Raw genomic sequence first — 69923 nt, 5'->3', positions numbered from 1 at the left:
AACAAGGAGGAGATGTACATCCGATACATCCACAAACTGTGTGACATGCACCTGCAGGCTGAGAACTTCACAGGTGACACATGTGATCACACACGATGATCTCACCTCTCCACCAGGTGAAGCCTGTCTGACGACCTTCCTCTCTCTCTCTCTCTCTCTCTCTCTCTCTCTCTCTCGCTCACAGAGGCTGCCTTCACTCTGCTGCTGTACTGGGAGCTGCTGCACTGGGACGAGCGGCCCCTCAAAGACTTCCTGCATTATCCCGCTCAGACCGAGTGGCACCGCAAGGAGGGGCTCTGCCGCAAAGTCATCCACTACTTCAACAAGGGGAAGGTGAGGAGAGGACAGAACCCCACACTGCAAACACAAGAGGGCGACTACTTTATAAACTGCACAGCTAAAGACTTTAAAGACTTCAAACAGCTTAAATCAGTGTCCTCGCTCCTCTTCATCATGTGTGTGAAGTGTGTTTGTTGTAAATCCACTCTGATCCTGTATTTGATCATGTCAATAAACCCCTCTATTTCAGCCCTGCTCAGAACAGGCTGTTTCTGTGTCTGTAGCTTTAAATATGTAAATGAGCTGTGTCTGACCACGTGTGTGTGTGTGTGTGTGTGTGTGTGTGTGTGTGTGTGTGTGTGTGTCCTCCAGTGTTGGGAGTTTGGTATCCCTCTCTGCAGGGAGCTGGCCTTCCAGTATGAAGCGCTCTACGACTACCAGAGTCTGAGCTGGATCAGGGTGAGCAGAGTCACCTCACACCGAGCCGCAAACCTCGACAACCACACGCTGCTCTGTTTCCTGTCTGACTGCGTTTATGTCCCTGTGTGTGTGTGTGTGTGTGTGTGTGTGTGTGTGTGTTTGCAGAAAATGGAGGCAGCGTATTATGACAACATCATGGAGCAGCAGCGCCTGGAGCCCGAGTTCTTCCGGGTCGGTTTCTATGGCAGAAAGTTCCCCTTCTTCCTCCGAGTGAGTCTGAGATTCTTTCAGCTCGTTAGCGTTTCTCTTATTTGCTTCCTCGTTTCTGATTCGTTCCTAATTAAGAGAATAAAAGACCTCAAGCTTTTTTTTTTCCCCTCACCAGAACAAAGAGTTCGTCTGTCGCGGCCATGACTACGAGAGGCTAGAGGCCTTCCAGCAAAGGATGCTGGGAGAATTCCCTCAGGCCATCGCAATGCAGCACCCCAATCAGCCGGATGAAGCCATCCTTCAGTGTGACGCACAGTGTATCCTTCACTCACACACTGTGACCTTGTTTTAAATAACATACTCTGTGAACAGCCGTTCAGTTTGACCTTTGACCCTCCTCGCATCAGACCTGCAGATCTACGCCGTCACGCCAGTACCCGAGAGCATCACCGTGCTCCAGATGGACCGAGTCCCCGATCGCATCAAGAGCTTCTACCGGGTCAACAACGTCCGCCGATTCCGCTACGACCGACCCTTCCACAAAGGCCCCAAAGACCGAGACAACGAGTTCAAGGTGAGGGTCACCTGAACGCCTCCTTTCACCTGGTGTCACCTGAACGCCTCCTTTCATCTGGTGTCACCTGAACGCCTCCTTTCACCTGGTGTCACCTGAACGCCTCCTTTCATCTGGTGTCACCTGAACGCCTCCTTTCACCTGGTGTCACCTGAACGCCTCCTTTCACCTGGTATCACCTGAACGCCTCCTTTCACCTGATCACCTCCTTTCACCTGGTGTCACCTGAACGCCTCCTTTCACCTGGTATCACCTGAACGCCTCCTTTCACCTGGTGTCACCTGAACGCCTTCTTTTCACCTGGTGTCACCTGAACGCCTCCTTTAACCTCCTTTCACCTGATCTCCTCGTTTCACCTGGTGTCACCTGAACGCCTCCTTTCATCTGGTGTCACCTGAACGCCTCCTTTGACCTGGTGTCACCTGAACGCCTCCTTTCACCTGGTATCACCTGAACGCCTCCTTTCACCTGATCACCTCCTTTCACCTGGTGTCACCTGAACGCCTCCTTTCACCTGGTATCACCTGAACGCCTCCTTTCACCTGGTGTCACCTGAACGCCTTCTTTTCACCTGGTGTCACCTGAACGCCTCCTTTAACCTCCTTTCACCTGATCTCCTCGTTTCACCTGGTGTCACCTGAACGCCTCCTTTCATCTGGTGTCACCTGAACGCCTCCTTTCATCTGGTGTCACCTGAACGCCTCCTTTCACCTGGTGTCACCTGAACGCCTCCTTTCACCTCATGTCACCTGAACACCTCCTTTCACCTGGTGTCACCTGAACGCCTCCTTTCACCTGGTGTCACCTAAACGCCTCCTTTCACCTGGTGTCACCTGAACGCCTCCTTTCACCTGGTGTCACCTGAACGCCTCCTTTCACCTGGTGTCACCTGAACGCCTCCTTTCACCTGGTGTCACCTGATCACCTCCTCTCACCTGGCGTCTCCTCGTTGCGTCCTGTGACTGTTGTTGTCTTCTGTGTTTCAGAGTCTCTGGATCGAGAGGACGACTCTGATCCTCACTCACCCTCTGCCTGGTATTTCTCGCTGGTTTGAGGTGGAGAAGAGAGAGCTGGTGAGCCATTTATACTCACACGTGGTGACAGCATGTTGTAGGTCACACCGACGCAGCAGCTGCAGAACTTCCTCCTGTGTCATTTTTTTAATACTTGGCGTCCAAGTCGTTATGATCCAAAGCTTTCAAATGATTACGATGACATTAAAGATGAATGTTTAAAACCAAACAGACTCAGTATCAGGGTTTAGTTTGAAAGAGATGAGAGAGCTCAGTGTTTGTTCACAGGAAGTGTCCCGTGCTAACGGTTAGCGTATTAGCGTATCCTCGCCCACTGAATAGATGTCAACAAACGTTCACCTGAGATAAGATAGGACTTCTTGTGAGGGGAAACACAGACGTGGCAGAGAAGCAGGTGATGCAGAAAAAGTCAGAAACAGAGAAACGATGTGCAGGTTAAAGAGACTCAGGTGGATTTTACAGGTTTGAGTTTATTTATTTTATTGTAGAATAAATGTAAATTCTGTTGTTTTTATGTTACCCTGCTGAGATGATTGACAGCATTATTTATCTGCATCGCTCTCACACTTTGACCTCGTCGTTTTTTTTCCACCTAGTTGGAGGTGAGTCCGTTAGAGAACGCCATCTCTGTGGTGGAGAACAAGAACCAGGAGCTGCGCACGCTGATCAGTCAGTACCAACACAAGCAGCTGCACGGAAACATCAACCTGCTCAGCATGACGCTCAACGGGGTCATCGACGCCGCCGTCAACGGAGGCATCGCCAGATATCAAGAGGTGGGACGAGAACACAGGAACAGTTAGTTCAGTCGGTCGCAGGTGTGTCTGCTGTGCAGCTTCTGCGTTTTACCTCGATGAGACGGAGAGAAGATCTCACAGACTCAAAGCTGCAGGACGTTGATTTATTGATTCATCAGATAATAATGATTTGATAAGAGTAATTGAGTCGTTCTCTCTGCAGGCTTTCTTCGATAAGGAGTACATCACCACCCATCCTGAAGACACAGAGAAGATCACACAGCTCAAAGACCTGATGCAGGAGCAGGTGAGACCTTCTGTAGTGTTCAACCTTCACAGGGCCGCTCACCGGACTTTAGCTCTGGACCAATCAGAGAGCTGCTCTCTTCTTGTGTGATCATGAAGGAAACCTGCTGTGTTGAAGCTTCTCTTCAACAATGCAGCAGCCAGTATGTCCTCCTTCTAACTTTAGATTCTGCTCCTGAATGCTCTGGATTTGATTGGACCAGAGAAGGTAGGCGGGGCTTTGAAGACCGTTTTGGACGTCCCTGGGTTTGCCAGATATGAGAGCAGTTATCAGGTCAACAGGTGTTGCAGCGATGGAAGCGGGCAGTGGAACTGCTTCAGATAGAAGTGATTGTACCCGAGTTAAAAAGCCTCTGCATGTTTCTAATAAGCTCCAGCAGCAGAAAGCTGCTCAAACTAGGATCAATGTTGGAGATGCTTTTGAAACATGGAGAGAGGTTAGAACGCAGAAAGCTTTACAGACCCATGCAGAGCTGGCTAAACACTGAAGCTACAGTGTCCACCACATGCAGAGCTGGCTAAACACTGAAGCTACAGTGTCCACCACATGCAGAGCTGGCTAAACGCTGAAGCTACAGTGTCCACCACATGCAGAGCTGGCTAAACACTGAAGCTACAGTGTCCACCACATGCAGAGCTGGCTAAACACTGAAGCTACAGTGTCCACCACATGCAGAGCTGGCTAAACACTGAAGCTACAGTGTCCACCACATGCAGAGCTGTGTGAGAGGAGGGGGCGGAGCCAGCCAGCTCTCTGTGACGATTAGAGTTTAGACTGCAGTACTCATTTTAAACACTAGGGGGCGGAGCTACAGACTGCTCCTTTAACATACATTTATAATATAGATTTATGTTGGACGATGTTGACCTGAACTGTGTCTCTGTTTGAGTGCTGTTGAAGGAGGTGTCGATGTTTCTCCGTCAGGTTCACGTCCTGGGAGTCGGCCTGGCCGTGCACGAGAAGCTGGTGCACCCTGAAATGCGTCCCCTGCACAAGAAGCTGATCGATCAGTTCCAGATGATGAGGAGCAGCCTGTGCCATGTGAGCGATTTCTCTTTATTGTATCAGCGGAGGAAAAGTAGTGATGGACTATGACGGGACAGTGTGAATATTCAGAGCAGTGCTTCTATGTGGCCTTACAGGGTCTACCTGGTCTGGACAAAGGCGGGTCAGGAGCCAACACACCCAGAGGGATCCTGGCCTCGCACAGCCCCATGAGCCCCGAGAGCTTCAAACTCCTGCACCGCCACAGGTCTGACCACCCACACCTCTTCCATTCTCACCTCGTCACCATGAAATGTTCTGCTTGTTTACCCGCCGAGCGACACATCTGTCAGCTACATCAGATCCTCACATCATCTGAAGTTCCCCTTCTGGGACCACTTGAAACCTAAAAAAAACAGAGAAGCTCTGCAGCGAACATCATGTCCGATCTGAAAGCTTCCTGCAGCTGAACTCTCTCCACAGTGTGAGGAGCAGAGTTTCATCAGGTCGGGTTCAAGACGTGCAAACATTTAGCTTCTGCTCCTTCGCAGCATGAAGTCACACCTGTGTCCACGTTGTTTAAATCAAACCAACAACACGCCCGCAGGTTAAAAGGTTACGACCTCTGACTGCTCATCTCATTTTTATTACATCGACCTGTTGAAGAAGTTTCATTGTGGAGTCTCTCTATGCAAACACACATCTACGTGTCTTCACACTGCTCAGCACTGATCTCATTAATGATCTCTGATGTCTCACCTCATCTTCAGCACTCGACTGCAATCATCACACTTTCTCTCTCTCTCTCTCTCTCTCTCTCTCTCTCTCTCTCTCTCTCTCTCTCTCTCTCTCTCACCTCACCTCCTGTCTTTTGCACGATCGTGGCTGCTCACTCCTGCATCACTCTCAAAAACAAAACGCATGTTTTGGTTGTTGCACACCGTCTTGTTTTCTTTCTGTTTGGTTGCACTTTGCACGGCTCCTTTTTTCCCTCCCTGCGCTGTCACCCTCTCTCTCCTCTTTCCTTCCTTCCTTTCCTTTCCTTTCCCCCTTCTCTTCACCCTCTCTCTCCTCTTTCCTTCCTTCCTTTCCTTTCCTTTCCCCCTTCTCTTCACCCTCTCTCTCCTCTTTCCTTCCTTCCTTTCCTTTCCTTTCCCCCTTCTCTTCACCCTCTCTCTCCTCTTTCTTTCCCTTCCTTCCTTTCCTTTCCCCCTTCTCTTCACCCTCTCTCTCCTCTTTCCTTCCTTCCTTTCCCCCTTCTCTTCACCCTCTCTCTCCTCTTTCCTTCCCTTCCTTCCTTTCCTTTCCCCCTTCTCTTCACCCTCTCTCTCCTCTTTCTTTCCCTTCCTTCCTTTCCTTTCCCCCTTCTCTTCACCCTCTCTCTCCTCTTTCCTTCCTTTCCTTTCCCCCTTCTCTTCACCCTCTCTCTCCTCTTTCCTTCCCTTCCTTCCTTTCCTTTCCCTCTTCTTTTCACCCCCCCCCCCCCTTCTGTTAATTCAACACCACTGTTCCTGGATTCCCCTCCTCCCAGTCCCATCGCTGTTTTGACTCCTGTGCGCAACTCTTCCTCCTCTCTCTCCTCTCACACCTCCAGTGAGGCAGGAAACGTAGGGAGTCTGCTGATCCTGGCTGACGGCATGGTGGTGGAGAACCCCGAGGACTTCTACCGCATGCAGGTCAGTGGGTCTCTATCCAGGGTCGACCAAAGACCTAAACCTACACTAGACCTTTATCAGGGCGCTGGATGGACCGGCGGTTATTTCTGAATCTTTATAATAAAAAAACATTTCCAGGTGTTGATACTTCATCAACCTCTAACACGCTCGGTTTTTATTGACTAACTTCCCTCCTGCAGGCGAGCCCCTCCTCCTCCAGCCTTAGCTCCACCCACTCTGCTCCCTCTCAGATGATAAACTCCGCCCCCTCCACCATCCGAGGTAAGCAGTGCAGATGCACAACGGGTTCAGCTGGTAGATGTTTAAATCATGAAGTGACTGAGATGTGTGCGTCTGCAGTCGGCTCTCCGTCCCTGCCGGATAAATACCGACACAACAGAGAGATGCTGATGCTGCTGCCGCCGCACAGAGACCGCCCGAGCAGCGCCATGTACTCCAACCTCACCGAGAACGGACAGGTAGCAGAGCAGCGTGCAGAGCAGCGTGCAGAGAGAGAGGCGTCAAAGTGACACCACTGTTTTTTTTCTCCTCAGCCGACAAACCTGCAGCGAGCGCTGTTCCATCAGGTGATTGGTCCGTGTAAACCCTGCAGCGACCCCAACCTGTCTGTGGCTGAGAAAGGTGAGACCGCCCTGAACACTGAACGCACGATGATGATCAGTAAACCTACTCTGTATTTATCTTCTTCACTACTTCTTTCTCCTCCTCTCTTTTCCTCTCCTTTCCTTTCCTCTTCTCTTTTCATCTCTCTCCTTTCCTTTCCTCTCTTCTCGTCTCCTCTCCTCCTTTCCTCTCTCTTCTCCTCCTTTCCTCTCCTCTCCTCCTTTCCTTTCCTTTCCTTTCCTCTCTCTTCTCCTCCTTTCCTCTCCTTTCCTTTCCTTTCCTCTCTCTTCTCCTCCTTTCCTCTCCTCTCCTCCTTTCCTTTCCTTTCCTTTCCTCTCGCTTCTCCTCCTTTCCTTTCCTTTCCTTTCCTCTTCTCTTTTCATCTCTCTCCTTTCCTTTCCTCTCTTTTCATCTCCTCTCCTCCTCTGTCTCCCTCTCTCCTCCTTTCCTCTCTCTTCTCTTCCCCTCCTTTCCTTTCCTCTCCTCTGTCTCCTTCTCTCCTCTCCCCTCTCTCCTTCTCTCCTCTCCCCTCTCTCTCCTCCTTTCCTCCCTCCTTTCCTCTGTCCTTCCTTCAGTCCTCACCACTCCGAGTAGTTGGAGTTTGGACAGCGGTACCAGAGACGCCCTCCCCTTCCTCTCTGCCCATGTCGGCAGTGTGATGGCGCCTCCGGTCCCCCCACGTAACCTTCCTCATGGTATGACAACACCGATTACTGTGTGTGTGTGTGTGTGTGTGTGTGTGTGTGTCTGTGTGTGTGTGTGTGTGTGTGTGTCTGTGTGTGTCTGTGTCTGTGTCTGTGTGTCTGTGTGTGTGTGTGTGTGTGTGTGTGTGTGTGTGTCTGTGTGTGTGTGTGTCTGTGTCTGTGTGTGTGTGTGTGTCTGTGTCTGTGTGTGTGTAGTTTTGTTGTGATGTGGCCTTCAAATGGAACTCATAAAGTTGTGAAGTCGTGTTCAAGAAAGGCTTGACGTTCAAGTTGTAACCATGAGGGAACCTGTTGCTAGGCAACGGCAACATGGACGCCAAAATAGCCCCTGTTTTCCTCCTGGCTTTTTATATGTAAATCCAAACAATCATTTCTGTTTAAACGCCACGCAGAGAAACAAGACGATCAAAGTGACCTTCCCGTGCAGAGAGCCATCTGCGTTGAACAGGCTGAAGCCACGGGGAACGCCATTTTTAAAAACGCCACAAACACGTCACTGCTCGCCAACACGAAGCTTTCAGGAGAAATTTAAGTCATGATGATGTCGTCGTCTCTTCTCGTGAACACGGCAAACACGAGCACGTTTGAAGGCAACATCAGGTTCTACCCGGGTTCTCCTGCAGCGTGTGTGTGTGTGTGTGTGTGTGTGTGTGTGTGTGTGTGTGTGTGTGTGTGTGTGTGTGTGTGTGTGTGTGTGTGTGTGTGTGTGCTTTATCGGTATGATGTTTAGTCATGTTTCTGTTGGTGGCGTTTTGTTCGATTTCAGCAAAACAACAAACGATCTTAAAACTGAGATGTGAATGAATTTAACCTCTTTTGAAAAGATCTCGTCCTACACACACACACACACACACACACACACACACACACACACACACACACACACACACACACACACACACACACACACACACACACACACACACTCCTTCACCTCCTCCCCGCTCTGCTCCAACCTTTCCGTCCCAGACTTCCTGCCAACATGCACTTCCCTCTCTCTCTTCCTCTTCCTCTTCCTCTCTGAGGTGTGTGTGTGAGTGCATCATCGACTGTATATAAAGATGCACGACACGTCGACACGTCGACACGTCGACACGTCGTCCTCTGAAGTGAAGCCAAATGCTACGGAGCTGTTTTTATACATTTGCACATCACAGATTCTGAACTAATCCTCACACACGTCATGTGTATTTAATGATGGCAGTGAGCTGCAGCTCCTGAACAGATGAGACGGGCCTTTCCATTGGCTGTCACGTTACATGTGACTTGCAGGATGCACACGTGTGTACACAGCCTGCAGCCTCTCGGGAAAGTTCGAGTCCCGGCAGCCTGAACGGATGTTTGCAGGTCGTCAGTTGAAAGTGTTGATTTGTTGATTTTTCTGCAGTAACAGCAAAAAAAAAAAAAAAAGTTTCCTGCCGTCAATAAATCAGTGAACATTTTCTGATTGGTATATTTGCACATCAGTCACACATCTGTAGCTCTGTGTGCGCATATACAAACACTTCCATTCAATACGACCATGACTGCGAAATATTGCACATTTGGATTTAAACAAACGTCAGCAGATTCTTGTGTTTGACACACACACACACACACACACACACACTCAATGTGTGTGTGTGTGTGTGTGTGTGTGTGTGTGTGTGTGTGTTACGTTTCCTCTCACTGATCAAACACTGCAGCCGGTCAGCACGGCGAACGCCAAGTGTTTTGGCTTCACTTGTTGGGAGCTGTGATGACGTCCATCTTCTTGTACAGCTGCTGTGTGTGTGTGTGTGTGTGTGTGTGTGTGTGTGTGTGTGCATCTCTCTCAGTCAGTCCTGCTGTGTCTCCCCATGTAGGGCAACACCTGTCGATGCACTTTGATGCTTTCCACCACCAGGTCAGCGACCTCCCTCCAGCTCTCCCTGCGCGCTCCTTAAGAAAGGTACCCTCCTCTTCCTCCTCCTCCTCCTCCTCCTCCTCCTCCTGCTCCTCCTCTTCACCTCACTCTGACTGATGATAGCAGGGCTGTCTCTGTCTGTCTTCAATCTCACTAAATGTGGACACATCGTGTTTTCTTTTAATGAGCCTCAGACAAAGTTCATTAAAAGAATCGTCACAAAACAAAACTTCATCTTTCGTCCAGAGAAAGAAAAGAAGTTTGTTTCGTATCCAGCTCGCTGCCCGTTCACTGCGACCAGTTTAAAAACGCAGGGTGAGAGCGAGGTCATGGAGCTTTTCCTCCATGTCAAAGAAAAATCAAGAATCATCGTTTACATCCGTCCGATGTCTCGTTTGTATTTTCTTCCTCCCACAGAAATGGTCTTCCTCTTCTTCTCTCCATGTTGTTCTGTGTCTCTTCTCCGCCTCTTTAAAGTTTGACTCAAGTAAAAGTAACCTGTAGCGTCCAGAAAAGGTCCCTGCACCGTGTCTTATGACCAGCAGGGGGCGACTCTACTAGTTGTGAAAAGAAGTCAGATGTCCTTGAGATATTTTTTTTACTTTTATTCTTTAAGTAAATATTTCTCTGAAGGGTTTATGGTCTCAATATTAATCATCACGTCTTTCTTAATACGTGACGTTTAGTCAAATAGAGCAGGTCGGTGTGCTGGGGATCATGGGTACCTCTGATTGACGAGTCGCTCCGACCTGAAAGTGTGTTTCAGTGTTTATAATTGATCTGAAAGAGAGTTTCCCTCTCACTTTGCATTTTGTAACTTTAACATTTCAACGGATCATCAGTTTCATTTATTCATAAATTATCGTCGGCTGTCGTCCAAATGTGTCGAATTCTGTCTCCAAAAAAATGAAGATAAAGAAGTGAAAACTTTAAAATTATAAAAACTTTTTTTAAAAATGAAGCTGATGTTGACTGCAGTTCATCGAGTGTCCACTAGAGGCTGCACAAAAAATCACATTCACACCGTCAATGAAACTTAAACTTGTTTCCAGCCTGGTGCAAAAAAAAGATGTTGGACTGGTGAGTTTGAGTCTTTATCAGCACACAGTGTACGGGGGGGTGAAGATTGGATTTTAGGACGTATGTGATTTATGCATAATAAGGGGCGTGGCCTATCAGCTCTTGACCCATCGTTAGGTTGACTGAAAGCTTCAGACGGGATGACAGGATGACTCAGCATGTTGATAAATGTACATTTAGTTTGATGCTTGTTGTTCACATGAGAGTTCAGCTGTATTCTGTTTATATAATTCAGTGTCTCTGCTACCCGCCCCCCCCCCCCCCCCCCTCCCCCGTCTCCAGTCCCCCCTGCACCCTATACCTGCCTCGCCCACCAGTCCTCAGTCCATCCTGGATGGCAGTAACTCCACCCTGTCAGGCAGCGCCAGTTCTGGAGTCTCCTCCCTCAGCGAGAGTAACTTCGGCGGCCCCGCCTCCTCCTCTGACCCCCCTGCAAGTCGCACAGACACCCTGGAGTCCGTCCCCAGCAGCCAGGCCTGGACCACCGACCAGGAGGACCTGGACTCGCCTTACCAGCCCGTCAGGTACAGCATCTCCGAGCCCGAAGTCCTGGACGGAGTCAAACCTGCACCCTGCCGCAGCCACTCCGCCCCAGGAGGAGTCACCCCGGCTCAGACGGGCGGTCAAATCCAGCCCCAGGCTCCGAGTCCGGCCTCCGGCGGCGCTCCACAACAACAGCAGGACGGGCTGCAGCACCCGCAGCACCACCACTTCTACCACCACCACTTCCACCCTCACTACCTCCCCCACCACCCGCCGCTCTACCACCTCCACGAGCCCCCTCCGGCCCTGCCCCCCAAACCCTACCTCAGAGAGGGCTGCATCCCTGAAGAAGACCTCCTCAACACCCAGTCTGCCACGCCTCCTGCCCCCCAGCCAATGCCGCGCAAGATCTCCCAGCCCATCATCGCCGCCACCAAGGAGGAGCAGGCGAAGGTGGCGTGGGAGCACGGCATCAGCGAGGAGTGAGACGCTTGTCGGGGGTTTTAGGAACTCTTAAAAGTCAAATAAACGGACAGGAACTTTTTCAGCCGAGAGAAGGAGTGAGCGATGAAACGAGAGAAGGACCCTCTCAGGTTCAAGTCTGACGACTGAACGGATCAACGAAGGCGAAGGAGAGAAGCTCATTCGTCCATCTTCAGCAGATCCGCTCCGTCGTCTTCCTCATGTTACTGCATCCGTTTACAAGCAGCTCTGTTTGTTCTGTTCAATCACCATCATTCATCAGATCCTCCCTCAGTCCTACATGATAAGAACACCCAGCAGTACAAACCCCTGATTGTGTCACAATTACACGGAGGCTTCGAGAGCTTCATTATTTTCAAACATTCAGACATGATTATTCCTCATGACGAGCTGCACTTTAACAACGACTCAAAGCACTAAAAGACCTTTGACAAGGTTTCAGAGGGTTTTTGCACATTATTTACAGAAGGACACGGCGATCATGTTCGAGAAAAGATGTTTTAAAAGTCGTATTTATTCTCGTACAACGACCAATCGACAGACGCACAGAGGCTCTACGCCCCCCGTCGTGTTATTTCACTGATAATAAAAGGACTCAAAGAGCCTCTCAGAGTATTTAAATCTACCAAATCTTAAATATATCAATATGTTTTAATCCAGAACTCTCGACTGAAGGAGAAACCGATGTAGAAATATGCAAGATGAAGATTTCCTGATGTGCTTGTCGCAGGCCGGAGATTAAAGGGGCGCAGCGACAGCCACGAGACGTAGTGTGTCATGTGATCCAGCGTGAAGGGACAGGTCACCGACCGTCACGTCATCTAACTCAGTAAACACGATGTTTCTCTGAAAGCTGTGACGACATATTTAAAAAAAAAAAAAAAAAACGATTGTTACTTTTTTTGCATCCGTTCAGTCGAAGGTGCTGAACTTTACACTGAGGGTGCGACGCGACCTTCAGCACCCTCTTTGACCCGGGCGTGGCTTGATGATGTCACACACAAACGCTTTGCAGGGTTTTGATGCTGCAGCGCCTGAAAAATGTCCCATCCAATCGTTTCACCCGTTTGTTTAACGACCTGTGATTTCTTTTCTTTGATAAGGAGGTGAAACGTGTGCGAGGAATCACATGACCACATTTATAGAGAATATAAACTATGATATATATATATACACACTTTATGCCATTTTTTTATGAAAGTAATGAACTGTACATTTTTTAATGAGGAACCTGTTTTGTATGCATGTTCAGTGGTTCAAAGAGACTTGAAGTAAATCCACATAGACGAGTGAAAGCACTGGAGACGTGGTGTTTAAAGAGGAAACGGACTCTCTGACGTCCTGATGTCAAAGAACTGTGAAGAGTTTATTTACTCTGCTTTCTTTTCAAACTCGTTCAAACTGTTTAATTGAACCGGCTGCTTTGATGATGATCCGTCGTCCCGTGCTTCACCTCCTCTCTCTCTCTCCTCTCCTGTGTGGCTGAACTGTGAACAGCTGTTAGCTCACTTAGCTTAGCATGCTAACTACCACACTGTGTTATATTCACATCTGCTAAAAAAAAACAAAAACAAAGCACAGACATGCAACCGTTCCCACAGTTTACAAATCCGTGCCCTGCAGAGGCTGTCGTCCTGTGGGGGGCGCTTCCCGGGTTCTGCCCTGCAAAACACGCGCAGAAGGAATCAAACCGAGGATCTATCCAATATAAGATATGAATCGTTTTTTTTTTAATGAAACTGTTTGGAACCTTTTTCACTGTTTTACCGGAAAAATATATTTAATGAGAAATGAAATCAAGAGCTGCAGCAGCCTGTGCTCACAGACGAAACATCTGAACCTCCTTAAAGGTCACATGTTCTGTAAACTCCTCTCCTCCATCTTCCTCTAACATGTCCGTCTACAAACCCCCCGATGATGAGAGAAGTCCATCCTCTCCGTCTCCTGCCTGCTCCACCTTTCAGAAACTGTGAGCTCAAACAGGCTGTTTGGAGGTTTTCCCCTCATGACATCACAAACTGAAGAGGAGAATATGTGACCTTTAATAATTAGATTTTCAGATTAAATAATGAGCTTTTTCTACCCGAGCTGACGTTTTGTTCTTATATCCTTCTATAAGTTAAAAACAGAAAGCGTGTGATAGGCAGCGATGAATAAAGAGGAGGGGGACGTAGGGAGAATTGAAGGTGTCGAGTGCAGCTGTAGTTTTGTTTACAGATAATTTACTCAGCAGATTAACAGTGAGCACGTCGTGAAACTAAAACCACTGAACTCACTTTGTACTTCTTATATTTTTGTTGTTGTAAATGCTTTGATGCTAAAAAGAGGGGTAACGTTGGGGGGATGTTCAGTGCACAGCGGTGACACGGTGACTTCTGTGTACAGACAGACAGAGTGTATTTATACCGTTCATAAAGGCGAGTCCTTGTAAACATAGATTGTGATCGTCTTGCCTTGTTCTTTCTCATGTTTTTAAAACCTAAACAACAAACGAAGCTCTTTCCTTTTGTCTCATCACTCGGATTATTTCAGGTCATCTGACGGCAGTCTCTTGTTACTTTGTGTATTTTGCATCAATGATCCAGGAGGTGATTTACTAAGAAGGCGTTTCTTTGTATGGTGATGCTTCTTGTACATAAAAGTCTTGATTGTGTTAGCATGAGTATAAACTGTGACGTGTATGACCGTAGATGTAAATACTCACGCTTTATTTCCTACTCACTAAACAACCTGCTGTGTCGTGGATTCATGATAATGACAAACATTAAATAATGATTTATTGACTCAAATCGGACTCAACTGTTTGTTATTGTCCAAATCAAGATGGCTGACAAAGAAGAACATGCTGCAACAACCCGAAAGATGTTCATGTCCAATGAAAATGGAAATCACTACAATACACTACTATATGCATGTACATCTGTATACATATACATATATAAATGCGTCCATATGTACTCACACATGCATGTATTTATACATATATGTGCCTATACATTTATAGGCAAGCATTAACATACATGCATATACACATCCAAGTGTATATATGCATATACATTAACATAGATCCATATACACATACATATGTAGACAGATATACATACATGCATACCTTCACACGCCTACAAATGTGTGTGAATGTATGCATGCAAACAAATACATGCAGCGACATACATTCATACATTCAAACAAACATGTATATATGAACACACATATAGATGCATATTCATGTATACAAATATATATATATATATATATACACATGTACATACCTATATGTATGTGTGTATATATGCATATATCTACTACATACACAAAGATATATGTGGACATAATACACGTATGCATAAGTATATTTACATATAGATACATACATATGCAAACATAAATACACGTAGTAGTACACACCAATAGAGACTTAAATGCATGTATATATACATAGATATACATGAATTCATATGAAACACATACACATATATGCATACATAGATATCTACATACATATATGCATACATAGATATCTACATACACAATACATCGGTATTTCAGGCTGTTCACTCATGTCCATTGAAAAGTGTACAGTTAATTTCCCCTTGTGGGATTAATAAAGTAAAAATTACAAACAAACATATCTACACATATACATGCATATAAATATACATGCAGAAATATTTCAAGTATACATGAATATGCATACATATATAAATACATATATGTACATTAGTGCTAACATATATTTAGACATGTATACATACACATTTCATAATATTGGACACACATGAATACACACATACAAACACACAAATACTAATAAACATACATAAACATATACACATACATACATACATAAACACACACACACAAACACACGTGCATATACACACATGCATGCATGCATACATGCATATATACTTACACACATTTACACACATAAACACATGCACACATAAATACACGTGCATTGCATATACACATACATACATATATACATTCTTGCATGAATACATGTACATACATACATACATGTATATATATATGTATGTACGTATGCATGTGTATTGATATACCTATGTGTTTGTATGTATATATAGGAATGTCCATGTTAATGTATGTATGTGTATGATATGCAAACATGTCTATGTATTTATGCATGTATGCATATATGTGTTTATATGCATATGTCTGCATATATTTATGTATATATGAATGCATGTATGTGTATGTACTGTATGTATATATATATATATATATATATATATATATATATATATATACACACACACACACATATATATATATATATATATATATATATATATATATATATATATATATATAGGTACATGTTTGGATTTGTCTGTGTGTATGTATATATGTAGAAATGTATGTATTTATGTATGTATCTATGTATGTATCCATGCATGTGTATGTATGTATATTTGTGTATGTATGTACACTGCTCAAAACAATAAATTCATTCCAAGTCAATCACACTTATGTGAAATCAAACTGTCCACTTAGGAAGTAACACTGATTGACAATCAGTGTCACATGCTGTTGTGCAAACAGAATAGACGACAGGTGGAAATTATAGGTAATTAGCAAGAAAGGAGTGGTTCTGCAGGTGGTGACCCCAGACCACTTCTCAGTTCTGATGCTTCTTACTGATGTTTTGGTCACTTTTGAATGCTAGCGGTGCTTTCCCTCTCGTGTTAGCATGAGACAGAGTCTTCAACCGAAACAAGTGGCTCAGATAGTGCAGCTCATCCAGGATGCGAGCAGTGGCAGGAAGGTTTGTTGTGTCTGTCAGCATAGTGTCCAGAGCATGGAGGTGCTACCAGGAGACAGGCCAGTACATCAGCAGACGTGGAGGAGGCCGTAGGAGGGCAACAACCCAGCAGCTACCTCCGCATTTGTGCGTGGAGGAACAGGAGGAGCACTGCCTGACCCTGCAAAATGACCTCCAGCAGGACACATATGTGTCTGCTCAAACGGTCAGAAACAGACTCCATGAGGGTGGTGTGAGGGTCCACAGGTGGAGGTTGTGCTTACAGCCTGGAGACACCGTGGAAAGTTCAGCTGCCTGCAACATCCTCCAGAATGACCGGTTTGACAGTGGGTCAGTAATGGTGTGGGGTGGCTTTTCATTGGGGGGCTGCACAGCCCTCCATGTGCTCGCTAGAGGTAGCCTGACTGCCATCACATGAGATCCTTAGAGCCCTTGTGAGACCATACGCTGGTGTGGTTGTTCCTGGGTTCCTCCTAATGCTAGGCCTTGTAGTTTCTCCATCTTTAAAGATGATGATGTGCAGTTGATGAAGAAATATCCACTGACACTGACTTGCTTGTAATGTAAGAAGTTTATTTACAAAGACAAGAAAAGCATCAGTCCAGTAGGCAAGTTCGAGTGTGTGTCATTAAAACGATCCTGACCCGAAACATTACAACTCTCCACTCCACATGTTTATAGAAGTATTGAAATGAATGCATTGTTGTGTGAACATCTATCTGACACTTGGAACATTAATAAAAAGCCACCCTACGGAGGAAGCCCATTTCGGCCGCTTGTATCCGAGATCTCGTTCTTTCGGTCCTGATTCAGAGCTCATGACCACAGGTGAGGGTAGGAACGAAGATGGACTGGTAAATCGAGAGCTTCGCCTTTCGGCTTAGCTCCTTCTTCAGCACGACGGACCGATACAGCGACCGCATGACTGCAGACGCCGCACCGATCCGTCTGTCGATCTCACGCTCCGTCCTCCCCCCACTCGTGAACAAGACCCCGAGATACTTAAACTCCTCCACCTGGGGCAAGGACTCCCCACCGACCCGGAGGGGACGATGCTGTTCTAACATCTTGACACTTCAGTCTTTTGTTGACTGTATGTTGGTCAGATTTTTTAGTAGAGCTGCACTGTCGTCTATTTACTGCTCTGTGTGCACTTGAATTGCTCCCCGGGATAAATAAAGTTTTTGAATTTGATATATCTCATTGTATGTTTATGTATGTATACTCACACATACATGTATACGTATGTACATGTATGCGTGTGATTATCAGTCCGGGCTGCCTTAAATCAGGAACATCTCTGTGATTGTCATTAAGGAGGAATCAGATCTTTAGACCCTGTAGACCCTGTAGACCTGTACCCCTGTAGACCCGGCCCTCCAGGACTGGAGTTTGACACCCCTGCTGTAGACCCTGTAGACCCTGTAGACCCTGTAGTCAGGCTGAATGAAGAACACAAAGAAATCTAATGTTAGAAATGTTTGTCTTAAACCTGAGGAGACGAAGTTTGAAACTACAGAAGCCCAAAGAGGACTTTAGGAAACGTCCACAGGTTGATTTGACTCCTGTGATGGAGGGAACAGTCCCTCTTATTGTCTGATCTTATCTTTGGATAACAAAGCTTCTCAGACACATTCAATGATAAATAATATTTATTGACATTTACATAAAACACTGTTCACTCATTCCAACAAAAATAAACAAAACTAGCAAAGAAAACTTAACAGTCACATAAATGAAACATGTTCACTGACATAACGCAGAAAAACAAACGAACAGAAAATAAGCTTCAGAGTTACAGTGCAGAAAGAAAGACATTTACATAAAACACTGTTCACTCTTTCCAACAAAAATAAACAAAACTGGCAAAGAAAACTTAAGTTACATAACTTAAACATGTTCACTCACATAAAGCAGAAAAGTGTCAAAGCAGAAAAACAAACCAACAGAAAAGAAGCTTCAGAGTTACAGTGCAGAAAGTTTCTTTGAACACAGTGAATACTAAGAATACTCTTACAAAATACATTAATCTGTATTTATGTGCTGTAATCTAATGTTTTTTTTACAGCTTAATGCAAATGGAAGAAGTATTCTTTTAAACAGTACCAACATGTTAATCAAGTTTGATCCATGAACATGGTTCACAGTAAATACTGTTCTGGCAGTGCACTCTGTTCCTATGACAACAACAGCCGCTCTTTACTCCTAGCAGCGGTCAATCCCTCATTCCCTTCATATATGTGTAGAACTTCACTCAGAGAGGAGCTGCTGCACACTGAGTGTCAGAATAATCTCAAGAATATCTGTGCAGACTACAAACATTTGCATAAAGTATTCACAGCAGTAATGAGTTACAGCGGTAAAAAGTCAACTGACCAAACAGGAAGTGAAGTGACTTCCCTCCACCTCACGTTCAGACGGACTTCAAGCTAAATGCACCGGCATCTAATCACCTGATTGTTTTTGGTTTAAGGTCCTGAGCTTCTGTAACATGATCCTCCTGCTGTCGATGGCAGCAAACAGACTCAGTGAAATACATGGTCAGGTCTCTCCACCTGGTCTCACTGATGATCAATAAATGCTGCCTACCTGACACAAAACATCCATACTTCATGTTAATCATATAGAAGTAAAAACGTTTTTAAAAACTTGATATTAGAAAAAGGCAGATTTTGATTGGTCATCACTTAAAGAGCATATTGCAGGTTAAAAAAAAGTTGAGATTAACACTTCATGTTGTCAGATAAGGGCTGTAGAATAAGTACATCAATTTTCTGTATATTCTTCAACACATAAGTGCTCTAATTTAGAGGAGAAAGTGGCTGTTTTTAGTGTAGCTGTTTCGAACTTGCTTTTTTTCCAACAACGCGTCACATGACGTAACATAAGGGAGTCCCGTTCTGTTACTCTGCTTTGATCGGCTTTATGCGTATGTGTATGAATGAATGAATGAAGCCTTTATTGCCCCTGGGGGAACTTGTCTTGCACCGAGAGCATCAAACACTTTACAAACAAACATTTAGAAGGCAGCACAAAAGAATTAAAGCACAAAAAAACAGGCTAAAACATGATTAAAGAGGTGTAATGATACGTGGTAGTGAGTGAGAACAGACAGGATGCTTCCTTGCAGCACACACTCTTCACTGCCATAGTGTGTAACTTGCGCGGTGCACATTCAGGTGCACAGTGTAAGTGGCTTGATTATTCATAGTGTGTTTTGGTGAATTATTCCCACAACCTCAGAAACGATCGAACAGACACATTGAATATTTCGGCATCAGACACAAAAACGTTTCCTTATTAATGATTTAAATCTCTGGCTGTTTAACATCAAATATTATATACGCAGACAGAAAGCGTTTAATGATTTAAATCTCTGGGTGTCTAACAAAATGTTATATACGCAGACAAGCATTTAATGATTTGATCTGCTGGAATCCTCTGTTATATTCTCTAGTGTGAGCGTAATAGACACCGGACAGTCTGTATTAATATATGTAGTCATACGATTTATTATAAATCCAACTCTGTTACAAGAGAGCGTGTCCGTGTGTGTGTGTGTGTGTGTGTGTGTGTGTGTGTGTGCATGCGTGCGTGCGTGCGTGCGTGTGTGTGTGTGCGTGTGTGTGTGTGTGTGTGTGTGTGTGTGTGTGCATGCGTGCGTGCGTGCGTGCGTGTGTGTGTGTGCGTGTGTGTGTGCGTGTGTGTGTGTGCGTGTGTGCGCGTGCGCAGTGGGGAAAGACGGAACGTGCGGTTTGGAAACAAACAGAAACACAAGCTTTACGTCTGTCGGTCCTCTATCCCATTAAAATGTTAAACTTTTTGTAGTAGCCTAATATATGTGCACGTATTAAACTGTGGAGTGTGTGCGCTGTTGTGCATGTTTGTGTGGATTACGTGCGCTGTGAACTCACGTCAGGAGCATCCTGCACCGTACACTGTATTTTCTATAACAACGTGAGCACTGGGCAGCATGAGGAATAAACAATAAAGACAAAGTGCTGCATTTGCACAGGCCGTGTAATCAGGTTCTATGTCTGTCTGTCTCTCTCTCTCACGCGCGCACAGCGCGGCATCGTAATACGTTGTACAGATTTGCCGTTTTGACGATTAACTCCCATACAATGTAAAGGTGAATGATCGGCACTCGCACCTTCTACAAATTGTTTTTTAATTGATTGAAAGTGATTACAAACTTTATATAAGCTGATGTGAACACAGCACTCGCCCATATATGGCGAGCTGACACCTGTCACTCAGCAGGACGCCTGCTCCGGGTCTCTCCTCACATCACAGCTTCACTTCTCTCCTGAGGCCGTTATTCCTCTAATCCTGCCTGTTTCTGCTCTCTATCACATCTAACAGGTTCAGAATAATAAGCCAGTGGACCATTATATGTAAAGGAATACATATTTTCTTCCTATTTATTGACGGGAGTGACACTCGGATCCATGATTTTCTATGTTAAACAGACGGGGATTCAGCGGGACTCCCTTATGTTACGTCACAGCCGAATGTGGAAGTAAAAAGCAAAGACTAAAACGTCTCCAGGAGACCCTGTGGGTTATTAATTTCAGAATTTCTTTAAAAACAGTATTGTTAACGTATTTTCCTATGATTAGTTAAGTTTTGTCTTTAACCTGCAATATGCTCTTTAAGAAGCAGAACATGTTGATGTTGTTCAGCTGTAACATGTTGAAATGTGTGTGTGCATTAAACTGAACTTCAGTTAGAGTGTGGAGACGTTGGATGATTTGAGAGGGAGTCCTGAACCTGCAGCAAACACAAGAAACAGAAACAGTCAGAGGATTATCTTCCACATGAAGCAGAGAGAGTTTTTATAGTGGACTATATAGAGCACTCACTGATTCCTCACATGGGGAGTTTAATATCGAGCACTCACTGATTCCCCACATAGGGAGTTTAATATCGTGCACTCACTGATTCCCCACATAGGGAGTTTAATATCGTGCACTCACTGATTCCTCACATAGGGAGTTTAATATCGTGCACTCACTGATTCCTCACATAGGGAGTTTAATATCGTGCACTCTCTGATTCCCCACATAGGGAGTTTAATATCGTGCACTCACTGATTCCTCACATAGGGAGTTTAATATCGTGCACTCACTGATTCCCCACATAGGGAGTTTAATATCGTGCACTCTCTGATTCCTCACATAGGGAGTTTAATATCGTGCACTCACTGATTCCCCACATAGGGAGTTTAATATCGTGCACTCTCTGATTCCCCACATAGGGAGTTTAATATCGTGCACTCACTGATTCCCCACATGGGGAGTTTAATATCGAGCACTCTCTGATTCCTCACATGGGGAGTTTAATATCGTGCACTCTCTGATTCCTCACATGGGGAGTTTAATATCGTGCACTCACTGATTCCTCACATGGGGAGTTTAATATCGTGCACTCACTGATTCCTCACATGGGGAGTTTAATATCGTGCACTCACTGATTCCTCACATAGGGAGTTTAATATCGTGCACTCACTCAGAAAAATGTAAAAACCTTTCAGACACTCCTCGCTCTCTCACCGGCCGCTGACAGTGACGTCACTGAAACGTAGAGCTGAGCTGGTCGTTCAGCAGACTGACGCCTTCAGTATGCTGACTAACTTCCACACAGTGACAGTTGCTCGTCCACTACTTCTCAAAATGCATTGTGGGATACATTGAGCTCACTCCCTATTCACTATATCATGAATTCAGACACAGTCTTTGATTGTTGAGAGAGAGAGAGAGAGAGAGAGAGAGAGAGAGAGAGAGAGAGAGAGAGAGAGAGAGAGAGAGAGAGAGAGAGAGAGTACTTACCAGACCCAGAATCATCATGATATCCATTGACACGAGGTGTTTCTGAAATGTGAGAGAAGACATGAAAGCAGAACATGAAATGAAGGAGTCAGATGTTGGAGTTAAAGTATTCAGATGTATCAAGCAGTGATTTTATCAGCCTTCATGTGAACTTTCACTGTCTCAGTTGATCTGTGATCAGTTTCCAGGTCGAGCTGCTGCTGATGTGAGGAAACACTGCCTCTACATCGTCTTCATGTTCTCTTGGTCACATCAATCACATCTCTTGTTTTGTGTGAGCTGATCAAAGCCTTCAAGTTGTTTTTACAGATAATGTGAAGAAAAGAGGACTCACTAGGATTCATCTGGATCACTTCTTGATGTCGAGGCTGCGGCCGACGTAAGAAGTCAATGACTGTAAAACATGGAGACAAAGCAGGAAACAGGAGTTATAACAGTCACATCTGTGTCGATCTGATCTGATGATAGAAGAACCATCAAAGTCTTCATTTGGACATGCACACAGGAGTCTGCTTCACTTCTTCATGTTTCCTGATTTCATGGTTCACTCTGAGTTTGTAGCATCTGTTCATGTTGCTAACGCTGCCATGTGTCTTTCATGGTAACTCAAAGAAAGCTCTGAAGATGTGAACCAGCTTGTTCAGAGTGATCTCCTTTGTCAGTGAAGAAAGAGAACCAGGAGACACTCAGGATACGTTGAACTGGCTTCATCATGTTAGGGTGCACTAAGGCTGAACCATTTTAGGAAAAGATTGAATTGCGACTTTTCTGGCAGAAATTGCGATTTCGATTTTTATCACAATTTTCTTCAAATCAAGCTCGTGCAATGTTCTCAATGTACAGTAACATTTATAAACATGACAGGAAATGACATCATACCAGTTAAAACTTTAATGCCAGAACTCTAAATTAATAGAATAAAAACTAAAGTTAAAAATTGATTTCAGACTTATTTATTAAGAAGAAACACACAGACGGTGTGATGTTCTTGTTTTTAGAGTCAGTTTGACAGAAATCTGGTCATAAGTGTTGATATATATTTTGGGCCTTTGGGGTTGCCGTAGGTGACTTAGTTCACAGAAGTTTACAACAAGAGAAGCCAACAATGTCTCCATATTTTCTTTTAGTCTTACGGCCGAAACATTTGTCTGTGAGCGTCATTTCATGTTCAGGTCTTGCATTGTTTCTTTTGAGTATGTTTAATAAAGTTACAACGTGAGATAACAATTGACACATTCGCGATGCTAACCGCTAGCATTCCTATTCAAATTCTCATAGACGTTAGCATCAAGCTAGCGGACGTTTCGGTTTTTCTCTAGCATACTATGAGATGAATAACTTATGTTTTGATGTCTGTTTAGTTTTACAGTGCTTGCTTTATTAAAGACTGGACAAAGAAACTTTAGCTTCTTCATTGGAGGAAAACTGTTAGCTATCTGTCGAGCTGTGTATCAGGCTAAAGAAGTCACACACACGGACAGAATAGACTGAGTGTGTTAACTCATTCTCCGCCATTGACGGAATATTCCGTCATTTGGTGTTTTCAGTGTAATACGATAGGGGGCGCTCTGGCGGACATTGTGAAAAAGTTACAGGACTGTGGGGTCAAAAACCAACAAACAAGACCACCCGCGGGAAAGTAGAGAGAAAAAAAACAAACATTTTCTTCGTCCTTATTTTCCAGCGGTCGGAGTTCTATCAGTCTGTATGTGAGTTTGACGCGCGTCAAAAAGTCAACATTAGCCGTATAGATATGAGATAAAAGCTCTTGAACAGTACAAACATGCCGGCGCCAGCAAGGAGATATTCGGCTGCGGAAACTACAGAGTTAATTATCGATACAGACTCTGATAATTCATTTTTTGACCTCCGTGAAACTGATCTGGATGAAGACAGCAGCGGCGACAGTGAATGGAGGGATTCAGGACGTGTCAGAGGTAAGATATGATCACGTTATTTTTTGATTCACCGTGATAGCATATGCATCTGATAATTCATGAGATAACGTGACGTCGAAATAACATATCTCTCAGTTTTGTACATAAACTATGTACAAAACGAATTTTTGACGGACATTTTATTGTAATTTCCAGACACAGAGTCCAGGTCTCCAAGGTCCAGGTCTCCAAGGTCCAGACATACACGTAGGTGCAAGAGGTGAGTCATGATAACATATTTTATTTAGTTTGATAGTATGTTACTTGGATTGTATGATTATTAGATACTACAAGACAAGAGCATCTGCTAACTTGTGAGAGAAGATAAAAAAAGAAATAATTTAGCTTTCATTTTGTACACAAACTATTTACCAAATGAATATTTGTTTGACATTTTACTGTCATTTTACACACAGAGTCCAGGGATTCAAGGCCCAGGTCTCCTTTATACAGAACTACCCAAGGTGAAAGAGGTAAGATATGATATGAAGAGGCCGAAAAATAACGTTCCTCTCTTTGTGCACATCACATTGTTGAATAAAAAAAATGTCTTTCTAATTATTTACAGGTCGAACACAGCAAAGAGGCAGAGGTCGGACCTGTGGATCTTATGGGTGTGGTGGAGGTCAAGTACCTGGTGACCAAGCAAGAGGGTCTGTAAACCAGCCAGGTGCAGGTCCTGGTCCAGGTAATCTGATGTGGAAAGAAATGAACTGGCAGCTAAAAGACTTTCCTTTCACTGAGAATCCTGGAGCTCTAAATGATGCTGCTGCTCTTCATCATATCATTCGTAAGCCTGACCTTGAAATGTACTGGTCTACAGATGACATTTTGGTCACCCCCTACTTCAACAAGGTCATGTCCCGCAACCGGTTTGAAATCATATGGAGATTTCTACACTCCAATGATTATGAATCAAGGCCAGCAAATAGCACTGACAGGTTGTACAAAGTCCGCCCTGTCTTATATTACCTTATATCTAAATTCAGTCAAATCTATCAACCTAACACCAACATTTGCATTGATGAGGGTTTGCTTATGTGGCGTGGACGGCTAGCGTTCAGGGTATACAATCCCCAAAAACCTGTCAAATATGGGTTCAAATCCTACATCCTTCTGACACAGGTGTTACAACATGAAACCCTATTGCGGAGAAGGCACTTCCCTGGGAGACACAATTGTCTCTCTTCTTGATCAGGTTTTTGTTCAACTAATGTTTTATTGAAAATAACCAATATTTAAGTGTTTGTAAAAACAAAGTATTTCTGAGTGTATGAGAAGAAAAATGTATAATATAGTTTGTAAATGTTGTAGTGCTACACTATTCAAAGAAAATTAATAATTTTATGTAATCATTTTTATTTATTTTAGTTATTTATTTTAAAATATAACTGTAGTTGGCAAATGAAAGTAAAAAGAATCCAAATGCGGGGGGCGCCGATAGCTCAGCGGCAGCGACAGCGCGCGTACCATGTTGCGAGGCCTCGCTCCTCGCGCGGGCGGCCCGGGTTCGCGTCCGGCCTGTGGCCACTTTCCCGCATGTCTCTCCCCACTCTCTCCCCCTTTCCGACTCTATCCACTGTCCTCTATCAATAAAGGCAAAAAGGCCAAAAACAAATCTTTAAAAAAAAAAAAAAAAAAAAAAAAGAATCTAAATGTAAACTCAAAATCACTTTTTTTTCTTGAAAATAAGTGTGTTTTACAAAAGTGCTGTTTTCTCAGCTTTTTGTCCGGAATGTGGTTTTTTTGTGAAAATGGCCGATATTCAAGTGCTGATAAAAAAAGATTGAATGAAGTTTGAATAAAATAGTTTTTTGTATATGAAAGCAGAGGCTCTGATCTTTCTTTTGATGTATTCAATATTTACATATTCAAAGAACAAAATATTCTGTGAGTCTTGAAAGATTGGTGAAAATGGTGAAAAAGGCTGGCGCTGGCTGGCAAACATTCTAGAATTCTCTGGCGGGGAAAGAGTTAATTAGTTGACAACAGCTCCTGGGTCAGTAGGGAGAAGCACTGCCAAAAACCGCGGCTTGGGCGATCACTTGATCGCATTTTTTGAAATCGCTATATACTGGTGTAGTTTTGAGTCCTAAAACCAGGAAGTGAGTTAGCATTTTAGCACCGTGGTTCTAACCTCTAAAAGTCAATGGGGATTTTGAATGTGTTCGTGTTTAGACGCCTGAAATAAGGTCTGTGGTTAACACAAGCTGAAGAGATGTTGACGTCTTATTACACGAGAAAAAATACGTTACCTAAGACCCCACTTGTGACTTTTAAAGTTTTTACACACACTTTAAACGGCGGTTGCTAACGAGTAGCTAACTGAAACTACAGTGGTTGTCACAGACATTAAACATCATCACGCCGGGAACTCTCTCCCTAATCCTCCTTACAGTCTCTAGTCATGTTTTTCAGTGCGCTTGTAAATATTAGGTCATAAACAACTTATTAAGCTAACGTTTAGCTATCTTATCAAATCCACTGATTAGATCAATGAAGCATAACGGTCGTGACGTCATTATAAAGCGACCGCGGTGTAGTTCGTTAGCGCATAACGTTAGCTTTTTACTTCTCTCGGCTGCATTAACTCTTCAAACTTCATATAAATGATGTTCATCTGTAAAGATTATCCCGCTGAACAAGACAGCTACACATCAGAAACGTGTGTTTGACACAGAGCTTATTTTCTGCAATGATCCAAAATCCAATTCAAAAATCCCACAGGCGAATTCTCGTAGGAACCACCGGCGCCATTTTTTCGGGTTGTCCTACAAAAATACGTCATTACTACACCAGTCTATTTCAATCAGAAAACAATAAATCGTTCAGCCTAATAGTGCACTCACACCGGCCCAGCTGTGCTTGCCCCCCTCTCACGAACCAGGTCTGAGCATCGCTACCTCTTCTACTTAACATGGTAATATAACACATGCATGGCTTTATGTTAACATGAGTGAGCTGAGTTTATGAGGCAGGCGCACCTGAAACAAGGGACGAGTACAAAGTACAGAGTATAGACTGGTGTAGTTTTGAGTCCTAAAACCAGGACGTGAGTTAGCATTTTAGCTCCATGGGTTCCTAACTCTAAAAGTAAATGTGTATTTTGAATGGGTTTGTGGTTAACATAAGCTTTAGAGATGTTGATGTTTTGTTAGACGAGATAAACTACGTTAGCTCAGACCCCACTTGTGTTCTTACGCAAACTTTGAACGGCGGTTGCTAACGAGGAGCTAACTGAAGCTAGTGGTTGTCATGGAGACATTAAACGCCATCACGCCGGGAACTCTCTCCCTAATCCTCCTTACAGCCTCCCCTGTTCAGTGTTCTTGTAAATATTAGGTTAATAAACAACTTATTAAGCTAACGTTTAGCTAGCTTGTCAAAACAGCTGATTAGATCGATGAAGTATAACGGTCGTGACGTGATAATAAACTGACCGGTGTAGTAGCATAACTTAAAAATTGTCCCGCTAAACAACACAGCTACGCATCAGAAACGCGTGTTTGACACGGAGATTATTTTCTGCAATAATCCAAAATCCGTTGCAAAAATCCCATAAGCAAATTTTCATAGGAACCACCGGCGCCATTTTTTCAGGTTGGCCTACAAAAATACGTCATTACTATATCAGTCTATAAAGAGTCAAAAAGAGAAGTCAGCCAGAGGGACTGTCAGCTGGGGGTCAGGGGTCACGTAGTATCAGTGCTCGATCCCTTATTGTAGGTCACGTGGCCTCACTCTTCACTAAGATGTTTGTGTCATTGTTGGTCATTTTATTTGAATCAGATTTGTGTTCCTTATGATAGCTACAGGATTCTTCTAAATGGCTGCACCGTAGTTTTCAACCAGGAGAAGACTTCATCAGATGGAGACCAATTTTCATTGGATGTTTCGACTATGAACCACAACATCTTCAAGTTAACGGGTCTGCAGTGATAACCAATCACTGCCCATCTTCACTCTGAAGGAGTCTCTACATTTAGACATGTTTGTGTTGGATGAGTCTACAGCCTGTTATGTTGAGTCAGGTTACAGCTGTGTTAATATGAAACGTTTTCTAAACCTACCTTTGTTACGGAGGGAGGGGATGCTCAAAGTTAGAACTAGAGCCGTGACTAAAGCTCCAACAGCCATTCCTCCAAACCATCCAATGAAGACTTTGACAGATGAGTCCTTACAGACTTTCTCTGAAACACAAAAACAGTGTAATGTCACACTCACTGTGATACTGTTTTATGTGCAGCTCATTGGTCAGACTACAACAACAACACAACATATGAACCAAAAACAAAACACTGAAAAACAAACCCTCACCACTGATGTAGACAAACATATGAGAAGTGACCTCATGGTGGATTTTCTCCTGTTTGAGCACACAGCTGTAGGTGTCGGTCTTGGTCACATAAGCTTGAATGGTGAGGTCGTATTTTCCTCCTGTGATGGGTCGCTGTGTCTCTACAGCATGAAGGATGTTTCCAGAACTGTCCTTCCACTCCACTTCAAGTTCAGGAGAAGCTCCTTTAACTTTACACTGCAGGAGCGCCCGGTCCTCAGTTTGATGGAGTATCTCGATATACGGCTTCAGAGATGCAGCTGTGAACAGAAGACATAAATAAAGATGTTTTAATATAATAAGACATGTCACTGAGTTGGTTTGTCCTGTTACTCAACATGTGGTTCTGTTTAACTCAGACAAACACGAAAACTCACTGACTGATATTCCAACAGAGTGAGAGAGTAACACATGACCACTGAGAGCTGTAAAGACTATCATGACCTAAATGTTTGGACTCCATAACAAGCTTTAATCATTGTTAGTAGTTCAGATGTAGAACACTTCACACTGTGCTGAAGGAGAAACAACACGTTTCTTCACTTCTCACTGCATCTCGTCTAAAACAGTTCATCTTTACATTCAGACGTTTTCTCCCTGTGAGTCATGATGTCACTGATTTCTACATCCACAGTGTGTGAGCTACATCTCCCTCAGAGGCTGTTCAATATCTACATCTTTATAAAGTTCGTCTGGAGACAGATGGAAGAGCAGTGAAACAGTGAGTAGAAGCTGCTGAATCATATCTGATGGATCAGAGGAGACTTTGTGTGTTTGTGTCCAAACTGATGTTGGTAGATGTAGAAATCAGTCTGTGGAGCTCAAATCCTTCTTCTGTGGAGTTCAGACTTTAAGGCTTCAGACACAAAAACCACAATCTGAATTGTTTTTGTCCGTTTCCTTCTTATGTTTTGTTTTATGTTTTTATCTGCACTGGATCAATTGTATTGTGTGTAAAATGCTATATAAATAAAGTTGAGTGAGTTAAAGATGTCAGTGTGTGTGAGTGATGCTCCAGATAAATAGAAACCCTGAAGGAGAGAGACTTGTAGCTTACACACTGCAGACACAGTGACATCAGGACTCACTTGGGTTTTCTCCTGAGCGGTCTTTAAGGACGGGTTCTGCAGGACAAAGAAGAAAACGTTTTATCCACAGAGCAGCAGAGACACAAACAACGTACACCAAGTGATCCAACTCTACATGTGAAGAAATGTAGAAACTAGTTTGTGCTTTTAGTGTCAGACTGAATCCATCACCTGCTCCAACACAGTGACCTCCTGAACTTTGGATGTTGCCTAGCAACGTCCTTCTGATAAAAAGCCACCACAGAGACACGAGACACTACTGCTTTAAAAGAAAGAAGCAGCTCATCATGTGTGTGATGTGTCTCCTCTCAGTGTGTTAGCAGGAACACATGCAGGTCAGAAACACAGCAGGAAGCACAAACAGGAAACTTACGAGTCATTGACTTCAGCAGCGTAAAGAGAGATCAAGGAAAGAGAAGAAGAAGAAATCATGTCAGGTTTGAAGCAGGTAAGCTCATTAGTGTCATCAGCTCGTCTCAGTTTGTCTTTTAATCATCACTGAATTCAAAGTGTGTAAAAATTAACCAATCTGATTAATTGATAACTCGATCTTTTATTGACTTCAGTCAGTGAAGTGAGTCAGCCTTCATTTGGGACAGACGTCAATACAAGACGCAAAGATGGGACAGACTCTGAAATTTACACCGGAGAGAATATTTAAATGGAGGGAGAGAGAGAGAGAGAGAGAGAGAGAGAGAGAGAGAGAGAGAGAGAGAGAGAGAGAGAGAGAGAGAGAGAGAGAGAGAGAGAGAGACAGAGACAGAGACAGAGAGAGAGAGAGAGAGAGAGATCCAATACAGTTTTTCCTGTTTAGGGTCACAAGCAGCTGGAGCCAATCCCCAGCTGTCATTGGGTGAGAGGCGGGGTTACACTCTGGACTGGTCATCAGCAAATCACAGCGCTGACACATCGATACAGACAAACAGCCACACTCACTGTTTAGTCAAAGTACTCACCAACAACCAGCTCAATGATGAACTGCTGAGGAGGCTTCAGACGGGGAAGAATACAGGTGTAGACTCCACTGTCGGCCATCTTTGTCTTTGTGATCTTTATGGAGGCGTTACCGTTCTTCAGCTCCTTGTTAAAATGTGACACTCGACCTTCAAACTGTTTGTCTTGACCTGAAATGCCCTGACCGTAATATTGTCTTCCGTTGTACAAGAACACATCCTGACGGCCTTTCTTCCAGTCAAAGACCGAGGTCTCGATGTTCTCCTTGGTGCTGGGGGAACACGGTAACACAGCATCACTGTCTTCTGTCACCGTCACTGGACCTGAGACACAAACATGAGAGTGAGAAAAATAAAGTGAGAGCATCATGGAAGCAGCCTGGGGTCACTATAAAACATCTACTATATGACACACCTTTTAATGTTTATTTTTATTTTTCCAACAAATAATAAATTAGTTGTTTTTAAATGTTTAAAGTTGTTTATATGTGACAGATATTTTTACTGTAACCTGCATCCCTTCAGTTACATTTTAACCATGAGAAAGACAGCATGTTTATATCACAGTAACATTATATACTATATGCATACTTGGGAATATTGTAAAAATCTAGGAAAACATTCTTTATCAATAGATTTATTCACAGATGTGTTCATAAAGGAGTCTAATAACACTGATAAAAACATTTCAATCCCACTCCAGTACCTGGAATAGGACTTTATTGCCTGCCTGCCTGCCAGCAACTAGTATCACCTGCTAGGTGGTACTAGGAGCCTTGAGCTCTATTTTAAATGATGTAGTAAAGAGGAACAGTAACCCAGGAGGACGGGGCTCGACACAGGGTTAATATGATTCTGGATGTCTTACCTTGAGTTTGTCCAGATGTGATCCAGTATAAGAGGATGACACACACTCCCTTCCTCATGTTAGCGGTTAGCAGTGAAGTTCGTTGAATAGATGTTTGTCTTCAGATGCTAAAGCTAACTTCACACAAATATTTAACTTCTGTCTGTAAATCTATTTAATGTTTCCACACGGATGAACTCTTCACTTTTCTTCTTTAGTTGTTATGTTCGTGCGCACATCAACAAAACAACTGAGGAGCGAAACTAATGAACCTCCTGGCAGAAGTTGCCAGATCTGGTGAGAGAAACAAGCAAAGCATGGAAATAAACCCAAAACAAGAGACTCAGCTCTTCTAATAGATCATATAAATCCAGCCATGCACAAATCAAAATAAAGATGTTCACCAACATGTGTAGGCGACTTAACAATCATGTTGTGTCTTTTGTTGTTATTCATTGAAACATAAATGAAGTTGAAATGTAATCTACATTCTCACTCCTCGTCATCTCTGCTCTCAAACTGCAGTCACAAAGTTTCTTCACCAACTTAGTGAATTATCACAGGAATGAATGACCTGACTGACAACTGACACATGTTCATTAAAATCTGGATTTTGTCAGATTGGCATGGCTGAATATCTAGTGATAGGCTATTTATTGGTTATTGATCAGATGATATGTTTTGTTAATAGTAAACAAAGTTATTGACTTTAAATGTTGACAGTATAAGGCAGCTTTCTGCTTCAACACTGAGACAATTTGGTTTGTCTCTTTCTCCCACTCTTTATATTCACTGTCGCTCTGTCAATTGTAGCTCTCTCTCTCTCTGTGTGTGTGTGTGTGTGTGTGTGTGTGTGTGTGTGTGTGTGTGTGTGTGTGTGTGTGTGTGTGTGTGTGTGTGTGTGTGTGTGTGTGTGTGTCTCACTGGAAAATATCTAATAAACAATTACACTTTAGAAAAAATAGACCCAAAAAAACGCAACCCGCGAATGAAAATATCTGCAAGTGACTTTACAGCAAAACAAGTCCAAAGTCGCTTACATCAAGCGGACCTGGCATCTCCTTATCGACGTCACAGCTGTGCTATGGTGCATTCAGATGATGTCGGACACATCAGAGTTTCTGAGTTTTTAAACGCACATGAACACCTGCTCAAGTCTGAACAAGAACTCAGAGTCCCTCCTAACATGAACGTGTTCTCACAGTGCCTTCATGCGCTGGATTCTCTGACATGGTGAAGTGAGCTTCACCTAAATGTGAAGTGTATTCTGATCCCCGGACACAACTTCTGGCTGTTGGGACATGAGGGGGAAGAAGCCTGAGCTTGTGCGGGAGGTCGAGAGGTACCAAAAAGCACACAACTACAAACAATGTATTTCCCCGTTTTGTGCAGCTGCTTGCTGCAGATGTGTTTCGTGCTCTCTTGGGTTTGTTGCATCTTGATGTCAAATCTCCCCCCACGCAGGTCCGGGATCTGATCTTTATAAAACGGGAGTTCTGTTGTCTTGCACGGAGCCAGCGGAGACACTCGGTGTGTTACTGCAGTCGTCCAAACCCACTGGACATCAACTCTTTGCTGCGTGCTGAATCAGCGCTTAGAGCGCGTGCAGCCAAGTGCCTGTCATTAAAACATTACAACTCTCTACTCCACATGTTTATAGAAGTATTGAAATGAATTGTTGTGTGAACATCTATCTGACACTTGGATCGTTAATAAAAAGATTGGATCATAAAAAGGCTCAAACTGCTGCATAACAGCTGATCAGAATGCAGGAAAATGAATGTTAGGAGTCCAAAATGTTCTGTGGGAGACAAATCTGTAACCTGTTTGTGAAAAATATGAAACTGCTGCCCCATGTTGGAGGGGCTCCCCAAACGCCACCAGGTGTTTCACTCACTGTTTATATGTATAGTATGTTTGCATAAATGCATGTGTTTATATGTACCAATGTATATATGCATATGTAAGTATATACAGCTATGTATGCATGCATCTATATGTGTTTATGTGTGCATGTTTGTTTGTCCTAACATCTTGACACTTCAGTCTTTTGTTGACTCTGTATGTTGGTCAGATTTTTTAGTAGAGCTGCACTGTCGTCTATTTACTGCTCTGTGTGCACTTGAATTGCTCCCCGGGATAAATAAAGTTTTTCAATTTGAATATGTCTCATTGTATGTTTATGTATGTATATACACTCACACATACATGTATACGTATGTACATGTATGCATGTGATTATCAGTCCGGGCTGCCTTAAATCAGGAACATCTCTGTGATTGTCATTAAGGAGGAATCAGATCTTTAAACCCTGTAGACCCTGTAGACCTGTACCCCTGTAGACCCGGCCCTCCAGGACTGGAGTTTGACACCCCTGCGTGTAGACCCTGTAGACCCTGTAGTCAGGCTGAATGAAGAACACAAAGAAATCTAATGTTAGAAATGTTTGTCTTAAACCTGAGGAGACGAAGTTTGAAACTACAGAAGCCCAAAGAGGACTTTAGGAAACGTCCACAGGTTGATTTGACTCCTGTGATGGAGGGAACAGTCCCTCTTATTGTCTGATCTTATCTTTGGATAACAAAGCTTCTCAGACACATTCAATGATACATGATATTTATTGACATATTATTCATAAAACACCGTTCACTCTTTCCAACAAAAATAAACAAAACTGGCAAAGAAAACTTAACAGTCACATAAATTAAACATGTTCACTGACATAACGCAGAAAAACAAACGAACAGAAAAGAAGCTTCAGAGTTACAGTGCAGAAAGTTTCTTTGAACACAGTGAATACTAAGAATACTCTTAGTCTTCTGACAAGTGTTTTTACACTGTCGATTCACCAACTGAGCCACATTTTATCCGGTTCAGAGCAAATGCAGAGCACTCTGTTTCTATGACAACAGCAGCTGCTCTTTACTCCTGGCAGCTGGCGGTGATGCCTCCATCATTCATATATCTGTCAAACTTCCCTCAGAGGGGAGCTGCTGCACAATGTGTCTCTCCCTGCACACTGTGTGTCAGAATAATCTCAAGAATATCTGTGCAGACCTCAAACATTTGCATAAAGCATTCACAGCATTAATGAATTACAGCGGTAAAAACAAGCAAACAGTGAATGGAGGCAGCTGACCAAACAGGAAGTGAAGCGACTTCCCTCCACCTCACATTCAGACGGACTTCAAGCTAAATGCACCGGCATCTAATCACATGAGTGTTTTTGGTTGAAGGTCCTGAGCTTCTGTAACATGATCCTCCTGCAGTCTATGACAGCAAACAAAATCAGGTCAGGTCTCTCTACCTATTGCCTATCTATTCACTTTTTTCTCACTCCTCATCTGCACCGCTGACCTCAGAGTCAGCCTCCAGTTGGACACTTTAATGCATATTGATAGTCACCTTACTGAACACAGGTCACTTTAACGATAATCACTCTAATCATCTGGTTCCACCCTACTGTATTGTTAATGCTACATCTGTAATGGTTGACATGATCACCCTAACTAGGTCAAGTTTCACTCTATTGTCTCCAACACTTAATGCTAATCTGCTCCTCAATAGTTGGGTACTTAAATGGCAATCACCCGAATCATCCCTGGTCTCACCTCTTTGTTTAGGACACTTAATGCAAATCACTGCTCACTACTCCTGCATTGACTGTTTAACGACTTGTTTAACGACCGTACTCACACCTCGGGCATAAACTCAAAGACCTCTGTACATACACCCAGCACACACAGCACACATGCTTCTCTCATGCAAACAGCACACATGCTTCTCTCTCCTCACAGGCTAGGTACACCATGCTATATAAGTTTTAAGTCTAATGCTAACTGCACAGGTTTAACATATAATTATGTTTATTCTTAGTCACATAGGGGCTGCTAAATCTTGTTTGGGGGATTATTGTATAGAGAGGGGAGGGGGGACAGCGGGTGTGTATTGTAACCAATGTCTTGTGTCCTGCCTGTCTGTATACTGCTACTGGATGCCTTGAATTTCCCTCGGGATCAATAAAGTATCTATCTATCTATCTATCCATCTATCCATCTATCCATCTATCTATCTATCTATCTATCTATCTATCTACCAGGTCTCACTGATAATCAATAAATGCTGCCTCCCTGATTTGGTTTGTTCATATAAAAACATCTTTAACAAATAAAGAACCTCTTTAAAAGTTTACAACATTTGGACACCACTAGATAAACATCCATAATTCATGTTAATCATATAAAAGTAAAAGCGTTTTTAATTATGAAATTAAATAGATATTACAAAAAGGCACATGATAATTGGTCATCATTTAAGAAGCAGAACATGTTGATGTTGTTCAGCTGTAACATGTTGAAATGTGTGTGTGCATTAAACTGAACTTCAGTTAGTGTGTGGAGACGTTGGATGATTTGAGAGGGAGTCCTGAACCTGCAGCAAACACAAGAAACAGAAACAGTCAGAGGATTATCTTCCACATGAAGCAGAGAGAGTTTTTATAGTGGACTATATAGAGCACTCTCTGATTCCTCACATGGGGAGTTTAATATAGAGCACTCACTGATTCCTCACATGGGGAGTTTAATATAGAGCACTCTCTGATTCCTCACATAGGGAGTTTAATATAGAGCACTCACTGATTCCTCACATGGGGAGTTTAATATAGAGCACTCACTGATTCCTCACATGGGGAGTTTAATATAGAGCACTCTCTGATTCCCCACATGGGGAGTTTAATATCGTGCACTCTCTGATTCCTCACATGGGGAGTTTAATATAGAGCACTCACTGATTCCCCACATGGGGAGTTTAATATAGAGCACTCACTGATTCCTCACATGGGGAGTTTAATATAGAGCACTCACTGATTCCTCACATAGGGAGTTTAATATCGTGCACTCACTGATTCCCCACATAGGGAGTTTAATATCGTGCACTCTCTGATTCCTCACATGGGGAGTTTAATATCGAGCACTCTCTGATTCCTCACATGGGGAGTTTAATATCGAGCACTCACTGATTCCTCACATGGGGAGTTTAATATCGTGCACTCTCTGATTCCTCACATGGGGAGTTTAATATCGTGCACTCTCTGATTCCTCACATGGGGAGTTTAATATCGTGCACTCTCTGATTCCCCACATGGGGAGTTTAATATCGTGCACTCTCTGATTCCTCACATGGGGAGTTTAATATCGTGCACTCACTCAGAAAAATGTAAAAACCTTTCAGACACTCGTCGCTCTCTCACCGGCCGCTGACAGTGACGTCACTGAAACGTAGAGCTGAGCTGGTCGTTCAGCAGACTGACGCCTTCAGTATGCTGACTAACTTCCACACAGTGACAGTTGCTCGTCCACTACTTCTCAAAATGCATTGTGGGATACATTGAGCTCACTCCCTATTCACTATATCATGAATTCAGACACAGTCTTTGATTGTTGAGAGAGAGAGAGAGAGAGAGAGAGAGAGAGAGAGAGAGAGAGAGAGAGAGAGAGAGAGAGAGAGAGAGAGAACTTACCAAACCCAGGATCGTCATGATATCCATTGACACGAGGTGTTTCTGAAATGTGACAGAAGACATGAAAGCAGAACATGAAATGAAGGAGTCAGATGTTGGAGTTAAAGTATTCAGATGTATCAAGCAGTGATTTTATCAGCCTTCATGTGAACTTTCACTGTCTCAGTTGATCTGTGATCAGTTTCCAGGTCGAGCTGCTGCTGATGTGAGGAAACACTGCCTCTACATCGTCTTCATCTTGGTCACATCAATCACATCTCTTGTTTTGTGTGAGCTGATCAAAGCCTTCAAGTTGTTCTTACAGATAATGTGAAGAAAAGAGGACTCACCAGGATCCATCTGGATGTCTTCCTCAGGTCGAGGCTGCGGCCGACGTAAGAAGTCAATGACTGTAAAACATGGAGACAAAGCAGGAAACAGGAGTTATCACAGTCACATCTGTGTCGATCTGATCTGATGATAGAAGAACCATCAAAGTCTTCATTTGGACATGAACACAGGAGTCTGCTTCACTTTTTCATGTTTCCTGGTTTCATGGTTCACTCTGAGTTTGTAGCATCTGTTCATGTTGCTAACGCTGCCATGTGTCTTTCATGGTAACTCAAAGAAAGCTCTGGGTTTTACTCATGAAGATGTGAACCAGCTTGTTCAGAGTGATCTCCTTTGTCAGTGAAGAAAGAGAACCAGGAGACACTCAGGATACGTTCAACTGGCTTCATCATGTTAGGGTGCACTAAGGCTGAACCATTTTAGGAAATGATTGAATTGCGATTTTTCGCACGATTTTCTTCAAATCAAGCTTGTGTAATGTTCTCAATGTACAGTAACATTTACAAACATGACAAGAAATTATATCATACCAGTTAAAACTTTAATGCCAGAACTCTAAATTAATAGAATAAAAACTAAAGTTAAAAATTGATTTCAGACTTATTTATTAAGAAGAAACACAGACGGTGTGATGTTCTTGTTTTTAGAGTCAGTTTGACAGAAATCTGGTCATAAGTGTTGATATATATTTTGGGCCTTTGGGGTTGCCGTAGGTGACTTAGTTCACAGAGGTTTACAACAAGAGAACCAACAATGTCTCCATATTTTCTTTTAGCCATACGGCTGAAACATTTACCTGTGAGCGTCATTTCATGTTCAGGTCTTGCATTGTTTCTTTTGAGTATGTTTAATAAAGTTACAACGTGAGATAACAATTGATACATTCGCGATGCTAACCGCTAGCATTCCCATTCAAATTCTCATAGACATTAGCATCAAGCTAGCAGACATTTCGTTTTTTTTTTTTTTAGCATATTATGAGATGAATAACTTATGTTTCGATGTCTGTTTAGTTTTACAGTGTTTCCTTTATTAAAGACTGGACAAAGAAACTTTAGCTTCTTTATTGGAGGAAAACTGTTAGCTATCTGTCGAGCTGTGTATCAGGCTAAAGAAGTCACACACACACACACAGGGACAGAATAGACGGGGTGTGTTAATTAGTTCACAACAGCTCCTGGGTCAGTAGGGAGAAGCACTGCCAAAAACCGCAGCTTTGGCGATCATGTGATCGCATTTTCTGAAATCGCTATTTCAATCAGAAAACGATAAATCGTTCAGCCTTAGGGTGCACTCACACCGGCCCAGCTGTGCTTGCCCCCCTCTCACTGGACTGGACTCCAGGATGAACCAGGTCTGAGCATCGCTACGTCTTCTACTTAACGTGGTAATATTGTTATGGTAGTGGTTTAGTCCATGCGCTACTCTTGAGCGCCCTCTTGCGTCTTGGAGGTTTGGCTTGTTAGGGGTTGAAAAGCGCCACCGACGGCATTTCAGATCTCACCGCCACCAAAATTTGACTTCAAAAAGCCAGAAGAGTGGCCGAAATGGACCAAACGGTTCGGACGATTCAGGATAGCTTCTGGGCTCGAGCTACAGCCAGAAGAAAACCAGGTAAACACGTTGATTTACACAATGGGAGAAGAAGCAGAGGACGTGCTCACTTCATTGAACCTGACAGTTGAGGAGGCGAGTGATTACAACACGATGGTAGCCAGGTTGGAGGCACATTTTGTTGTGAGAAGAAATGTAATTTTTGAACGTGCAAAGTTTAACCAAAGACAACAAGAAATCGGAGAGACTGCAGACAGTTTTATCACATCATTGTATGCCCTGGCAGAGCACTGTGGCTATGGCGCCCTGCACAGCGAGATGATCAGAGACAGACTCGTGGTCGGGATAAGTGACAAGCGGCTCTCGGAGTCACTACAGATGGATGCTGAGCTTACGCTGGACAAAGCAGAGATGAAAATTCGTCAAAGTGAGCTTGTGAAGAAACAGCAGGATCTTCTGAAAACTAACTTCAGACAAGTAAACCCCTGCAACGTGGACAGTGTCAAAGCAAAAACAAAGACTTTCTCTAAAACATTCAATAAACCACCAAAAGCAATGAAACAAGCCCAAGAGAGAAACACAAATCGTGACACTCAACAATGCAACAGGTGTGGTAAGGCGCCCTATCACAGCAAACATATTTGCCCAGCCAGAGATGTATTCTGCAATCAGTGCAAGAAAAAAGGACACTATGCACGAGTGTGTAGGTCAGGAGCAGTAAGAGAAATCCAGGCTGCAGGTAATGACGATGACAGTGAGAGTGAGGTTGCATTGTTAGGCTCAGTGGCTTCAGAGAAGTCAGATGATGCATGGGTTACTACTGTCAAAGTAAACAATCTAGACTGTGTGCTCAAGATTGACACAGGAGCAGACGTAACTGTCCTCCCTGAAAAGGTGTACAATACTCTAGCACAGAGACCACTACTACAGCCAACTAAACTGAAACTGTATGGGGCGGGCATGTCACCTCTTGCAGTTAAAGGGAAGTTCACAGCTAACTTAAGCACAGCCAATAACTCGACAGTACAGGCAGTGTATGTGGTAGCAGATCTGATACAGGGATTACTTAGTCACCCAGCAAGTGTAGCTCTCGGGTTGGTGGCTAGAGTGGAGGCAGTGTCACTCACATCAGTAGAGGCAGTGAAGCAGCGTTTCCCAAAACTGTTCAGTGGCTTAGGCAAAATGGAGGGGGAATATAGAATCGAGCTTAAAGAAGATGCCAAGCCATTTGCTCTGACAACCCCCCGACGCGTCCCACTACCCCTGTTACCTAAAGTTAAAAAGGAACTAGCTCGCATGGAGGAGCTAGGGGTCATTTCAAGAGTGGAGCACACCATTCGGGAGATTTTGTTTTAATAGACTCTGTTTTGGTATCTCATCTGCTCCCGAACATTTCCAGAAAAGGATGTCCCAGCTCTTGGAGGGGCTGGAAGGCGTGGTCTGCCAGATGGACGACATACTGGTGTACGCTGAAACGCAGGCCCAACACGACACACGACTGGAGGCAGTTCTGAAGCGGCTCGAAAAGTCAGGAGTGACGCTGAAAAGCGAGAAATGTGAGTTCTCTAAAACCTCCATTAAGTTTCTGGGACAGATCATTGACAGTACTGGAGTGAAAGCAGACCCAGAAAAAGTGAAAGCAGTCAGCAACATGGAGGCACCCACAGACGTCAGTGGTGTGAGGCGGTTCCTAGGGATGGTCAATCATTTGGGAAAATACCTCCCTCACCTCGCAGAGAAGACACAGCCACTGAGGGACTTGCTGAGTGCTAAAAATGGGTGGTGTTGGGGTGATGCACAACAAAAAGCATTTGACACGATCAAGTCAGAACTGAGCAGGCCACCAAACTTGGCACTCTACAACCCAAAAGCACAGACAACAGTATCAGCAGACGCATCTTCCTTTGGACTCGGTGCAGTGCTGCTTCAAAAGCAAGAAGACGGCACAGTCAAACCAGTCGCATTCGCATCAAGAGCACTCAGCCCGACAGAACAAAGGTATGCTCAGATTGAGAAAGAGGCCCTGGCCATAACCTGGGCGTGCGAGCGGTTCTCAGATTTTCTCATAGGCATTGAGCTCCACGTCGAGACGGATCACAAACCTTTAGTGCCACTTTTAGGCTCAAAGAACCTTGACGAGCTACCACCACGCGTACAGAGACTGAGAATGAGATTAATGAGGTACTGTTTCTCCATTTCACATGTGCCTGGCAAATGCATGGCGACTGCGGACGTGTTGTCCAGAGCACCAGTAAAGGCAGTGCATGACAATATATTAGGAGAAGAAATAGACTTGTATGCACATCAGGTTGTCACTAATCTTCCGGCAACAGAGAAAAGGTTACTACAAATCCGAGAACACCAAGACAGGGACGACATATTAAGACAAGTGAAACAATACTGCTGGAATGGCTGGCCGGACAAACACAAAATATCAGGGCCATGCTTTCCCTATCAGCAACACGCTGGTGACCTCACAGTCGAGAATGGCCTACTGTTAAAGGGGACACGTATAGTCATTCCCAAGTCACTGCAAAAGGACATTTTGGGCCGCCTGCACACAGGTCACCAAGGCATCGCAAAGTCCAGAGAGAGAGCAAAGCAGTCGGTATGGTGGCCAGGACTCAGCGCACAACTGCAGAAGTTAGTGTCTGAATGTGACACGTGTGCTAAAGAGAGGCCACACCACAGAGAAACACTACTGCCCACAGAGTTCCCAACACATCCGTGGGAGTTGGTTGGTGTTGATCTTTTTGAATGGAATAACAGCCAGTACCTGCTTTTAGTGGACTATTTCAGCAGATTCATAGAAGTAGCCAAGCTCACACACACTACTTCTACTGCAGTGATTGAACACATGAAGTCCATCTTTGCAAGACACGGCATTCCTGTGGAGGTTCGGAGTGACAATGGCCCACAGTTCTCATCAGAGCACTTCCAAAGTTTTGCTTGTGAATGGGACTTTGCCCACACCACCTCCAGTCCAAGATTTCCCCAGAGCAATGGCGAGGCTGAACGAGCCGTGAGAACAGTGAAAAACCTACTGCAGAAAGAGAGCGACCCCTATCTTGCGCTCATGGCATATCGTGCCACTCCGCCTGCTAATGGCCACAGCCCGGCAGAGCTCCTGATGGGAAGAAAACTTTGCACTACAGTGCCCATCCTTCCATCCTGCCTCAAACCAGGGTGGACTGACATCACTACGCTGAGAGAGAGAGAACGGAGGGAGAGAGATAAGCAGTGGAAATGGTTCAATAGCAGACACCGAGCACATGACCTTTCGGGACTACACCCAGGAAATCAGGTTTGGATTACAGACATGAAAGAAAATGGGAGGTGTCTCCGCACAGCCAGTGCGGAGACACCACGGTCGTACCTGGTTCAGACCCCCAGAGGACTCTTGAGACGCAATCGGAGTCATCTTGTCACTCTCAGAGGGTCTAAGACCGACCCTGAGGACACCCCTGGTTCTGTCCTGCAGAACGACCCGCCACTTGATGCACCTGCTACTCCTCGACTCCCAACATCTCCAAATAACCGTCCTACAGAGAAGCGGTATCCAACCAGAGAGAGAAATCCTCCGAGGTACCTTAAGGACTTTGACCTAGGTAGAAGGTACTCTCAAAACACTGAGTGACCAGCCCGGGGCAGAATAATCCCCTCACTCAGCTGAAGGTATGGGTAGTCTATCCCACCTTCATAGTTAGTTCATGGTTCAAGATAAAAGAAATGTTACGCCAATTACAATGTAATAACAGTTAATCCCGTACAAATTTAAGAGAAAAAAAAAGTAGTTCTATTTACAAGCTAAGAAAGAAGTTTGTTATTACAGCCCTAATTGGTAACAATACACGTAAATAAGATGCAATGTTTACATTACTGCATAATAAATTGAAATAATTTTGATGTAACGTTATCGCTAATAACGTACTGAGAAAGGGGGATGTTATGGTAGTGGTTTAGTCCATGCGCTACTCTTGAGCGCCATCTTGTGTCTTGGAGGTTTGGCTTGTTAGGCTGCCAGCACTTCCACACGGAGCCGTCTCGATCTCATTGATTACAATTAACCGGCACTTACAACTATCAAGACAAATACAACACATGCATGGCTTTATGTTAACATGATGTGAGAAAAATTCATCAGATAGAGACCAATTTTCATTGGATGTTTCGACTATGAACCACAACATCTTCAAGTTAACAGGTCTGCAGTGATAACCAATCACTGCCCATCTTCACTCTGAAGGAGTCTCTACATTTAGACATGTTTGTGTTGGATGAGTCTACAGCCTGTTATGTTGAGTCAGATTACAGCCGTTAATATGAAACGTTTTCTAAACCTACCTTTGTAACGGAGGGAGGGGCTGCTCAAAGTTAGAACTAGAGCCATGATTACAGCTCCAACAGCCATTCCTCCAAACCATCCAATGAAGACATTGACAGATGAGTCCTTACAGACTGTCTCTGAAACACAAAAACAGTGTAATGTCACACTCACTGTGATACTGTTTTATGTGCAGCTCATTGGTCAGACTACAACAACAACACAACATATGAACCAAAAACAAAACACTGAAAAACAAACCCTCACCACTCATGTAGACAAACGTCTGAGAAGTGACCTCATGGTGGATTCCCTCCTGTTTGAGCACACAGCTGTAGGTGTCGCTCTTGGTCACATAAGCTTGAATGATGAGGTCGTATTTTCCTCCTGTGAAGGATCGCTGTGTCTCCTCAGCATGAAGGATGTTTCCAGAACTGTCCTTCCACTCCACTTCAAGTTCAGGAGAAGCTCCTTTAACATCACACTGCAGGAGCGCCCGGTCCTCAGTTTGATGGAGTATCTCGATATACGGCTTCAGAGATGCAGCTGTGAACAGAAGACATAAATAAAGATGCTTTAATATAATAAGACATGTCACTGAGTTTGTTTGTCCTGTTACTGAACATGTGGTTCTGTTTAACTCAGACAAACACGAAAACTCACTGACTGATATTCCAACAGAGAGTAACACATGACCACTGAGAGCTGAATGTAAAGACTATCATGACCTAAATGTTTGGACTCCATAACAAGCTTTAATCATTGTTAGTAGTTCAGATGTAGAACACTTCACACTGTGCTGAAGGAGAAACAACACGTTTCTTCACTTCTCACTGCATCTCGTCCAAAACAGTTCATCTTTACATTCAGACGTTTTCTCCCTGTGAGTCATGATGTCACTGATTTCTACATCCACAGTGTGTGAGCTACATCTCCCTCAGAGGCTGTTCAATATCTACATCTTTATGAAGTTCAAGACGGGTTCTGCAGGACAAAGAAGAAAACGTTTTATCCACAGAGCAGCAGCGACACAAACAACGTACACCAAGTGATCCAACTCTACATGTGAAGAAATGTAGAAACTAGTTTGTGCTTTTAGTGTCAGACTGAATCCATCACCTGCTCCAACACAGTGACCTCCTGAACTTTGGATGTTGCCTAGCAACGTCCTTCTGATAAAAAGCCACCACAGAGACACGAGACACTACTCCTTTAAAAGAAACAAGCAGCTCATCATGTGTGTGATGTGTCTCCTCTCAGTGTGTTAGCAGGAACACATGCAGGTCAGAAACACAGCAGGAAGCACAAACAGGAAACTTACGAGTCGTTGACAATACAGTTTTTCCCGTTTAGGGTCGTAAGCAGCTGGAGCCAATCCCCAGCTGTCATTGGGTGAGAGGCGGGGTTACACTCTGGACTGGTCATCAGCAAATCACAGCGCTGACACATCGATACAGACAAACAGCCACACTCACTGTTTAGTCAAAGTACTCACCAACAACCAGCTCAATGATGAACTGCTGAGGAGGCTTCAGACGGGGAAGAATACAGGTGTAGTTTCCACTGTCGGCCATCTTTGTCTTCCTGATCTTTATGGAGGCGTTACCGTTCTTCAGCTCCTCGTTAAAATGTGACACTCGACCTTCAAACTGTTTGTCTTGACCTGAAAGACCCTGACCGTAATATTGTCCTCCGTTGTACAAGAACACCTCCTGACGGCCTTTCTTCCAGTCAAAGATCTTGGTCTCGATGTTCTCCTTGGTGCTGGGGGAACACGGTAACACAGCATCACTGTCTTCTGTCACCACCACTGGACCTGAGACACAAACATGAGAGTGAGAAAAATAAAGAGAGAGCACATTCATGGAAGCAGCCTGGGGTCACTATAAAACATCTACTATATAACACACCTTTGAATGTTTATTTTTATTTTTCCAACAAATAATAAATCAGTTCTTTTTAAATGTTTAAAGTTGTTTATATCTGACAGATATTTTTACTGCAACCTGCATCCCTTCAGTTACATTTTAACCATGAGAAAGACAGGGCAGCATGTTTATATCACAGTAACATTATATACTATATGCATACTTGGGAATATTGTAAAAATCTAGGAAAACATTCTTTATCAATAGATTTATTCACAAATGTGTTCATAAAGGAGTCTAATAACACTTATAAAACATTTCAATCCCACTCCAGTACCTGGAATAGGACTTTATTGGTCCTACTGTTTATACTAATGGTGAAAAATGGAAAATGTTAACCTGAGCTTTAGGTAGCTAGTGAAGGGTCAAACTAAGTAAAAGAAAGATCAGCTGACTGAGGCTTCTCTCAAAACTCACAGGAGTCGCAGGTTCCAGTTATAATGGTTTAATAAAAAATCTTGAAAGGGTGTACATACACAGGAATGTGTAAAATCTCTTGGCTGGGTATGTTTATAAGTGTGTGTGAGTGTGTGTGTGTGTGTGGTTTCTGAAAGGAAATAAACGAGAGAAATATAGAAAGTGTTAAGCTAACAAATTCCTTTCAGTATAAGAAACTAAATGACATTATATTCCAACATAACATGCTTAACATAACAAATAATGTTGGAAAGGTGCACTAAACAATACAAAGAAGCAATCAAATAAGTAGAGGCTCATTACCAACTTGAAAACTCTCTACGTCAACTCACGTGATCATAAAGATCCATATAAACATCAAACATCAAGTGGCTAACTCTAACTTTCGATGATTTAGAAAGAAAAAGAGTACCAGTAACCACGAAGGACGGGGCTTGACAAATTGTCAATATTATACTGGTCTGGACTTCTTACCTTTAGTTTGTCCAGGTGTTATCAAGCGGGTGTCTCCTGCCCAACAAGCTACGCTAACACTGCTATGCTAACACTGCTATGCTAACACTGCTAGCCCTCCGGTAGTGAGTACCAACTAGCATCACCCGCTAGGTGGTACTACGAGCCTTGAGCTCTATTTCAAATGATGTAGTAAAGAGGAACAGTAACCCAGGAGGACGGGGCTCGACACAGGGTTAATATAATTCTGGATGTCTTACCTAGAATATGTCCCGGTGTTGTCCAATGAAAGAAGAAGATGAAACACACAACCGTCCTCATGTTAGCGGTTAGCAGTGAAGTTCGTTGAATAGATTTTTGTCTTCAGATGCTAAAGCTAACTTCACACAAATATTTAACTTCTGTCTGTAAATCTATTTAATGTTTCCACACGGAAGAACTCTTCACTTTTCTTCTTTAGTTGTTATTAGTGATGTTACGAGACGTGCCGAGGCTTTGAAGCGTGTGTCGAGTAATGGAGGGGGCGGTTCTGCGAAGCGCGTATCGAGGCTTGCTTTATTTAGGGGAGGAGCAGAAAATGATGACGTCTGAAGCCTTGCTGCCCGGCTGTACCACGTGACTGCTTCGGGAAGTGGTTCAGATTTTGCCGCGGAGGCTGGAAAACCCTCTGGAGGACTGGGAGAGGCAAAAATTACTGTACCCAACTTTATACGATCTTGCTCTTGCGTTTTTGTGCACATCTTCTGTACCCTGTGAAAGGGTGTTTTCAATGGCCGGAGAGGTTGTGTCAAAAGAAAGGAATCGCTTAAAACCAAAAACTGTTGAGAAACTGTTATTTCTGAATAAAAATGAATACAATTTCCCCTTTTCTGTACATCATTGTCCAACTTACACAAGAATATTCAGTGCCCTTTTCCTAGTTCCACAAACACTTTAACTGTCCTATGCCTGCTTAAGGCCATTTTCCTAAAGTGACAGAAAAACACTACACAGCCTGTCATATATATACTACCATTTTTTGAAAATGTACACACAAAAAACTTTTTAAAATACTTTATTATACACATATGTGATAATTTATGTAGAGAAATTATTTGGTCATACATTTTTTTGTAATTCATAGTAATTCTCAAGAGCCATTACAGACACAAAAATTCAATGCATCACACATTATGTGGTTAAGATCATAGGTTAAGATACAGCTGCCTGTAATTATAAACCTGGCCAGTAGGTGGTTTCGTGTGCACATGAAGCTTCGTGAGATGAACCCTTTCTCGAACCAATTGGCTCAAGTGGTTCAATGCCTCGTGAGGCTTCATCTCACCATCACTAGTTGTTATGTTCGTGCGCACATCAACAAACCAACTGAGGAGCGAAACGAATGAACCTCCTGGCAGATGTTGCCAGATCTGGTGAGAGAAACAAGCAAAGCATGGAAATAAACCCAAAACAAGAGACTCAGCTCTTCTAATAGATCATATAAATCCAGCCATGCACAAATCAAAATAAAGATGTTCACCAACATGTGTAGGCGACTTAACAATCATGTTGTGTCTTTTGCTGTCATTCATTGAAACATAAATAAAGTTGAAATTTAATCTACATTCTCACTCCTCGTCATCTCTGCTCTCAAACTGCAGTCACAAAGTTTCTTCACCAACTCGGTGAATTATCACAGCAATGAATGACCTGACTGACAACTGACACATGTTCATTAAAATCTGGATTTTGTGAGATTGGCATGACTGATATCTAGCTATAGGCTATTTATTGGTTATTGATCAAATTATATCTTTTGTTAATAGTAAACAAAGTTATTGACTTTAAATGTTGACAGTATAAGGCAGCTTTCTGCTTCAACACTGAGACAATTTAGTTTGTCTCTTTCTCCCACTCTTTATATTCACTGTCCCTCTGTCAATTGTAGCTCTGTGTGTGTGTGTGTGTGTGTGTGTGTGTGTGTGTGTGTGTGTCTGTCTGTCTCTCACTGGAAAATATCTAATAAACAATTACACGCGAATGAAAATATCTGCAAGTGACTTTACAGCAAAACAAGTCCAAAGTCGCTTACATCAAGCGGACCTGGCATCTCCTTATCGACGTCACTGCTGTGCTATGGTGCATTCAGATGATGTCGGACACATCAGAGTTTCTGAGTTTTTAAAACGCACATGAACACCTGCTCAAGTCTGAACAAGAACTCAGAGTCCCTCCTAACATGAACGTGTTCTCACAGTGCCTTCATGCGCTGGATTCTCTGACATGGTGAAGTGAGCTTCACCTAAATGTGAAGTGTATTCTGATCTTTATGTTCAATGTTCCCAGCTGCAGAGTGAGGAGGAGTAACACACAGTTTGACCCGTTTTAATTCTCCTTTTCAAAATATAAGTACACAATACTGAAGTCTGACCATAAAACGGCATTATACCTGCAACGACTCTAAGAAGTGCTTAGTTCAGCGGTATATAAATACCGGACTACTTATGGAAAATAACCTGCATGCATAATATGAAGTGTTTTTACTCTAGTTTCAGACGAGTAGTCAAAATCCATAACAGAGAAGAATAATAAGGATATTTCACAAAGCCCCGTGACATTTTCACGGGGTTAAGGTAAAGTGGATCGTGAAAGGAGACAGGAGGGACACTCTGAATGCACCCTCAATCTTGAGCAGGTGTTCATGTGTATTTTACAACTCAGAAACGTTTTTTTTCCGATGTGTCCGACACTACCTGAATGCACCACAGCACTCGGTCGTAGTAACGTCGAAACCAAAAGTCAATTAAGTTGAGCTTTTGAGCTCAGCTGAACTTTTGGAGACGGAATTATAGTTTTTAGAAATACAAAATACAAAGTCAGACTCAACAATGGCGCTTCTTCTCTTTGTGTCTCTCTGTCTCTTCTTTTCTTCTTCCCAACAAACGTCTGCTGACGGTAAGAAGATAAATTATGTTTCTTTTGTTTTCCGGTTGTTTGTCTATTTCATCCGACCTGCTCTAAAGTTCTGTTATAATAGAACATTTGCATTCTTATTTTGAATATAAATGATCGGAGACCCGATCCCCGGACACAACTTGTGGCTGTTGGGACATGAAATGTCACCTCACTGAGGGGGAAGGAGCCTGAACGTGTGCGGGAGCTCCAGAGCTACAGACTAGATCTAGTCGGGCTCACCTCCACGCACGGCTTGGACTCTGGGACCCAGCTCCTCGAGAGGGGCTGGACTACACTTCTCTGGGGTTACTCTGAGAGCTCATAGCCCCACAGCTCAGCCGCCGTGTGTTGGAGTTCACCCCGGTGACCGAAAGGGTCGTGTCCCTACACCTTCAGGTAGGGGACAGGTCTCTCACTGATGTCTCAGTCTACAGAGAGACCCCTGCACCGCCCCCTCCTCTGTGACCGAGTGCACTCCGTTAGACGTCACACACATTGATGAAGTCTCCCTCATCAATGTGTACTTAGAAATACAGCAGCAGCAAACAGGAACTCTGACTCTGACTACAATGCCACAGTGCAACACTTAAACGCTGCCAACGTTATCATTTCTTTATTAGGCGACGCCATGTTTCTATATTGTCCATAAATCCGCAGATCAGGCGCAACATGATCCGTCAGAGTGTCTTCCAAACGGACCACGGATCAAGCCTGATCTGTTTCCCCTCCATTTCTGAGCCCCACAAACAGACAGAAGAAAATAAAGGTGCTGGTCAGCAGCCAGGTGATCAAATATTGGAGCATTGTGTCTGTTAAGCCAAGACTAAACTTTCCTCCTGATGTTGCTTCCATGAGGCCGATTAGACGCCCCGAGTTCATGACTCCACACGTTTGTGTTTGTTTGAAGGGGACAGGAAGTGAATGAAGACACAGAGAAGAAAAAATGAACAGAACAAACTCAAAACAACAGAACCAACATGGACTAGATTACATGAGTTAGAGGTTCTGTTTGAGGGTTTTGATTAATGGCGAGCTCGACCACCCTCCATCTTCCTTTTTTAAGATCTGCCTGTTGTGACCTCCATGAGGTCGTCAGTGATCGCTCTCTGAAACTCAGAGGTCAGTCTGCGTTTAGGAGGACAAAGACGAGAAAGAGACAGACGGTTTCTTTCAATGATATGTTGATGCTTCATTCATTGAGGCTACTGTCACTGATTTCATGGAAACAAACTGATTCACTCTCATGTTTGTGTTTCAGTTATAGTGACGGTGACAGAAGACAGTGATGCTGTGTTACTGTGTTCCCCCAGCACCAAGGAGAACATCGAGACCTCGGTCTTTGACTGGAAGAAAGACGGTCAGGAGGTGTTCTTTTACAACGGAGGACATTATTACGGTCAGGGCATTTCAGGTCAAGACAAACAGTTTGAAGGTCGAGTGTCACATTTTAACGAGGAGCTGAAGAACGGTAACGCCTCCATAAAGATCACAGAGACGAAGATGGCCGACAGTGGAGTCTACACCTGTATTTTTCCTCGTCTGCAGCCGCGTCAGGAGTTCAGCATTGAGCTGGTTGTTGGTGAGTTTTTTAAAATAACAGTTAAAAACATGTTTAGTGAGATGACGGGTTTAAGAGTCACTGATGAACTTTTCTTAACGTCGTCATAAATCACATGTTGGATATTTACTAAACAGTGCAGCTTAATATGAACAGCCTGAGGAACATGTTCAAGTTAACACTCTGACTGATGTTTGCAGGATGTTCACCTCAATGATTTCAAACAGCTGGATCACATGGAAGGTTTTCACACTGACTTGGAGATATTTGACAAAGTGCAGTACAGAGCTTCTCCAGCAGGTGTCCACAGAGCTCTTTAAAACTTCTCCTACATTACCAAATGTAGTTCATCAAATCTGAGTGACAGATTCACAGTGTTCACTTTGACTTTAAGATATCTTCTCTGTATTAGAATAAATATTCACATATCTTTATGGATCCTTTCTAGTTTTCTCTACATGCTAATAAAGTGTGTTTACAGATGGGGCTGATGTTTCCTGAGATGGACTCAGGTCAAGTTCCTGGATGAAGCTCTGTCTGCTGTACAGGGCCCTCAAATGACTTTACACTATGAGCCATGTTAAATCATTCATCTTTTTTATTATCCAAACACATGTCCAGTTTGTTCAGAACAAACTGTGAAACTAAAATCTGAATATTTCATTTGGATTTATTTTCTGCACCAACGTGACATGTGGCTCAGAGAGTTTTAAAGAGGAATTAGAGCAACAGAGAGAGAGAGGAAAGATGCCACAGGTCGGGTTTGAACCTGGTCCACCTGCTTCAAGGACTAAAGTCTGTGTACATGTGGAGTTCAAACTAACCACTTGTCCACCAGCGTCCGACTCTTTGACTCTTATTACAAACAAGTCTCCTCTCTCCTGCTGCAGCTTCAGCTGGTTTATAAAGTCAGAGACTGAAGCTTTGTATTCAGATTTTAGATGATTTAATATAACTGGATAAAATGTTACTTTCATAGTCTGAACCTGAAGCATATCTGCTCTATATGTCATGTTAATAACATCACACACATTCTCTAACTTCATATATTTTCTTTTTTCTTTCAGAGTGCATCTTAAAGGACAGAACTAAGGAGGAACTAGGTGAGTCCTGATGATGTCATCCTCTGCCTGTCACGTGCTCAGGTTGACCCCACAGACCTGATACCACTCAGGAATATTTAAAGTATTTCTAATTCACTTCAGTGGACATTATCCTTCAGTTTGTGACGTAAAGACTCACAACACGTCAGTTTAAAGCTTTTTGTACGTTAATATAACCATGAGTCCTCCACACCGAGCAGCTCTGATGAAGGGGGTTCAGGTCAGGTGGTCTACAGGGTCCTTCAACATGTCAGCCTGCTGGGACAAATAATCTGATTTATTATTGAGACATGAATTTAGCTTCTCTATTCCTCCTTTTATAAACCTCTTTAATCAGATATGTGATGATCAGAGGAGTCACATGATTACATTTCTGATGGTAGTTTATTCTCTGTTCACAGGTGCATGTCGAGAGCCGTATGTCAAGCCACTTAGGAAAACAAATGACCAGGCTCTGCTGCAGTGTGAAGTTGAAGGAGCGTCTCCAAAACCTAAAGTGGAGTGGAAGAACAGTTCTAGAAACATCCTTCATTCTGAAGAACCTCAGGTCACTAAAAATGAAGATGGCAGCTACGACATCATCCTCAAAATGGCTGTGACCGAGGCTGACACCTACAGCTGTGTGGTCACACAGGACGCCATCTGTCATCAGATTTCTAATGACCTCCATGTGTACATCCACGGTGAGATTCTCCTTCATGATAATGAAATGTGTCTTTGTTTTAGCTCAGACTCAGGTCAGAGTGATTGAGCTCAAAGCAGTGTATACAGGGATTCAGTCCCATTGAGCCATCAGGTAAATGTGTCCACCTGAGAGCAACGTTCAAATCTAAACTGGGACTCTGTTTGATGAATCACCAGTGACAGGAGAGATAATGAACTGGGACCATTGAGAAATCACCAAAGTCCCAGTGAGCTGTAGTGAACATGTGTGTTATCATCCAATCAGCTGACTGTGCAGAATAAACACACATGATCCAAACAGTGACAGGATGAAATGAGGCTGAGATGAATGTGACCTTCAGTCTGAATCTCCAACACTAAATGAGATGTTCAGAATGTGCTGCTGAGTGTTACATCTTCTTATTGTTCAAGGAGGACAAATATGGTGCAGTATTGTGCAGCATCCAACACATTCTATCCAAATCATGTCTAGTTGAAATAAAACTGTAAATATAACATGATAACGACTTGTTGATTTATCGTGGTGGGGGAGTTTGAGTACCCAAATGACCCAGGAGCTATGTTGTTGGGGGCTTCAGGGCCCTCCCAGGGTCTCCCAAGGGGGGAGGGGGGCTGAGCTTGTGCAGGAGGTCGAGCGGTACCGGCCAGATATAGTCGGGCTTCCCTCCACGCACAGCTTGGGCTCTGGAACCCAGCTCCTCGAGAGGGGCTGGACTCTTCATTTCTCTGGAGTTGTCCGCGGTGAGAGGCGGTGTGCACTTGGCTAGTGTGGGCTTGCTCATAGCCCCACAGCTCAGCCGCCATGTGTTCGAGTTTACCCCGGTGAACGAGAGGGTCGCGTCCCTACGCCTTCGGGTAGGGGGCAGGTCTCTCACTGTTGTCTCAGCCTACGGGCCTAACAGCAGTGCACAATACCCGGCCTTCTCGGAGTCCATTCCTCCATTGTTCTACTGGGAGACTTCAATGCTTGCGTGGGCAACAACAGTGACAGAAGGGGATCCGTTGGAGGCTGCAGACATTGAGTCCGAGTAGACCATGTTCTCCACCTCCATTGTCGAAGCAGCTGCTCTGAGCTGTAGTCGCAGGGTCTGTGCTGCCTGTCGTGGTGGTAATCCCCAAATCCAGTGGTGGAAACTGGAAGTAAGGGAGAAAGTCAAGCTGAAGAAGGAGTCCTATCAGGTGTTGCAAGCTCAGGACTCCTGAGGCAGCTGACGGGTACCGGCAGGCCAGGTGTCCCGCAGCCCGGGCTGTTGTGGAGGCAAAAACTCGGGCCTGGGAGGAGTTCGAGGAGGCCATGGAGGAGGACTTCCGGACAGCCTTGAGGACATTCTGGCAAACCGTCCGTCGCCTCAGGAGGGGGAAGCAGTGCTCCACCAACACTGTTTACAGTGGAGGTGGGGAGCTGCTGACCTCAACTGGGGATGTAGTCGGACGGTGGAACGAATACTTCGAGGATCTCCTCAATCCCACCATCACGTCTTCCACCGAGGAAGCAGAGGCTGAGTTCTCAGAGGTAGACTCGTCCATCACCCAAGCCGAAGTCACCGAGGTAGTGTGCAAGCTCCTTGGTGGCAAGACACCCCGGGGGTGGATGAGATTCGCCCTGAGTATCTTAAGTCTCTGGATGTGCAGGGGCTGTCATGGTTGACACGCCTCTGTAACATCGCGTGGAGGTCGGGGACAGTGCCTCTGGACTGGCAGATCTGGGTGGTGATCCCTCTTTCCAAGAATGGGGATCAGAGGGTGTGTTCCAACTACCGGGGAATCACACTCCTCAGCCTCCCTGGGAAAGTCTATTCCAGGGTTCTGGAGAGGAGGATCCGGCTGTTTGTTGAACCTCGGATCCAAGAGGAACACTGGACCAGCTCTAAACTCTCCAGTGGGTGCTCGAGGGTTCATGGGAGTTTGCCCAACCAGTCCAAATGTGCTTTGTGGACCTGGAGACGGCGTTCGACCGCGCCCTTGTGTTTGAGCTTCTCCTTCAGCACAGTGTGAAGTGTTCTAGATCTGAACTACTAACAATGATTAAAGCTTTTTATCGAGTCTAAACGTTTAGATCACAGACGGTAGAGGAGAGGAGCATATAGTCTCTATTAGGTAGATCAGTTTTCATGAATGCACACAGAGGGATTCACTAATGATAATCTTGTGATATTTATATATATATAAATGGCTGTCTACAAAATGTTTCAATGCACAATATTAATCATTTCATATAAATAAAAAAAACCTCACATCAATTAGGTTCACAGATCTTGTCTGAATAGAACAGAAACATCTGATTGGCTGCAGACGATTCACTGCTGAATGTTTGAGAATCGAGCTTCACACAAGACAGTTTGTATGAAACGATCCAAATCTGTTTTTAATGAAAACTCTAAATACTTTTTATAGACAAAAATAATATATTTTATTTGTTTTATGGTCTTTCTTTTAAATCTCAAATTGTGCCAATCAGAAATACATCTGTGAACCTTTTTTATGTGGATTTGTTTTTACATTTATATATGATGATAAATATTTGTGTGTGCATTGAAACATTCATTTAAATAAAAATCCCAAAATCTATAAGTGAATCTGTGCATTCATGAAGATGGAGATCTTATTGTCTACATCAGTGGTGAGAGTTTGTTTTTCAGTGTTGGTTCATATGTTGTGTTGTTGTTGTAGTCTGACCAATGAGCTGCACATAAAACAGTATCACAATGAGTGTGACATTACACTGTTTTTGTGTTTCAGAGAAAGTCTCATCTGTCAAAGACAACACCGGATGGTTTGCAGGACCGGCTATTGGAGCTGTTGGAGTGATGTTTATTGCTCTCGTTCTAACTTTGTGCATCCCCTCCCTCCGTAACAAAGGTAGGTTTAGAAAATGTTTCATATTAACGGCTGTAATCTGACTCAACATAACAGGCTGTAGACTCATCCAACACAAACATGTCTAAATGTAGAGACTCCTTCATGAGAGTTTGTTACAGTCCCTGAATCAGACAAGAGGATGAGTGTAGTAAATCCAAAACAAGAAAACCCTGGAAGATAAGGAGGGGAGAAAGTCAAAGCTTGTACTGTAGCCAAGCACGCTTCACCCTCAAAGTTCACTTCTACCGCACGTCCATCTGATTTATTTATTGTTGTCTTGTAAACTCAGCTTCATGTTAACACAGAGACACATGGCAGCGTTAGCAACATGAACAGATGCTACAAACTCAGAGTGAACCATGAAATCAGGAAACATGAAGAAGTGAAGCAGACTCCTGTGTTCATGTCCAAATGAAGACTTTGATGGTTCTTCTATCATCAGATCAGATCGACACAGATGTGACTGTTATAACTCCTGTTTCCTGCTTTGTCTCCATGTTTTACAGTCTTTGACTTCTTACGTCGGCCGCAGCCTCGACATCAAGAAGTGATCCAGATGGATCCTGGTGAGTCCTCTTTTCTTCACATTATCTGTAAGAACAACTTGAAGGCTTTGATCAGCTCACACAAAACAAGAGATGTGATTGATGTGACCAAGAGAACATGAAGACGATGTAGAGGCAGTGTTTCCTCACATCAGCAGCAGCTCGACCTGGAAACTGATCACAGATCAACTGAGACAGTGAAAGTTCACATGAAGGCTGATAAAATCACTGCTTGATACATCTGAATACTTTAACTCCAACATCTGACTCCTTCATTTCATGTTCTGCTTTCAAGTCTTCTCTCCAGTTCCAGTAGAACCAGAGCAGGATCCTGTCTATGTATATCATGACGAGCCTGGGTCTGGTAAGTACTCTCTCTCTCTCTCTCTTTCACAACAATCAAAGCTTCAGAGCTGGAGTCGAGTCACAGATTTGATGACTTTGGACTCGACTTGACAAAATCATGAAAGACTTGGACTTCAACAACAATGACTCGTGACATCACTTGGATTTGAGCCTACTGACTTGACAATACTTGAGGTTTTATTGTGTTATTATTTCAGGTCCCTGTGATGAAGGAATCACAGAGTTTGACTCTAAAAATATAATAAATGGTGTTCAGAGAATCATGGGATTCATGTCAACTGTTTTTATACATGTGATGACTTTCATGTGTTTGCTGAACCTGCAGCTTCTCACTGCTGCTCCTCTGCTGTGTGCAGGTTTTAGCCCGAGCTGACACACACACACACACACACACTCTATCAGCTGTCTGCACACACTGTTAAAACAGTAAAGGTGGCATGGGCACTATCTATAAACATTTTTTTAAAAAAGCAAACAAAAAAATCTATTTTACAAATTGTCAATTTCCTGACTTGATCCAAACCAGTGATCTGATTCAGTGGAACACTTTGTTCAACACAGAATTTAGACAAATAAAAGTCAGAGTCAGAAACACTGGTTCTGTTATTTCATCATATTATTATTTATAAAGCACATTTATAACAGCCAAGGCAGACCAAAGTGCTGTCCTTTAAGTTTAGCTAAATATATTTCATCCAAACAACATAAAGAAACGTAAAAACAAATCAAAAAAGTTAAAAGGCCAAACTATAGTAAAGAGTTTTATTTTAAGAAGTCGGCTAAATAAAACTGTAACAGATTATTACTCTGTTAAAATGACATTTCATCTGGTGAAGAGAGCTCATGACTTGTTGAGGATTCAAAATTCAAAGGTTTGGACTTTGGACTTGACTTGGGACTTGTCTGTCTTTACTTTGGACTTGACTTGGGACTTGAGACTTACTTGTGACCTGCAAACCAATGACTTTGTCCCACTTAGCTTTTTTAATGTCAGTAACTGTAACGGCGTATTTATGAAATAAGGAAAGTAACTCGTTTTTTAGCAGTGAGCATAAATAGATGTGTTACAGTAACGCTTTAGTCCCAACGCTGGTCACAAAGGATGCACCGACTAGATCATGAAGGCGACTTGGTTAATTTTCACTGTTTAACTCCACCTTCAGCTAACGACTCGGACAGGGCTGCAAACGTGACAGAAAACAGGAAATGTCCCGTCACTTTGATTCTACATCCAAACGAATAAAAGACTAAAAACTCTCTCTGCTTCATGTGGAAGATAATCCTCTGACTGTTTCTGTTTCTTGTGTTTGCTGCAGGTGATCCTGGTTCTCGTAGGGATTCAGGAATCTCTCAATCATCCAACAGCTCCACAAACTAACTGAAGTTCAGTTTAATGCACACACACATTTCAACATGTTACAGCTGAACAACATCAACATGTTCTGCTTCTTAAATGCTGACCAATCATCAGGTGCCTTTTTATAATATCAAGTTTTTAAAAACGTTTTTACTTTTATAGGATAAACATGAATTCTGATTTTTTTCTAGTGGTGTCCAAATGTTATAAACTTTTAAAGAGGTTCTTTATTTGTTAAAGATGTTTTTATATGAACAAACCAAATCAGGTAGGCAGCATTTATTGATTATCAGTGAGACCAGGTGGAGAGACCTGACCTGTTTTAACGTCTCATCATGTATTTCACTGAGTTTGTTTGCTGCCATAGACTGCAGGAGGATCATGTTACAGAAGCTCAGGACCTTCAACCAAAAACAATCAGGTGCTTAGATGCCGGTGCATTTAGCTTGAAGTCCGTCTGAATGTGAGGTGGAGGGAAGTCACTTCACTTCCTGTTTGGTCAGCTGACTCCATTCACTGTTGGCTGGTTTTTACTGCTGTAGTTCATTACTGCGGTTACTGTGACTGCCCTACTTTATGCAAATGTTTGTAGTCTGCACAGATATTCTTGAGATTATTCTGACACTCAGTGTGCAGGGAGAGACACATTGTGCAGCAGCTCCCCTCTGAGGGAAGTTCTACAGATGTATGAAGGGAACGATGGAGGCCCCGTGTTCACCGAGCGCCGCCATCTTTTTTCAGTTGCACAGCCTGGAACGAACTGCAGGTGGACACGGGGCCTCAGTCGAGCAGAATTTACTCTGAACCAGGTCATGGATCAAATGTGATCAAAATGATGGTGCTGTTTAAAAGAGGCTTTAAGAGGTGATCAGTTATACATGTCGTCTCCTTAATAGTCTGATGAAGCTGAGGTCAAAACAAAACTGTAAACAAACATGTGAATACATAAATACAGATGAATGTAGATGTATTAACTGTGTTTTAAGATGGAAAGAAAGGAGAAGATGTGCCGACTCTGAAGCCTTGTTTTCTGTGTGATGACAGTGAAGATATTTAATGATGTATGTGAGGTGTCTGAGTGTACTGAAACAAAACGTTCTGCTGCTGGATGTTTGAGTTCATGAAGGACAGATGTTTGAAACATTTTCATATAAATATGACCGCGTGTTCTTTGTATGACTCTCCCATCTCTCTCTGATCCATGGAAGTCTGGTTGATGCTGTTTTTCTTTGTCATTAAACTTTTTATTTTGCAAGTCAGTGTCAAAGGAGATTCCTCGTTCATCGTCTGTCAACTGAGAAACTTCACTAGTTTTGTTTATTTTTGTTGGAAAGAGTGAACAGTGTTTTATGTAAATGTCAATAAATATCATATATCATTGAATGTGTCTGAGAAGCTTTGTTATCCAAAGATAAGATTAGACAATAAGAGGGACTGTTCCCTCCATCACAGGAGTCAAATCCAACCTGTGGACGTTTCCTAATGTCCTCTTTGGGCTTCTGTAGTTTCAAACTTCGTCTCCTCAGGTTTAAGACAAACATTTCTAACATTAGATTTCTTTGTGTTCTTCATTCAGCCTGACTACAGGGTCTACAGGGGTACAGGTCTACAGGGTCTACAGGGTCTACAGATCTGGTACCTCCTTAATGACAATAACAGATGTTATAATCGCACATTTAATGTCATGTTTTGGTTTCTGTCTGTCTTCCCATGTGTGTTTGTTTTGTTTTTTCCCTGTCTGTCACTCCCTCTGTGTTCTCCCTTCACCCCTTAATCACTCATTGCTTTCAGGTTAGTTCACAGGTGTTGTCACTCCAATCAACTCATTATTTAAGCCGGCTCCTTCCACACTGCCGGCGCCAGATTATTGTTCTTCCTCAGTGGTTCGTAGCTCTCCGTGTCTTTGCAAATTTAGTACTCTGTGATTTACTTGTATAATTCCCTGTCGTGTTATTAACCCTCCGTGTTCTCTTCCCTCTTAGTGTTCCCAGTCCTGCGTTCCTGCACCTCGTGTCCTTCATCGTCCTGTTCGTCCCATCTGGCTTCTTCACGCGTGCCTTTGTACACTTCGAGTCACATAGTTTGTTGTTGCACATTTAGAGTCACTTAGTTTTCTTGTACACGTATTTAGAGTCACCTTATATAACTTGTACACATTCCTGTCACATTAGATTTATGCTACACATTAGTGTCACTCATATTTCATGTAAATACATTATTCACCGTGTCACTCGTTCTAATAAATTGTTATTTCGTTTTTGATTCTGTCTCTCAGTCGTGCGATTGGTTCCACTTATTCTGAGTCGTAACATTTAACCTCCTGCTCCGTTTTTCATGAGGTGGTGCGTTCCTCCATCTGCACGATGATCTTGACTGCAACCTGTAGTCTGTGACATCAGCGTCTCCTCGAGGGTGGAGTTGTAGGAGCGGTGGTGAAGTGGATCCATGTTTTAGTTGCACGCAATTTTTTTTATTTTAAAGTTTTATGTAATTAAAGTAATGATTAACAGTATTGGACAGAAAAATAAACTGCAATAGACATGAGGAGTCCAAATTTTACTAAAGAAAATTAATTTATTTAAAATAAAACATAAAAAAAAAAAAGGCGCCACCACTGCTCGATGCCTATAGAGGAAACAACGGTCGTGTAGTGTGAAGATTCTGAGATTATGAATCAGGAAGGATTTTAAACTCCTGCAATGAGATCCAGACTCATAAATGTCCGTTTATAAAATACAGAGTTTGTTGTCTAAATACAGGCTAGGTTCAGTCCAAACTGATTAATAATAATCAATAATTATAGACAATTCAAAATGAAATCTTTGAGTCAGTAGAAACTGTCCTTTTGGTTTGAAACAGACTGCAGGTTGTTCTTCAGGTGTTTTTTTTTATCAGGTAAAGACACTAAACACTGTAACTGTGTTTGATTAGAAATAATACAGTGTGTGTGTGTGTGTGTGTGTGTGTGTGCGTGTTTGTGTGGACATAAGCAGCTGTTCGGCTGATTGACAGCTGAACGTGATCAGCTGATGTCGCGTCATGTGACGCTGTCGAGGAAACGACGTCTCATGTGTTTTAAAGCTGATTTCCTCGGTCCTCTCTCCTCGGCTTCGTTTCCTCCGTGCATCTCTGGTGGGCGGGGCTAAGACGCAAGTGGAGGAGACAACTCGGAGGACACTCAGTGCAAATAAGGGAACTGAGAAAGGCCCTATATCTTGGCTTTCTCCACTTTCTAATCAATCATCAGTCTTATATGGTTCACCTTGAGTGAAATGTTTCATATTGAGTTATATCATATTCAAAGACTGTCTGCATCACTAATAACTCTATCCTGTGAAATCCTTCAGACTCACCTTTCCAGTAGAGATCTCTCCCCTCTCACTCCCTGTGCTCCTCTGCCCTGACTCCTGCAGGTCAATGGGGTGGTGGAGGGATTCTTATTATTATTAAGTATATAGTTATAATTATTATTGTTAATATCCAGTGATGATAATCATAGTGAATGAGCTCAGCTCCTGTTTCAGGTGTGCATCTGTGCATAAAGTGAGAAACACAGCTGATGCTCCAGAAGGAAGGAAATCATCCCAAAGATAGTATATGGTAAAGAGAGTGCACACTTAACTCTATAAACAACCAGGGCCTTCACAATGCATTTCACACTAACGAGCTAGCTAAGTAGCAGAATTGTTTTAGAGCTGGAAAGTAACTGTACAAGCTAGGTTTTTACTTGTCAAACATGGTTCACTAATTACATGGGACTTTGTGCTGTTAGCTGGGGGCTAACTAATTATTACTACCAGCAGCTATTTGGTGAGTTATTTTGAGTGATTTTAGCCAACAAATAGCCATAAAACTCTGGATTTCTCCACAACGAAGGCTGCCCATGCACAACTCTGCAAAGTGTGCCAAAGCCGAGTAAGAGTACGGAGCGGTCACACTGGTCAGACGAACTGGACTTTAGGTTTAAAGTGTGCTTGGGCCCGGTACGGATGGCCAGTGTGACCGCGCCCTTAAAATCCTTCCTGGTTTAATCTCAGCACGTTAACACTACACGATATGTAACCAACATAAACAACATTCTGGGTGATGAAATGTCCGAGGAGACAAAGACAACACAACATGTGTTCTTCAGTCAGAGCTCGAAGTCAGACTTTAATTTAACAGATGTATTTCAGCTCACCTGTACGGTCACCACCTTGTTTCTTAGCAGGTAAATAAGACAGACAAAACTGGCTAATGTGGAGCAAAGAGAAAAACAACTATCTATGAGACAAATACATAAATTACCACATCACTTAGAAAGATGTAAAAGCAGTGAAAAAGCCAACAGAAAATAAAGCTTCAGTGTGATGAGCAAAAGAAAGAAGCAGCACTTCTCCTATCTTTCTGAAAAAACAGTTAACACTTCCACTTTTATAAACAACGTTCGTAAAAGCCCTGAAAAGGGCTATTTGAGTCAAGAATGTCAGACACCACACACTCCTCACTTCAGTCTGTTTATTGACTGCTCACAACATATACACACATACAGGTGACAACAAGCTGATGAACAAATACAAACTCACAGCAGAGAGGTACACATGAACACGGCACCACGTACAACTGTGCATGTGTGATGCTCGTTGAATAGGACAGCTAAACTGTTAGCTTAGCTCGTGGTTTCACATAAACACCAGTAACATGTCTGTAGCTGTAAATATTGCAACAGATTATCTTATCTTAAGTCATCTCAAATCACCACACATTCATCTGTATTTATGTATTTAAATGTTTCTGAAGAATTGGCCTCCTGAAAAGTTAAATGAAAAACCCTGATGTACAATGATTCAGTTTATTCACATTATTAAAATCTACACAGATAAGAACTAGATAGATCTAGATCACATCTAGATAGATCTAGTCTAAAAGGCACCTGATTAATTTTGCTTTAGACACACACACTGTGTATATATGTAGGATGTATATATATATATATATATATATATATAGAGAGAGAGAGAGAGAGAGAGTGAAGTGTGATATATATATATATATATATATATATATATATATATATATATATTCATCCTCACGCTGCCTCACTGATTTTGTTTGTAACTAAAAAATTCAACATATTTGTACAACACTACAAAAACGTACATGATTTCAGGTTAATAACTTCTTTTTTTTTAACTTGAAAAAAGGCAGATTTTGTCATGTCCATGTCCATTTCATTTAGCTGTAACATGTTGAAATGTGTGTGTGCATAAAACTGAACTTCAGTTATAACATGGAGCCTTTGGATGATTGAGAGATTCCTGAATCCTTACGAGAACCTGCAGCAAACACAAGAAACAGAAACAGTCAGAGGATTATCTTCCACATGAAGCAGAGAGAGTTTTTAGTCTTTTATTCATTTGTATGTAGAATCAAAGTGACGGGACATTTCCTGTTTTCTGTCACGTTTGCAGCCCTGTCCGAGTTGTTAGCTGAAGGTGGAGTTATCTAAGATCGTTATATCACGCACCACTCGATCAAAGCCTTCATTTGGACATGCACACAGGAGTCTGCTTCACTTCTTCATGTTTCCTGATTTCATGGTTCACTCTGAGTTTGTAGCATCTGTTCATGTTGCTAACGCTGCCATGTGTCTTTCATAGTAACTCAAAGAAAGCTCTGAAGATGTGAACCAGCTTATTCAGAGTGATCTCCTTTGTCAGTGAAGAAAGAGAACCAGGAGACACTCAGGATACGTTGAACTGGCTTCATCATGTTAGGGTGTTTTATAAACCTACCTTTGTTACAGAGAGATTGGATGCACAAAATTAACAAAAGAAGTGCAGCCACGGCTGCAGCTCCAACAGCCATTCCTTCAAACCAGTCGCTGACAGATGAGTCCTCATGGAGTTTCTCTGAAACACAAAAACAAGTTAATGTCACACTCACTGTAGACGTTTTATCATCTGCACTCTGGACTATATCGAGATCATCCAGATCACTGCACAGAGCGACAGCTGTTTGTCCTCCTTGAACAATAAGAAGATGTAACACTCAGCAGCACATTCTGAACATCTCATTTAGTGTTGGAGATTCAGACTGAAGGTCACATTCATCTCAGCCTCATTTCATCCTGTCACTGTTTGGATCATGTGTGTTTATTCTGCACAGTCAGCTGATTGGATGATAACACACATGTTCACTACAGCTCACTGGGACTTTGGTGATTTCTCAATGGTCCCAGTTCATTATCTCTCCTGTCACTGGTGATTCATCAAACAGAGTCCCAGTTTAGATTTGAACGTTGCTCTCAGGTGGACACATTTACCTGATGGCTCAATGGGACTGAATCCCTGTATACACTGCTTTGAGCTGAATCACTCTGACCTGAGTCTGAGCTAAAACAAAGACACATTTAATTATCATGAAGGAGAATCTCACCGTAGATGTGCACATAGGTGATCGAGTTAGTCTGATGACAGATGGCGTCCTGTGTGACCACACAGCTGTAGGTGTCGCTCTTGGTCACTGTTGTGTTGATGATGATGATGTCGTAGCTGCCTCCACTTCCTGTGACAGCATGAAGGATGTTTCCAGAACTGTCCCTCCACTCCACTTTAGGTTCAGGAGACGCTCCTTTAACTTCACACTGCAGCAGAGCCTCGTCATTTGTTTCCCTCAGTGGCTTGACCGTCGGCTCTCGGCATGCACCTGTGTAAATAAACCAGCATCAGAAATGTAATCGTGTGAATCATTTGGTCATTGCATATCTGACAAAATAGTTTTATATAAAAAAAAAAGGAATAGAAAAGCTAAATGCATGTCAGGAGGGTCTGCTGGGAACGTCTGGCAGAACCCTCTGTTCGTGAGGTCTTCAACTCCCATCTCCGGAAGGGGATCCGGGGTAGGCCTGGAGACATTGAGTCCGAGTGGACCATGTTCTCCACCTCCATTGTCAAAGCAGCTGCTCCAAGCTGTGGTAGCAGGGTCTCTGATGCCTGACGTGGTGGTAATCCCTGAACCCAGTGGTGGACACCGTAAGTAAGGTAGGCTTCCAAGCTGAAGAAGGAGTCCAATCGGGTGTTGCTAGCTCATAGGACTCCTGAGGCAGCTGACGGGTACCGGCAGGCCAGGCGTGCCGCAGCCAGAGCTGCTGTGGAGGCAAAAACTTGGTATGGGAGGAGTTCGGGGAGGCCATGGAGGAAGACTTCCGGACGGCCTCGAGGACATTCTGGCAAACCATCCGTCGCCTCAGGAGGGGGAAGCAGTGCTTCACTAACCCTGTTTACAGTGGAGGTGGGGAGCTGCTGACCTTAACTGGGGATGTAGTCGGACGGTGGAAGGAATACTTCGAGGATCTCCTCAATCCCACCGTCACGTCTTCCACTGAGGAAGCAGAGGCTGAGCTCTCAGAGGTAGACTCGTCCATGTCCCAAGCCGAAGTCACCGAGGTGGTTGGCAAACTCCTCGGTGGCAAGACACCGGGGGGGGGGGGCGCCCTGAGTATCGTAAGTACGAGGAGGATCTGGCCGTTAGTCGAATCTTGGATCCAAGAGGAAGAATGCGGTTTTCATCCTGGCCGTGGAACGTCCTGGCCGTGGAACACTGGACCAGCTCTACACTCTCCAGCGGGTGTTCTAGGGTTCATGGGAGTTCGCCCAACCAGTCCAAATGTGCTTTGTGGATCTGGAGAAGGCGTTCAACCGTGTCCCCCAAGGCGTCCTGTGGGGGGAGCTCCAAGAGTATGGGGTTCGGGGCCCTTTGCTAAGGGCGGTCCGGTCCCTGTATGACCGGAGCAGGGGTCTGGTACTCATTGCCGGCAGTAAGTCGGACCTGTTCCCGGTGCACGTTGGCCTCCGGCAGGGCTGCCCTTTGTCACCGGTTCTGTTCATTACTTTTATTGGAAGAATCTCTCAGTGCAGTCAGGGGCCGGAGGGGGTCCGATTTGGGGAACACACTGGAGCGGTTTGCTGCTGAGTGTGAGGCAGCTGGGATGAGGATCAACACCTCTAAATCTGAGGCCACGGTTCTTGACCAGAATAAGTCCTTGCCCCAGATGGAAGAGTTTAAGTATCTTGGGGTCTTGTTCATGAATGAGGGGAGGATGGAGCGTGAGATAAGCAGACAGATCGGTGCAGCATCTGAAGTCAATCGGATAAGACTGGATGGACAGCAGGCTGACATGTTGAAGGACCCTGTAGACCACCTGACCTGAACCCCCTTCATCAGAGCTGCTATGTGTGGAGGACTCATGGTTATATTAACGTACAAAAAGCTTTGATTGATTCCTTTAAACTGACGTGTTGTGAGTCTTTACGTCACAAACTGAAGGATAATGTCCACTGAAGTGAATTAGAAATACTTTAAATATTCCTGAGTGGTATCAGGTCTGTGGGGTCAACCTGAGCACGTGACAGACAGAGGATGACATCATCAGGACTCACCTGGTTCCTCCTTCGTTCTGTCCTTTAAGATGCACTCTGAAAGAAAAAACAAAAAGGTTCAAGTTAGAGTGTTTGTGTGATGTTATTAACATGACATATAGAGCAGATATGCTTCATGTCCAGAGGCTTTAGTCCTTGAAGCGGGTGGCACGTTGGTGCAGAAAATAAATCCAAATGAAATATTCAGATTTTAGTTTCACAGTTTGTTCTGAACAAACTGGACATGTGTTTGGATAATAAAAAAGATCAATGATTTAACATGGCTCATAGTGTAAAGTCATTTGAGGGCCCTGTACAGCAGACAGAGCTTCATCCATGAACTTGACCTGAGTCCATCTCAGGAAACATCAGCCCCATCTGTAAACACACTTTATTAGCATGTAGAGAAAACTAGAAAGGATCCTTAAAGATATGTGAATATTTATTCTAATACAGAGAAGATATCTTAAAGTCAAAGTGAACACTGTGAATCTGTCACTCAGATTTGATGAACTACATTTGGTAATGTAGGAGAAGTTTTAAAGAGCTCTGTGGACACCTGCTGGAGAAGCTCTGTACTGCACTTTGTCAAATATCTCCAAGTCAGTGTGAAAACCTTCCATGTGATCCAGCTGTTTGAAATCATTGAGGTGAACATCCTGCAAACATCAGTCAGAGTGTTAACTTGAACATGTTCCTCAGGCTGATCATATTAAGCTGCACTGTTTAGTAAATATCCAACATGTGATTTATGACGACTTTAAGAAAAGTTCATCAGTGACTCTTAAACCCGTCATCTCACTAAACATGTTTTTAACTGTTATTTTAAAAAACTCACCAACAACCAGCTCAATGATGAACATCTGTCTGGGCTGCAGACGAGGAAGAATACAGGTGTAGTTTCCACTGTCGGCCATCTTTGTCTCTGTGATCTTTATGGAGGCGTTACCGTTCTTCAGCTCCTCGTTAAAATGTGACACTCGACCTTCAAACTGTTTGTCTTGACCTGAAAGACCGTGATTGTAATATTCTCCTCCGCTGTACATGAACACCTTCTGATCGTCTTTCTTCCAGTCAAAGACCGAGGTCTGGATGTTCTCCTTGGTGCTGAGGGAACACGGTAACACAGCATCTTGGCCGACTTTCACCGTCACTTGAACTGAAACACAAACATGAGAGTGAATCAGTTTGTTTCAAACTTTGTTATTTAGGTTTGAACTTCCCAGCCACCGTAGGATCAAGACATATTGACTCTGCCACCAACACTTTGAGCATGTTTACAGGATCAGAAAACTGTTGTTGTGCAGAAAAGAGAAAAAAAGAGCCTTAATCTATGATGTCAGTAGACTCTTGTTCTCCTTCAGAGAAAAGAAATCTTTCATTACAAACTGTGACAACCAGCAACATCTAATCACAAACCAAGACCATGATGTAACATTCAAATCAGTCTGACAAAGAAGAGAAATGTGTTTTGCAATACTTCTTTTTAACCAGCAGAGGGTGCGCTCTGATTGGTGGAGGCCAACACACCATACAGTCTATGGTACAGATGTGCGGGAAGCAGACTGTGGAGATTTTGAAATGTGAAGAAACCTCTTGATTCTGGGCGGGAGTGTGGATGTGAAGCGAGTAGAAGACAGACGAGGAAAGGAGAACAGGGTGTAAAAATATCCGGATCTTTCCGAGCACGCTCCATGATGCTCATTAGCAGCTTCATCCATCAGTGGGACAGGAAGCTGAATGCTCCCCCCTCTCCTCTACCACTCCCACCTGAGCCCCCCCCCCCCCCATCAGGACTTAAAAACCCCACCACTATCATGGAACAGCTCTCTCTCTCTCTCTCTCTCTCTCGACCTCACCAAGAAAACCACAATAAGCTCAATAAGTTTTCTTTTTTTCTTCTGTGTGTCCGGTTCCTCAATCTTTGAGGTGTTTCACAGTGTTTACTTCAGCTGGATGTTGTTGGGTTAAATAGTACATTTATAAAACAGCAAGATTAGATAAAATACGATTTTTATATATTATATAAATATTTTTCATATAAATAGTCTGAAATATTTAACATAAAAAACAAACTGCAGGGGCGGAGATGACCCAGCTGTTCAGTTGCAGAGCAGGTGGGCGCCCCGGATCAGGTCCAACCCGGTGCTCCCTTCACATGGAGACCCCCCCCCCCCCAACACACACACACACACACACACACACACAGTAACACAGTTCTATTTAAAAGAATGAATTTGATCTGAAGACGAGGCCGTAAACAACACGTTAGTCAGGCTTCAGCAGAGCAGAGTGACGCTGAGGCCTGACAGTTTGAACCTTTATTTTCGGTTTCATCACCAAACACTAAAAAAATGAAAAATGAGTTTATTCAGGAAGGAGGAACGAGAACCCTCAACGTCACTAAAGTCAATAAAGAACTTATTTTAAATAAGTACATATATTCACAAGTATGAAATCATTCGTGTTGTGTTTATGTCCGTTCACTTTGTTATATTGAGGAAACAAACAAAGGAGCCGTTATTTATCTTCTTACCGTGAGCAAACGTTACCGGTACCGACCAGCAGAAGAGAAACACGAAGAGAAAAAGCTTCATTGTTGATTCTGACTTTGAATTTTGTATTTATAAAGACTCCAAATTGTGTCTGCGTCAGAAGATCAACTCAACTTACTTTCGTTTTCGACGTCACTACTACTTGTGCTATGCTGCATTCAGGGGGTGTCGGACACATGAACACCTGCTCAAGTCTGGAAAAACAACTCTGAAACTCGGAGTCCCTCTTAACGTGGACGAAGTGAGCTTGACATGGTGAAGTGAGCTTCACCGCCGCCGCGCCAGGGCCGTGAATAGTAGTCCTTAAGTTCCTCAACTTTTACCATTCATTCTCTACGGTAGTTCTTATCGGATGTAATATACTTTTGGCCACTATGGAGATTTGGGGGGCGCTGTTTCACCCGTTTGGTAAAGGTAAGGAGACCCCGTTTCTTCAGGTTTGAGTGACAGTCCGACAGTCAGTGCAGGATCTTCATCACGAAGTGAAGAGAACTCCGTATCAACAGTTTATCGTCACCTTTTTCACAACTTTAATAACATATATCCAACTACACAAACGTAAGTCTTGCTTGTTTTTTCATTGACTTTATTAACAATCCTCATTTATATCTTAAAACCTATTTAATGGTAGTTTATTTGAGTTGAGTTGTGTTGACAAAATACGAACTATAATTTCTTTTTGCTAAGGTAGCAAGGTTAATGTTATTATGTTATTTTAACACTGATGAAAATAACTTGTTAACTGTAATATTAATGTTATTTTATTGATTATTGACGACTGTAATAAAACAATTTCTCTCCTGCTGATAGTGACAAAAAAATCCTTTTTGTTTGAACCTTTCACGGTTTTTTATTCATATAATCATTGTCAAGTTAATATTTTGTTTTTATACAACAATAGCTTACATGAAAGATTCAATTGAATTGCCATGAAAAAAAAACACTTATTATAAGGTATCACATCAAATAATTACTCTATCTGGTGTGTAAGTGTTATTACCTCGTCATTAAAAATGCAGGTTATTTTATATACATCAGTAACACTGTTGATATAACAGCTTGATTACTCTTTGATTAATATAACAAATACACATTGTGTTCTGCTGTGCACAGGAGATAATGAAGAAGACAGTTGACTTGACCGTCAGGCCATCTTCGCCAGGACCCCTCTGAGGATAAAAAATAATCCTTCCCTTCAGGACAAGTCCCCTCCTCAAAAACAGGACCAGGTGAGAACCAATGCTCTCACTCTGGTTTTTCAACGTGGAGGCGATGTGTCAGACTGCCAGGAGGTAATGGGCGAGTAAAACTGGAAAAACAGCAGCAACATCAACAACAGCATCAGAAAAAGATGAGCAGGAACTGTTCAGCCTGTGGTCAGCCAAAGTCCAGATATCTTGGGGATGGCTCTTCAGTTCATTTCTTTTATCAGAGGCCAGTTGTTAAGTACTTTTACTGTTCAACGAAGGTTTTTAAGATCTATGAACATGAAGGCCTTAAGAACCCCAGGATGTCCTTTGAGGACTTTGCTGCCTCTCCGTTTTTTGAGCGGGAGCTGGATGCTGCCAAACAGAGGGGGGCAGAATGGAGAAAGGTGGCAGAGCAGAGGGCAAAGAGGAAGTCGTCGTTGCAGCTGCTGACAGGTCGTCTGTGCAGGTTCTGTCACCAGCCACTAAAACAGGGTCCGAGCAGCCGTCATATACATGCATCCTTCCCGGGGGTGCCAGGAAAGTACATTCACTGCCCCTCCAGAGTGTTCTCCATGTACAGGGCACAGGGCATGGTTAAAGAAATGA

General features: G+C 43.3%; 5 protein-coding genes across 11 annotated transcripts in view; 2 read left to right on the top strand and 3 right to left on the bottom strand.

The window, feature by feature from the left end:
* Positions 1-11581, top strand: part of LOC306822698 (dedicator of cytokinesis protein 3-like) — a 101903-nt gene extending 90322 nt beyond the window's left edge. Inside the window, exons 37-54 of the mRNA XM_079341865.1 lie at positions 1-73; positions 185-333; positions 652-738; positions 865-969; positions 1085-1226; positions 1317-1483; positions 2470-2556; positions 3114-3293; positions 3478-3561; positions 4486-4602; positions 4704-4813; positions 6140-6221; positions 6401-6482; positions 6561-6679; positions 6755-6842; positions 7400-7519; positions 9373-9458; positions 10776-11581. The exon at positions 1-73 is cut by the window's left edge and continues 21 nt beyond it. Coding sequence (XP_079197991.1) covers positions 1-73; positions 185-333; positions 652-738; positions 865-969; positions 1085-1226; positions 1317-1483; positions 2470-2556; positions 3114-3293; positions 3478-3561; positions 4486-4602; positions 4704-4813; positions 6140-6221; positions 6401-6482; positions 6561-6679; positions 6755-6842; positions 7400-7519; positions 9373-9458; positions 10776-11462 — 2565 coding nt within the window. The 3' untranslated portion in view covers positions 11463-11581. The remainder of the gene's footprint in view (positions 74-184; positions 334-651; positions 739-864; positions 970-1084; positions 1227-1316; positions 1484-2469; positions 2557-3113; positions 3294-3477; positions 3562-4485; positions 4603-4703; positions 4814-6139; positions 6222-6400; positions 6483-6560; positions 6680-6754; positions 6843-7399; positions 7520-9372; positions 9459-10775) is intronic.
* An 8810-nt stretch (positions 11582-20391) lies between these two features.
* On the bottom strand, positions 20392-33123 carry LOC306822725 (CD276 antigen-like). The gene is made up of 8 exons (XM_079341917.1): positions 31262-33123; positions 30397-30717; positions 29441-29476; positions 28334-28612; positions 28087-28206; positions 22414-22473; positions 22080-22121; positions 20392-21021 (listed from the first exon to the last, which is right to left on the bottom strand). The coding sequence occupies exons 1-8, from the start codon at positions 31317-31319 to the stop codon at positions 20978-20980; spliced, it is 960 nt and encodes a 319-aa protein (XP_079198043.1). The 5' UTR covers positions 31320-33123; the 3' UTR covers positions 20392-20977.
* A 2389-nt stretch (positions 33124-35512) lies between these two features.
* On the bottom strand, positions 35513-47748 carry LOC306822727 (CD276 antigen-like). 4 transcript variants are annotated; one of them, XM_079341921.1, is made up of 8 exons: positions 47092-47746; positions 46028-46218; positions 44465-44785; positions 43237-43515; positions 42990-43109; positions 37091-37150; positions 36762-36803; positions 35513-35671 (listed from the first exon to the last, which is right to left on the bottom strand). In XM_079341921.1, the coding sequence occupies exons 2-8, from the start codon at positions 46086-46088 to the stop codon at positions 35628-35630; spliced, it is 927 nt and encodes a 308-aa protein (XP_079198047.1). In that variant the 5' UTR covers positions 46089-46218; positions 47092-47746; the 3' UTR covers positions 35513-35627. The 4 variants fall into 4 exon arrangements, with proteins under 4 accessions (XP_079198047.1, XP_079198048.1, XP_079198045.1 ...); XM_079341922.1 differs by lacking the exon at positions 36762-36803 and having other exon boundaries at positions 47092-47745; XM_079341919.1 differs by lacking the exons at positions 35513-35671; positions 36762-36803 and having other exon boundaries at positions 36810-37150; positions 47092-47748.
* A 127-nt stretch (positions 47749-47875) lies between these two features.
* LOC306822721 (CD276 antigen homolog) lies at positions 47876-58556 on the top strand. Of its 4 annotated transcripts, XM_079341910.1 has the most exons (9): positions 47876-48282; positions 48331-48701; positions 49960-50280; positions 51327-51362; positions 51764-52045; positions 54786-54905; positions 55412-55471; positions 55758-55814; positions 57133-58556. In XM_079341910.1, the coding sequence occupies exons 2-9, from the start codon at positions 48635-48637 to the stop codon at positions 57192-57194; spliced, it is 1005 nt and encodes a 334-aa protein (XP_079198036.1). In that variant the 5' UTR covers positions 47876-48282; positions 48331-48634; the 3' UTR covers positions 57195-58556. The 4 variants fall into 4 exon arrangements, with proteins under 4 accessions (XP_079198036.1, XP_079198035.1, XP_079198033.1 ...); XM_079341909.1 differs by lacking the exon at positions 57133-58556 and having other exon boundaries at positions 55764-56035; XM_079341907.1 differs by lacking the exon at positions 57133-58556 and having other exon boundaries at positions 55758-56035.
* Positions 58557-61655: 3099 nt separating this feature from the next.
* On the bottom strand, positions 61656-68275 carry LOC306822732 (butyrophilin-like protein 10). The gene is made up of 6 exons (XM_079341929.1): positions 68109-68275; positions 66411-66731; positions 65594-65629; positions 63591-63860; positions 62948-63064; positions 61656-62488 (listed from the first exon to the last, which is right to left on the bottom strand). Exons 1-6 carry the CDS (start codon positions 68167-68169, stop codon positions 62436-62438), a joined length of 858 nt encoding a protein of 285 aa, XP_079198055.1. The 5' UTR covers positions 68170-68275; the 3' UTR covers positions 61656-62435.
* Between the last annotated feature and the right edge of the window lie 1648 nt (positions 68276-69923).

The sequence above is a fragment of the Symphodus melops genome (assembly GCF_947650265.1).
Source record: "Symphodus melops genome assembly, chromosome: 4".
NCBI lineage: Eukaryota > Metazoa > Chordata > Actinopteri > Labriformes > Labridae > Symphodus > Symphodus melops.
The sequence above is the reverse complement of the archived record's forward strand: the minus strand, read 5'-3'. Positions and strand labels throughout refer to the sequence as shown.

Excerpts from the sequence above, each read along its gene's own strand:
- LOC306822725 (XM_079341917.1), bottom strand. The coding sequence starts at position 31,319 with ATGAGGAAGGGAGTGTGTGTCATCCTCTTATACTGGATCACATCTGGA. Across the intron at positions 30,718-31,261 it reads CACATCTGGACAAACTCAAG|GTCCAGTGACGGTGACAGAA; the intron begins GTAAGACATCCA and ends TTTGTGTCTCAG. Across the intron at positions 28,613-29,440 it reads CCGCTCAGGAGAAAACCCAA|CTGCATCTCTGAAGCCGTAT; the intron begins GTGAGTCCTGAT and ends TTCTGTTCACAG.
- LOC306822727 (XM_079341919.1), bottom strand. The coding sequence starts at position 46,088 with ATGAGGACGGTTGTGTGTTTCATCTTCTTCTTTCATTGGACAACACCG. Across the intron at positions 43,110-43,236 it reads GACGTTTGTCTACATGAGTG|AGACAGTCTGTAAGGACTCA; the intron begins GTGAGGGTTTGT and ends TTTGTGTTTCAG. Across the intron at positions 37,151-42,989 it reads CCCCTCCCTCCGTTACAAAG|TCATTGACTTCTTACGTCGG; the intron begins GTAGGTTTAGAA and ends CATGTTTTACAG.
- LOC306822721 (XM_079341907.1), top strand. The coding sequence starts at position 48,635 with ATGGCGCTTCTTCTCTTTGTGTCTCTCTGTCTCTTCTTTTCTTCTTCC. Across the intron at positions 51,363-51,763 it reads CAGAACTAAGGAGGAACTAG|GTGCATGTCGAGAGCCGTAT; the intron begins GTGAGTCCTGAT and ends CTCTGTTCACAG. Across the intron at positions 54,906-55,411 it reads CCCCTCCCTCCGTAACAAAG|TCTTTGACTTCTTACGTCGG; the intron begins GTAGGTTTAGAA and ends CATGTTTTACAG.
- LOC306822732 (XM_079341929.1), bottom strand. The coding sequence starts at position 68,169 with ATGAAGCTTTTTCTCTTCGTGTTTCTCTTCTGCTGGTCGGTACCGGTA. Across the intron at positions 63,861-65,593 it reads CAGAACGAAGGAGGAACCAG|GTGCATGCCGAGAGCCGACG; the intron begins GTGAGTCCTGAT and ends TTATTTACACAG. Across the intron at positions 63,065-63,590 it reads CACCTATGTGCACATCTACG|AGAAACTCCATGAGGACTCA; the intron begins GTGAGATTCTCC and ends TTTGTGTTTCAG.